The sequence below is a fragment of the Rhipicephalus microplus genome, chromosome 3 (assembly GCF_043290135.1).
Source record: "Rhipicephalus microplus isolate Deutch F79 chromosome 3, USDA_Rmic, whole genome shotgun sequence".
Classification (NCBI taxonomy): domain Eukaryota; kingdom Metazoa; phylum Arthropoda; class Arachnida; order Ixodida; family Ixodidae; genus Rhipicephalus; species Rhipicephalus microplus.
In genome coordinates, this window is record NC_134702.1 from 150654070 (window position 1) to 150726158 (window position 72089).

The window sequence follows — 72089 nt, forward strand, 5'->3', positions numbered from 1 at the left end:
ATTCCCGAAGCAGCTCCTTTATGCCGGCGCGTGCTATAATTTTGGCAGGTTTGGTCCCTTTGGCAAGAATGCTATCGGTACTGGCGAAAAAAGTGGAATTCGACGGTTGGCAGCTGCATTCACAAAGACAAGGAGATGGTGACCAAATTCGGATCTGAAAACTTAGACGCAATTCCTCCTCATGACGGTGACGCGCAGAGGTCAATCGCGACCGTAAATACTCCCGAGGAAAGAAGCTCCGTAAAAACGAGTCGCGGTTCACCGTGTGTGTATGTGGTTAACGTAATTTCCGTGATCGAGGACGATGTTCCGCCATTGAGCGAGTGTTTGTTTGGGGGGAATGCTCGCACGCCGGTGCCACTAGGTGAAACAAAAGCTGTTGAGCTTGCTAGAGCGGATACAGACGGTTCAGCTGCGGTTTCTACCTCGAAGGTTCCACGAGACGATGAGGCATTATCAGTAGGAGTAGCAGATATAGAGTTGGATGAGAATGGGTTTTCTGAGGATGCAGTTGCGGGAGTCCTGGTTGACACGGTGGTAGACCAGGCGTTAGGGAGAGTAAGTGAGATTGAGGAATGCCTAGATCGCAATGGGGTAGTTTTTGTGGGGCCAGAGGGGAACTGCAGCACACTCGATGTACACCGCACCAAACCCGGGCATGCGCAGCGGTGGTCTTATAAGATAGCTTCGCATATGCCCCACTCCGCGACTGCGTTGAGTAGGTGGAATTACGGACAATCTAACGAGGGTCCGGGACTCGGAGTCGGGGAAGAAGTCTGTATACGGGTAGACGCTGAGCGCTCGGGGATCGGCTAGGGTCATAAGAGTCCGCAATGTTGTATGCCATTTTATGTTCTATCATTTCTGCTCGGTCATTGTGCTTGTTACTTTAGTGGAGACCTTGTGTCGACGTTTCAGTTTTTTGTTTTATTTTAATTTGGCTTGTGCACTTGTTTTATTTTGTTGATTGAGTTTTGAAATGAGGCAGGTGGTTCACTCTGTTATTGTGGTTTTATGTTGCTCGCGGTATCTGATATTGAGCACTGAGTGAGTGGTCCTACGTTGGATCGATTAACACCTAATGATGGGGAGAACATAGAGTCAGAGAATGGGAGGTTATCTAGACCTCGCCACGTGTCGGAGAGAAGGTACGAGGGGGACTGGTCTGGGAAACGGTGAGGTTTAGATAGACAAGATATGTGACTGGAATCTGTGGCCCAAGCTAAGCAGACTATGCGAGGTGGTTGGTCGAGATAGCTCGATAGACGCTGCACAACAGGTGATGAGATGAGACAAGTAAAGATAACACACGAGCTACGGCGTCTTCCCTACACAATAGTGTCGTGCCTCGATAGGAGGCGGGGAGGGCTGGCTTGTGGAAAGAGATGAAGCAGCCCCGGTATCGACGAGGCGAGGTGAAGGTTCAAATTGAAATGGTTTCACGGCGTCTCCCCGCACGGAAGTGTCGCACCTCGTTAGGAGGCTGAGGCGTCGTGATCGGTATTGATGTACAACGCCCAATGTCACAGTTGCATAGGACAGCATATACGCTAATTTCTCAGCCCATCCGAACACGCAATTCGCCTTGAAGGTCCTTTTCCCTTACCGACAGGTGCAGCAGAGGACGGGCAGGAGATGGTACGCGAGGGTAATTCAGTATTGCGGCCTGTATGGCCTATGTTCTCCCGCCATCCCGATTTTAGTTGGGTTAGAGATGTTCGATAAGATCTTAAAATTTTGTGCATGTGTGGAATGAAAACGTATTGAAATGTGTATCCTCTGTTTGGTTGTGCCGAGAGTGGACCATGCAGGCGAAGTGTGTGATGTGCTCGCATGGCTGTGAACCTTCCGCACACTTGACTGAACGTTGCGTTCCAAACCATCCGATGAGCAGCTATGACCAGTGTGCGTTTTGTCCACGCGTCATTCACGATTTTCTGCGGTGATACTCAAGGTCTCAAGTGTGTTGTGCGCGGTAGAAACACGGAATCAAAGTGCTTCGTGGTGGGTGATGATACAGCGACAATCACAGATTGGTTCCTCTCAGCGACGCGCTGCCGCCAGGGCTGAATCACAAGTGTGCTGTGTTCGCATATACCGTATTCTTAAGAATGCCACAGCGTCTCGATTTCGCTGCGCAACCCGAAGGCGCTATGTGCCCGCATTTTTTTGTTTGAATTTCCCCGCTGGGAAAATTCTGCAAGATGAAGGGATTGTGACGCCCCTGCAAACACGCACGGAACCCCAGCCATTTCAAGATGTTTACGTTCATTTCTTAAACCGACAGAAAAAAGGAAAAGAAAACCTTCGGGGTAACGGATAGGCATTCCGGAGTGGAGTACCTGAAAGGATTATTTCTACTGTTCTCGCCCCCCCCCCCCGCGCAAAAATGAGGACCGGGTGGCGCCTTGTTGTCTACAGACTGTGTGGCAGTGTACGGTGGCAATATTCCGCGCGCACTCTTCAGATTTGTGTTATCGGGGAGCAGCAGAGCACCATTTGTTGGTTCGGTGAATGCAACCCCGCTGCAGCGCCTGTGCCTGGTCCAGCCTGACTTTCCGTCAGCCTCCGTGGCTCCAGGGCTTATTGCTGCGTTCTGCGCGGATGGCCACCCGCGGCGTTGAATGACGAAGAAGCGGCGGCTGCGGAAAATTTCGCGGGAGACACCGAGCTGCATGGAGACGTTGAGACTCGGTCTGGACATCGGCTCGTCAAGTACTAGGAACCGGGGCAATAGGTTCGGCCGAAAACATTTTGGCACAACACTGCAAACTCCGGACGTTGGCCATTACAGACGACGCACTTTGTCGGAAGCATCAGGACCATTGTTCGCCCGTAATTTACGTGTCTTGGGACAGCTCGCCCATCTCGCTCTCTGAGGCTTGAGTTTGTTCATTGTTACTTGCTCGGCTTTGTTTGGGAGAGGGTTTTCTACTGGTGTGGGCCGCGGAAGCGGCCATCGAAGATGGCACACACCGATTGACAGAGAAATGTGTCATGTCAACAGTGGCAATTGGTTAGGTGCCACGGAGGGGCGGAGTCAGGTCCTACGAAAAGGGACTAGGAGACGATGTGAGGAGAGTCGATGAGATGAAGACTGAGGCAGGGAAGGTATGACGAGGAATGAAAGTTAGAGATGAGAAACGAGGAAGCGAGTGATTGCGGAACGTTATGAAAGAAGATTAAGATGGAAATTGCTGAGAGAGATCACGAAGACGATGAAGACCGACAACACGGACGATTCGTGAGACGAACTTTATGCACCTTATTTAGAGGAGCTTTGCAGGAAGGGAAGCGGCGTTTTGAGACATTGCGTGGCTTTATTCATTGATAACCTCATCATATGTGTCGTCGTGTGTCTCCTTTATATTTGCATATCCTTGTATTGTTGCAGATACTTTTTTATGTGCCTGCCCTGCGTCTAACGTCGCGAATGTCCAAATCTTGTAATATCATTTTGTGTAGTGGTTGATGTACGCGGGCATACGATGTTTGCAGTTAGTAATAAATGACATACATCACTAAACAGGAACAGGTCGTAGCGTCTCTTACTTCCCGGCCCCAGCACGAATCCCTGTATGTGGAAAGTGATTGATACACGTAGCCAAGAGGAAACCAGACAGAAAAAGGGTTGAGTACTCTTCTCTCTCTTTGGCGATCGGTGGAGTAGCGGGGACATCTCAGAATCAGTTTCCTCTTTGCCTCTAACCAGGTGGCTCAGGCCTTAAACTTCAAGTTAGGGATCAGGCATTTCGGCCAAATTGTACGAATCTTTACGACTCTGCTCTTTGAGAAAGTGAACTACTGGTTACACTGCAGCAATAATTGTTCCGACAACCAGGTTTTGCCATCATGTGATTATGAGAAACCATAATGTGATTGTGAGAAACGCATTAGCTTAGGGCTTCGGAAATTTTGACCACCTGGGTTTCTTTAACGTGCACCCGAATTTGAGCACACGGGCCCGCAGCATTATTACCTGCATCAAAAATGCAGCCGAGGCAGCCGGAATTCGATCCTGCGACGTGCGGGTCAGTAGCCGAGTTCCTTAGCCACTAGACCACCGCTGCGGAGCTCAAAACGGTGGATAAGGAAGTGTGTGCATCATTGAGACTTGAGTTTTGCTCTGTCAATTGGTTAGTGCTATACATTCGCCCTCATCCGAAGAATGTCGTATACTTAAATCCAGGAGCACCGATGACATGAAATCAGCCGCTTGACAGGCGTAGCCTTTCCTTGAACTCTGTGCAGGTGGTTTTGAAATGCCGCAGTTTATTCATTTTACCTTCAATGATAAATGGAGTTCAACTTCCCGAAATTACCATATAATTATGAGAGACACCGTAGTGGAGGGCTCTGGAAATTCAGAGCACCAGGGGTCTTTAGGTGCTTTTAAATCTGAACTCATGGGCCTCCAGCATTTTTTGCCTCCATCGAAAATGCAGCCGCCACAGCCGGGATTCGATCGCGCTGTCGCGCGATGGAATCCCGGCTGTGGTGGCTGCATTAGCTACTAGACCAACTAGCTACTAGACCAACTTGGCGGGTGCATTTTACCCTCGGAAGCTTTATTCTTTGTAAATTAATTATCATTTGAGGAAAATGAAGCTGCGAGAATTGCCAAAGGTGCGTTTCTGGTGGGGCGATTCCGAGCGATAGCTGCTTTTCTGGACGCTGTTGAAAATTCTGGGTGCCCGTGCTCATTTGCATTCCGTTGTTGGAACGCACTGCGAGGCTGAGCTGTACGAGCAGGTCACGCAAGCGAAATGAACCACACGCGTCCCAAAAAACAACTACCTTTTATTTTTCTTGAAGCGCACGAAGAAAACTCACGTGATTGCTCATGCTTGCGCTCTTGACACTCGCGCACAGAAGCACTGTTTCGCGGCGCTACAATACCCCCCCCTAGTAAATGAGTCAACACCAAGTTGTAGTTCATAAGTTCAGTCGCACCGGAGTTCTTGTGCGTCGTCCACTCCCCGTGAATCTTTCGACGAATGGTTGGGCTTATTCATTCTTGTCTTTTAGTAGCCTTTCTGGCTGTGGAACTCAAGATGGTGCACGCGCTTCGCTGTTGCTGTCCACGTGTGCTGGTTTTACGCGGTCAAGCGAACCCACGTCATGACGGCCACCTCTGTCGATCGTTATGTATATTTTTCTTGTTTCAACACCTTGAATGGCCCATCATAAGGGGGTTGGAGTGGACGCTGTACAGCGTCATGCTTCACGAACACGTGAGAGGAGGAGGGGAGATCACTGGGGACGTGGGCAGGTCATAGTGCTGGCAGACGTAGAGAGACAGGGCGCAGCTTGCTCATAATTTCCCGCAGTCACAAGGTGTACTCGCTTTTGCCTGAGCATTGGCGGTTTTACTGTCAGTGACGAACTCCCCCGGAGGGCGAAGTGTTGTGCCGTATACGAGTTCAGCTGAGCAGCAGCCAATGTCCGCTTTCAGAGCCGTCCTGATTCCCTATAAAACCAAAGGTAGAGCCTCGACCCAACTGTGATTCGAATTTGCCGTCAGGCTAGTCTTCAGTTGGGGGTGGAACCTTTCCACCAAACCGTTGCTTATAGGATGATAGGTCGTTGTTCGGATGCGTCGTTTTCCTAGGAACTGCATGATGATTCCGAATAGGGCAAACTCGAATAGCGTTTCTTGATCTGTTGTCACAGTCGATGGAACTCCAAATTGCGCTACCCAGTGGCAGATGAAAGCGTGTATAACCATGTCGGCAGTGATGTCTGGGATGTGGACGGCCTCCAGCCATCGCGTCAAGCGGTAGACGCAAGTTAGCAAGTAGTTTTGTCTTTGACAAAAAGGCGATGGTCCCACAATGTCCAAATGCACACGGGAAAATCAAGTGTCCGGCTCGGGTAAAGATTTTAAGGGGGTTACAGTATGGCGCTGGACTTTGTAGCGCTGACAGGATAGACACTCCCGAGTCCAACGTCGGACATCCCCATTTATTCCGGGCCACACGAACCTAGCTCTGCAGAGCCGCTGAGTGGCTCAGATTCTCGGATGAGAGAGGCCATGGAGCGATTTATAAATTTTGCGGTGAAGGTCCGGGGGCACGAACGGTCTGGTCCTTCCAGTGGACATGTTTTAACATACAGGTCCTGTCGGTCCATCCACCCATCGCAGCTTCAAGGCGCTGGTTGTGGACATCGGTAAGTGCGTAAACACTGGATCTCTGTGTTGAGCCGTCGTTAGTGAGGTGAAGTCAACGCCGCTTGGTAGGCTGACAGCATTTTCTGGGCTGCGTGAAAGGGTGTCTGCTGCCGCATTATCCTTCCCGCTGATATGGCGTATATCCGTTGTGAATTCTGCAATGTAAGACATTTGGCTGAGCTCTCATGCCACGTGTGCACCCGTATTTGATTTAACCACGCGCAATGCGTAAGTCGGCAGCTTGTCATCTGTGAGCCCGAAAATTCTCGATCTTCTGCATAGTGACGCAAGTGTCGTATAGCCGCGTATGTAAGTGTCGTATAGCCGGGCTCAATTTTCTGGAAAAGAAGGAAATGGGGTTCCACCTTCCGCTTGACTTTTGCTGCAGTACGGCTCCAATAGCTGCGTCTGAGGCGTCCACCATTACGCAATGCGGTACATCAGGTTGTGGGTATGCGAGAAGGGTGGCCTTCGCAAGAGACTCCTTAGTATGCTTAAACGCCTCTACCACTTGGTCGTTCCACTGAATGACGCTTTCCTTAGTTTCTGGAGCTGCTCGTAGGCTGTGCAGCGAGTGAAGAATGTGGGCGCACTTCGGAAAAAACCTCCGGTAGAAGTTTACGAGTTCTAGGAACTCTCGGAGCAGGCGGATGGTTTTTGGCTGTGGAAACCGCCGCAATGCTTCGACATTGTCTGGGTGTGGTTGCACTCCCACGCTTGAAATGCGGTGGCCCAAAAATGGTAGCGATGGTACCCCAAACACGCACTTGGCCGTGTTGATAACGATGCCATGTTCTGGCAGTAGCTGCAGCACGCCACGTACATGGCTCTCGGGTTCTTCAGGCGTGCGGCTAGCGATGAGCTGGTCATCCAGGTAAACCTTGCAGAAGTCGAGGCCCCGTACGACGCCATCCATGAAACGTTGGAATGTTTGGCCAGCATTTCGTAAGCCGAAAGGCATCCGTAGAAATTCAAACATTCCGAATGGCGTTGTTATCGCGGTCTTGAGAATATCCTCCGGTGCTACGGGAATCTGATGGTATGCTTTCACCATTTGTATTTTGGAGATGTTCGTGCCATGCCGGCAAGAGGTCAGGTCATGGACGTGTGGCACTAGGTAACGGTCCGGCACTGTCACACGGTTTAGTGCCCTATAATCCTCGCAAGGACGCCAATCACTACATCTTGATTTGGGGACCATGTGAAGAGGCAACACATACGGGTTGGACGAAGGGTGTACTACGGTGAGTTCCATCATATGCGAGAAAACCTGCCGGGCTAGCCGTAGCTTCTCGGGCGAAAACCACCGTGGGCGTGCGAAGAACGGTGGCCCTGTGGTTTCTATGTGATGCTGAACATCATGTTTTACTTTGGCGAATGCCTGTTTCTGTTACGCCTGCTGTAGGAACGCATGTACTATGGCGGTGAAGTGCGATTCTCCTGATGAATGGAGTAAGGTCGGGTTGAGCAGAGGACGCAAACACGGCTTGCCTTGAACCGCTTCACGGCATACGGGATCCTGAAGCCGTTTGTTTTGAGCATCAACCATCAGACCGAAGTATTGCAGAAAGTCAGCGCCCAATATAGTGAATTTGCCAACGGTGGCTATGAACACCCATTTGAACGTTCTGTTGAAACTGAAGTCCAATGTGAGTGAACGATGTCTGTATGTTCGTATCACCGTATTGACGGCTTGGAGCGGTGATGTAGTAGGGTTCATCCTTTCGGTTTGTGACGTGGGTATCACGCACACCTCGGCGCCTGTGTCGACTGAGAAACGAACCCCGTTGTTGCTGTCAGTAAGAAAAACTACCGAGGGAGGACTTAAAGGCAACGTAGCAGCACCGGTCGCCCTCAGTGCTTGCCGCGGTCGTTTCCCGAGCAAGTGCCGGTTGGATCACAGTTACGTGCAGAATTTCCGAACCGCCGATGATACCACCACATATTTTTTTAGCTGAGGCTGTGATACCGATGTGTTTGGCTCACTTGCAATTTGTGCTGTTCTGCTTGTGCGCAAAGCTGATACTGTCTCGGTGAGTCGAGAAATATCTGCGCGCATTTGCTGAAGTTCGACCTCAGCCCGTCGTTCTTGCACGGCAGCCAGTAATGTGGTCGTGGTGATCACCACGAGCTGATCAGCGAGCTCGGCGACCACAGGTAGGTCTTTCTGCTCTGACTCCTCGACAACTAGCCGAACATTTGACGGCAGATTTTGCAAAAAAGAGCTCTCGAAACAATGCTTCGTCTACGCTGTTTGTTTTTTTCGCCAAGTAATAGCTGCACGTGCCGCAACAGCTGACAAGGAGTATGGTCGCCGAGGTTCGTGTCGTGAAACAGTTGATGTAGGCGCTGCGATTCGGGGGGCGTGACACGGCGGATGGCAGTTGATTTTAGTGTTACGTATGCTTTTTCGGCAGGTGGGTCGAGTAAGAGTTTCCTTATTTCACTGGCTATGGGTGGCGGGAGGCTGCTTACGACGTAGTGGTATTTGGTCAAGTCTGATGCGATTCGTCGCGCTGCGAACTGGGTTTCCATTTGAATAAATCAGATTGCGGGGTACGCAATCTAAAAGGGTGGTAGCTTACCGTAGACTGAAGAGACTGTCAGCGAAGCGTTCGTTGTAGACGTCGAAGTCATAGCCGCGGAGTCTGTCGTCGACGTCGAAGTCATAGCGACGTTGATGCCCAACATTGGTGACCCGGAGTTGTGGTAAAGCCGCCGGGGTGGCTGCACCACAATTCTGGGTCACCAATGTTGGGACGCACTGCGAGGCCTAGCTGGGCGAGCAGGTCGCACAAGTGAAGGGAACCACACGCGTCCCAAACAACTACCTTTTATTTTTCTTGAAGTGCATGATAAAAAATCACGTGTTTCTTCGTGCTTGCGCTCTTGACACTCGCGCATAGAAGCACCGTTTCGCGGCGCTACACCGTCAACTGCTCGGTAATGTGACATTTTTTGGTGACTGTTCGAAGCAGCGCCTGCAGACATGAACATTACCGATGAATCACCACAGTATCATATTCTTGCGCACAAGCACGAAGACAACGAAGCATATATGGTGAACACACTTGTCGCCCGGAGTTAGAAAGGAAGAAGAGGATCAGGTGGATCTCTAACCAGTCGGCCACTTCTAAGCTACCCTCACGACCTAATAAACGGCCTCATTCGACCTCTATCGGCCTCTTTCAAACGAAACAGAGTGGTAGAAGTGCCGAGTAAGCGCTTCAACTACGGAACGATCACTGCCACAGCTTCGACGAAGCCATCGACTTGCCGGTCTCCCACCAACTGCCGTGAGTCACTTCGACTTGCCCGAAGAAGCAAGCGTTCCCAAGACAGCACCGTCTGGTCCGCTTTCGTACTACCGACTTCCACCGCCCTTCGGAGGAAAAGCCAGAGAAGATGTCGATGCCCGGTTCACCAAGTACAAACGCGTGAGCAAGTCCAACGGTTGGGATACAGTCGCTAAGCTAGCCAACGTAGTGTTCTCCCTGACCGACACCACACTGGTATGGTACGAGAACCACGAGGACGCACTCACAACGTGGAACCGTTTTGTTGAAGAGCTCAGGGCTTGTTTCGGCAACTCGGATGCTAAAAAGAAGCGGGCTGAGCAAACATTGTCGCAATGGGCACAGCTAGCAGGTTAGACATGCACCACTTACATGGAAGAAGTGTTAAGGCTGTGCAAGGTGGTCTGTGCTACCCTGTCGGAAGAGGACAAAGTCGGTCATCTGCTCAAGGGATTGCTGAAGACGTGTATAATTTTCTAATTTGAAAAGAAAGCTTCAGTTCTGTTTCCGACGTTATTAAGCATTGCCGAACGTTTGAAACGCTCAAGATGCGTCGAATCGCGCCCAAGTTTGGTCGGCTGGCTAACGTTACGACTGTTGCCAGTGTGGACACGAATACTGGCCTCGACCTCGTTTCTACCATTCGACTGATTGTTTGCGAGGAACTGTCTTACCGAGAAATGTCTTGCTCGACCGCTGACCATACCGAGTTGTGTCTGCCACGTGAGGCTATGAATGTGTCTCCTTTGACCCCATGGCAACTAACGATGAGTGCAGAAACTGCAGAGTACAGCCCAGCCCCACAGTTAAGGATGACAAACCGATTTCCTGGCTCGTGGTATGACCGATGCCCTCTGCGCATGCCTCCTGGACACCTGACGTCTCATTACAACGTGCCCGACCAGTACATTCGTTACACAAGAACAAATGATGAAGATCAATTCATCGACGAGCGACCAACGTTTCGAGCTCGACCAGTGTGCTATTCTTGCAGGGTTCTAGGCCACATATTGTGGTTTTGCGACCGTCGGGTGACTTCTCGGTATCACTAACCATCCGACTTTTCACGACTCTTTGAACAGTCTCATGGTGTCCGGCCCACATCCTACCTGATGACAACTATTGGCCCAGCAACTTCCCCAACGACTCTCCGGCATCTGACAGGAGTTTAACGCCCCCACCGCAACCTCGTGCTCATCGTTCTTCTTCACCGCTGCTTCGCAAAGCTCCCTCTTTACCACCGGAAAACTAGCCAGCGCGGTTGATGGGGGTGAGGTCGCTGGAAGCCTGTTACTGACAGAAATACCTCCTGTGTGTATGTTTAAAAACAAAGTGCGTGTTTTGATCGAGTATGTGCCTGTGACGGCCTTGGTGGACACATGTGCAGCGATTGCCGTAATGAGTGATTCCTTTAAATACGTGTTAGGGCGGAAAGTTGTTTTTACCTGGGATTAAATTTCGACGTTCTGTGGAGTGAGTGGAGAGCCATTGCGGCCCATTGGTGTGTGTAGAGCTGAGGTATTTTTGGGAGGCCTGATCATAACGACAGAGTTTGCGATTATTCCTCGGTCGACACATAACGTCATTCTCGGCGTGAACGTTTTGCGAGAATGTGGTGCCACTGTTAACTGTCGGACGGGAAAAGTCTTTGAGAGTGGCCAGATGCCGTCAGAACTTCTAGAAACTCCAGCGGACGACCAAACTACGCTGTGTGTCTGTGGCGATACATTCATACCTGCGTTGATTACTGTACGTGTTCCTGATGTTTGTGGTGGCGCGGATTTTGACAGCTTCGACGCAAGCGTAGAACCAATGCATATAAACTGCGTGAAGAAGAATGTGTTGGTTCCCCATTGCGTGGTGTCGATCGATGGCAAACGAACTGGCCTATGGGCTGTAAACTATTCCTCTGAGTCCGTCACTCTACCCAATGGTTTGAAATTAGCTTCGGTCAGCAAAGAACACGTGACCTGCTGAGTGGTAGAGCTCACAGACGTGCCGGAAAAAAACGTGATGGAACTGCGTGTCCCAATCTAGACGGGGCCCTTATGGCAACGATAAAAAAGTCGCCTAGCTCAAGTGAGCGCCGAACTTTAATGAATGCGCTTTTGAAGCACGTTTCGGTATTTGACTTTGCGCAGAAGGACAACGTAATCCCTATCTCCCTGTCTCGAACGCGCCGTACCATCAACACTGGCGCGGCAAGCCCGATTCACGTAGAACCATATCATGTTTTCCCGCCAGAAAGGCAAGTTATCAACGACAAAGTTCAGGAAATAATGCAAAAGGGAGTGGCACAAGAGTCAGCCAGTCCATGGGCAGCACCGGTAATCCTTGTTAAGAAGAAAGATGGATCTTGAAAATTTTGCGTCGACTATCACCAACTGAATGCCGTGACTAATAAGGACGTATACCCGCTGCCCCGTATAGGGGACGCAATCGACTGTTTACACTCTGCCTCTTATTTTTCCTCCGTAGACTCACGATCTGGTTATTCGCAAATTCTGATGTACCCGGAGGTAAAGGAAAAGACTGCCTTTGTAACCCCTGATGGGCTCTTTGTATTCAACGTGATGCCATTCGGACTATGCAATGCACCAGCAACGTTCGAGAGGTTTATGCACATCATTCTACGAGGCTTGAAGTAGAACATCTGCATGTGCTACCTCGACGACGTCGTAATCTTTGGCCGCACTTTCAGTGAACGCAACTCTCGTCTGGATACTGTTTTGAACTGCATCCGAAACGCTGGCCCAGTTTTAAACTCGAAGAAATGCCACTTCGGAGACCGCCAGAAGCTTGTGCTCGGGCATCCCGTTGACAAGGATGGCATCCGCCCTGACCCCCAGAAGACAGCAGCAGTTGAAGCGTTCAATGCGCCGCGTTCCGTCAAGGAGCTTCGTAGTTTTCTGAGGCTTTGTTCGTACTTCCGCCACTTTATTCCGAAGTTTGCCGACGTTGCGTATCCTCTCACATGCCTCTTATGAAAGGACAATTCCTTTGAGTGGACTCCAGAGTGGAATTCTTCATTGCGTCAATTAAAGTTTTTGCTGACATCACGAGCCGTCCTTCAGCACTTCAGTCCTTTTGCTTCGACAGAACTTCATGCGGATGCTAGCGGCATAGGTATTGGAGCCGTCCTAGTACAACGTTACGGTGACCGCGAACACGTCATCGCATACTCATGTCGCTCCCTAAGCAGGCTGGAACGAAATTACACTGTCACGGAACAAGAATGCCCGGCGGTAATAATTGCAATTCAGCGGTTTAGGTCTTACCTATACGGACGCCCATTCACAGTCGTAACCGAGAACCACTCGTTGTGTTAACTTGTCAACCTTCGTGACCCCCTCGGCCGCCTTGCGCGCTGGGCACTCCGGCTACAAGATTACAGTTTTACCGTCGCTTACAAGAGTCGTCGTCAACATTCTGACGCAGAATGTCTTTCACGTATGCCACTTAGCACAGCGGACTGTGAATCCGATGACCTTGACCATCTTGTTGCTTTTGTGTCACCTACATTCCAGGACTACCCCAGTTTCAGCGCAGAACAGTGGAAGGACGCTAAACTAACACCACTCTTCACCGCTACGTGCGCTTCCACTATTGCACGCCATTTCTGTATGTGTGATGGACTGTTGTTCAAAAGGAATCTCTCCAGTAGTTGTACGCGTTTTCTTCTAGTGGTCTCGGAGAGCCTGCGAACAGTTATTATGAGTATCATGCACAACGACCCTACATCTGGACATTTAGGTTTGGCGCGGATGCTTCACCAGACTAAACAGCGCTTTTATTGGCCTGCTATGCAGAAGCCCGTTGAGAGTTATGTGGCAAGCTGCACGCAATGTCAGCGTCACAAACGTCCATCAACTGGTCCAGCTGGTCTTCTACATCCGATGCCAACTCTAAGCGCACCTTTCGAACAAGTGGGCATTGACTTTCTGGGCCTTTTTCTACAATAGGCTAAGGGCAACCGATGTATAATTGTTTCCGTCGACTACCACACACGCTACTGCGAGATGGCGGCCATCCCCTTGTCCACTGCCAGTGGCGTCTCGTCATTTTTAATACAGTACGTTATCTTCCGACACGGCCCACCTCGCCTGATCATCAGCGATCGTGGACGACAATTCACAGCGGATGTCGTGGAGGAGCTACTTCGTTTGTGTGAATCCCGCCTGCGTTACTCGACACCATACCACCCCCAAACTAATGGTCCGACGGAGCCTATCAACCGCACTATTATCAACATGTTGTCTATGTATGTCTCATCCGACCACAAGAACTGGAATGACGTACTCCCGTTCTTACGAACGCGTTCAACACCGCGAAGCATGAGATTACAGGTTAAAGCCCTTTCTTTTTGCTTTATGCATGCTCGCCCCGGCACACAGTCGACACAAGCTTACCTTTCTGTGATCACGACAACGTCACTGTCACCGAGACTCTCTGTCTCGCAGAAGAGGCGCGTCGCATATCTCGACTACGCATATTGGCATCGCAAGACAAAGCGAAATCAAGCTATGACATTCACCATCGACCAGTGACTTATCGCCGTGGTGATGTGGTGTGGTTGTGGACTCCGATGCGCAAGCGCCGGTTATGCCAAAAGTTTTTGGCCACTTACGATGGACCTTTTGTCTTCGTCGACAGACTTACAGAGGTCAACTATATAATAGCTCGTCTCATGGCGAGTGGTCGACGAGCTGCCAAAACTTAAGTGGTTCATGTTGCCCACCTGAAACTGTACACGCCACGACAACTCGACCGGCTCGTCCGGCGGCCTTCGTCTGCGCGGAGGGGAATGTTGTGCACATGCACGAAGACAACGAAGCATATACAGTGAATGCACTTGTCGCCCCGAGTTAGAAAGAAAGAGGAGGATCAGGAGGATCTCTGACCAGTCGGCCACTTCTGAACTACCCTCACGACCTAATAAATGGCCCCTTTCAACCTCTACCGGTCTCTTTCAAACGTAACACTATCAAAGACGTATAGCTGACGTAGGTGCGTGCGCGTACATGTATGATTGCTAAAGAATGACTGCTGTTGTGCTCTGAAAATTCAAGTCGTTTTTATCGCCGCATCAAATAAAGAAGTGAAATCATCCATGGCTGTTTCAGTTCACAAACCTATCGTTCAGTAAAGTCGATTGTAGCCTTAAAGCGAAGGAATGCTTTCACATAAGTCACCCTTTTTTTATTGAAAAGTATGACCTATGTTAGAATCCTTTTAGCATGCCATCTACCCGTTTTAGCATGACACCTACTCCAATAATTTGTGTACAATGATTCCGGAGCATTTCTCCGCCCAGACTTCAAGAGGTGGTGTGGCAGTGACGCAATCAATATACGTTCCAACATGAATTAGTGAACTCCTGTAAATGTTGCTGTGTCCAGTGTTTTCCATTGTGTCGCAGCGTCATAGCGCTGAAGCTGCCGCCCCCCCCCCCCCTAGTGCGCCTAAGCTCTATTTATTATCTTACCAGAGTACCGGGAATCCTAATTCGCACCAATGTGTCTAGTACAATCCAGAATAAAAAAAACACTCATTTAGGCTGGAGGCACTGGACGAAAGCAAGGTTTACAATAGGTTACACCTATCAGCATACATACATACAAAAACTTTATAAATACACCAGAGGAACTAGTTAAAGGAAGTCCTGACATCTTCTCAACCAGTCGGCAACTCCAGCCAAGTCGGTACATTAAAATAGTTTTTTTTTGTCGAAACAAAAGTGCTCATATTTCAAGCACGAAAAGGAAACACACTTTTGTTTTTTTTTCTTTTGGATGAGGGCGTTATTATTTTCACGTTTTTAAGTGTCTGCACAAGTTTACTGTAGCCAGCAAATATACGCAGGCGCATTAGCTCTTGGGGAAGTAACGGGGGATGGCGTGTGGTACGAAATGATTTTCTATCCTACAAAATACAAACCCATCGCATTTATTTGCTTAAATTTATGCCTTTATGTGCGCATATTTCTGACTAACGTGGATAAAACGTTCGTTACAGCTCTGGCAATAGCTTTCTTGCAGCCACGTATCAGCCTACCCAGGATTGTTGTCATGGCCGCTGCCCTTACCAGTGCAGCTATTATTGCCACTGCATTCGCTCCCAACATGGCATGGATGAGCGTAATTTTCGGAGGTGCTTATGGTAAGCAAAGTTCACACATAAAACAGGTTAAGCCCTTACGGCATCTTACTTTTAAAAAAGCGCTAAATAGATAGTTTCATTACGAGAATAAACCATCTTTTTGGTTAAAAAAACTTCGACGTGAAAGGGGCTGCGAGTTGGTAGAAGAAGGTCACTTAATTTTCAGAAGTTCCAACAAGGTAAAACAGAGGTGTAAAAGCCGGCTGGAAATTGGTAACGGTGCTGAGACAGAATGTGTGCGTTAGTACAAATAAACACCGTGTTATAGATTACATGATGGCCTCATTTACTGCACCCTCTAAGTGGGTACAGTCAAGCCGCTAGTCACTCTCAAGGCTTCTCTAAAAGCCTGTCGTGAGACTTGTTAGAACTTTTGGTTGCATGTTCTGTGATTGAAGGGGATTGCACGCTTGTGTAATTATATACATGAGCTATAGCGTTCCTCTGGGCATTCTACTCGAGAAGACAGGTAGAGTCATGTAAAACATGGACGCAAGTGCAGTATATATGTCTTTTTATTCATTGTATTTATTACTCATCGGCGCAGATTATCTGCACTTACGAATTCTTCTTAAGTAGCATGAAACACGCGTTGCTCACGTTTTATAGCGACGTTATCTTCTGCCGTTTCACTGGGAATAATATTTGCTGCGGGAATGCTTTTCACCAGAATAAATTTTGAGTGTATTGTTTGATGGGCATGGGTATTGCATACAATATAAGTTCAGAAAAGCAGTTGATATGCAAGAAATAGTCTGAGCATGAGAGTGTGTTAGGGCTGCGTAAAGCAACAATCTATCTTTTTTTTTTCTTTGTGAGACCTCTGTTCAGAAGTTTCAATGTACAGGCATGGTACAGGATATTCCGCCTAGCACGTTTACAGTCATCACCGCATGACGCTGCTGCTTGAATGTGGCACTCAAGAGGTAAAACAAAGGAGAATTTTTCACATATTAGCGGCATAACTATTCACAATATCCAATGCACTTAACCACGGGACGATGCTTGGTATGCTAGAAAAGCACACACACACAAAAGGCAGGTGGTAACACTATTTTGAATCTCCTGCACGAATCGCCATGACGGAGATTTTGGCATCATCTGCTTAGGCTCAAATACCTATTTATCGGTAAATGTTAGCTGCACTGTTTTTTAGCAGAGCAGTGAATTAAGCTACCGGGTATAAGAAAATTGTTGGGCTTATATATACTCTGGTCACAGTACCAGGTGGTGACGCCATTCACGCAAGAATGGCAAGAACTCGTGGCAGTTTCCTAACTTGGGTGACAATATTTTGTTGTCAGGTTTCGCAGTGAAGCTGTTCATGGCATCCGCTTCCATCTATGCAATGCTGTTCTTCGACAAGTACCGGGCCACAGCCCAGTCCTTCATTAGCTGCGCTCAGGGAGCAGCTGGCATGGCGGGTCAAGCTCTGTTGTCAAGGCTTGAGGACACCTATGGCTTCACTGGAGCGTTGGTCGTACTCGGGGGGATACTTATGCATGCTGTACCACTTTGTATGCTCTTGAAGGAAGCCCATCGGATAAGATTTACTAGCCCCCTAAAAAGAAAGCCGTCGAAGTTTATTACCAATATTGTTGCTAATCCCCAAATGATGTGCTCAAACAAAACGACGTTCATGCAATCGGATAAAGCAGTGACTGTCCCAGCAAAAGAAGAAAAGCGTGAACATAGGCGAGAATTCGCTGTTGTTAACAACAATGTTACCGGGATAAATCTATACTCACGTGAATTTCTGTGTGTAGAAGTAAATGGTTCCTTTCAGGCAGAAATATATGCGATATGCCATCGAAAAACGTCGCTTATAAGTTGTTCGAGTACTCAGAAAGAACATAAACATCTTTCGAAAGCAGCGCACGAAACAGCAATGCTCCGCTCGGAGCCCGAACCAGACACTTGCCGAGTTGAGATGACCGCGCCGAATCAAGGCTACTCGCTACGACTCGCTCGATCCTTGCTACAGGAGCCAGCGTTTTACATTTTGGTGTTAGCGATTGTTACTGGAGAATACACTGAAATTGTTTTTCTCGCTACGGCTGTGGAATATGGTGAAGATAGGGCCGTAACGATGCAGGCCAGCGAACAGCTAGTGACTCTATGGTTTCTCGGACAGTTCATTGGGAGCGGCGTGCTACCGGTGATCGCCGATTACTTGAGATACAGCAGTTCATCTGTTTATGTAGTTACTTTCTTACTTTCTTCCATCTCTCTGGCGGTGTTGCCTCATGTGATGAATATTGCTGGCCTGTCCGTCGTACTTGCGACACACGGCATGGCGACGGGCTTCATCAGGTGCGTCAAGTGCGTAGTCATAGCCAATCAAGTTGGCCCCGAACGGACGGCAGCTTGTTGGGGCATCAGTGGGCTGGCAATAATCCCTCTATCTCTGGCCAACCCGGTGATCATTGGTACGTAAATTTTTTTTTTTCGTTACGGATAAGTAGCAGTAATTTCACTGTTGACACCCTATAGAAGTGATTTGTCATGCATTAGCACAAACATCTCTCCTCATTACGTTGGCGTCCGCGTGGTAGCATCATGCTCGCGTGATGCAAAGGCATTCAGTGACTGGGGCAATATGGTAAGTCAAGATTTAGTGTAGTAAATAGTTGTGATGTCATTTGTGAACGTAGGACTTTATGTTTGGACCATTTCCTTGATGGCAAAGACTTAGAAGGAGTTATGGCAATTATGACAATGCAAATACTCAGGATATACCGTATGAAATGTTCACGAAGCAAGCATAGTAAATATAAAAGCGGGAAATGCGTAAAAGTTGTGGTATTGACGGCACGCCTTGCCGAAGACATGGTATTTTGAAACGTAGATGCATTAAATGCTCACAACCGCCAAGGCACGCAAGACACTGTCATTCAGTAAGGGGACCGGCGCACTGTGTCAATCTCTTGGCACTTGGTTTACATAATGGTTGCCTGCTGCGTGTCGCCAATGCATCGCGTCAAAATGGTACTTTGATGAACGCGCAGATACGATTCGTGACTGAGTGATACATACTTGTCCTTGCAGGTTTCTTCAGAGACAAAGGAGGTTCCTACGACAACTTCTATAGGATGCTCAGCGGAATCAACCTTTTTGTCGTGGTTTCTTTTGCTTTGTTCCTTCTTTTCTGCAAGACACGGAAAAGTGCAATCGAAAATCACAACATTTAGGTCCCCCTTTAGCCTCCCTTTGCCCAACAGAAGCATAAAGTTTTGTTCATTTGCCATATGTCGTTATTCTGGAAGGTGCTTGCTGCGTTTTCGTGTTTGTTTTTTTGGGGGGGGATGACATCGTAATTTTTTCCCCATGAAGCTACTGCACAATGGTCCCTCAATTCTTTATCAAGTGCTTCAGACAGCACTGGTTTTTATATATGTGCAAGATCACCAAGCTTTCCTAACGCGACGCGTTGGAAGACGCAAGCAATGCGTGCTCTTGTCAGACGGCCCCTGAAACAGAAGTGCTAGGTTCAGTAACCTTTCTTCAGTTGAAAAACGTTTAGCAAAAGGATCAATGTCAACATAGCTTCCCGAATCACGTACACAACTAATCAACGAATATGAAGTGTGTATGACTGAAGTACCTGTTGAAATACCATTAAGCCAGTCTTATAGAAAATGTGTGTCAAATGCTAGCAGGTCTAGAGTGAGCCGGCTAATAAGAAAGAAAGGTTGCTTAAAATTGCGTGACGAAGTCTGTCGTTCACACTTGACAAAAAAGAACAAGTTCATTAAGGTTATTTCGGTTAGACTGTGATTACAATGGTGAGAAAGTGGATACGCGCTGCAACCCATTTTCAGTCTTCAAATTACATTTCCCAATAGGAAAGAAACGTTCAATGTGCTAGGTGATTTGACTAATTATGAACATGAATTATTAAATCTACCAGCGTTTTTCAACTGCATGTGCTGTGTAAAAAACAAGCTTTGCCCATAAAGCCGCGAAAGATTATTAATGATAAGGCTTTAGAGACCCAAAAATTTCACAAATTGACCATTGGCGTGAACAGGAACGAGGAAAAAAAACTACTATTGTGCAACGTGATCGCTGCATCACGTTATCAAATAGTCACAGATGGACAAAATCGGTGGCGTAATAATGACATTACGTAACGTGGCAGCATGTATTGACGTCACTGCATGTCATCGTCGCACTACCTGGGGCACTGCAAGGCGATGCGGACGGCGGAAAGCGTGAAACGTGTTCGTGGAAGCAGTAAAGGACCGCGTTCGGCGGCGACCGATACCACGGCCGCTAGACCAAGTGACCGTGCCGATACCGTAGAGGCGGTAATGGTCACTCCAATCGAATGGGAACAGAAATATGAAGAAGAAGGAGCGTCTTAGGCAAGTGCATAAGGGACCGTGCGAGTTTCGGTAGAAAGCGGAGCCGCAGAAAAACGAGTGACACCGCTAGGAAAGCTTTGTTGCTTTTGCGTGGAACAAATCTGTCTTGACATTTGCCATAGTAAGACGGGGGATCAATGAAAACAAATTCGTTTTTAAGCTTTGAGCTAACAAATTCACGTGGATCAATAGTAATTCTAACGAGCAGTGTCGCAGCGCCCTAAATATAGCAGAGCCAACACACCCTTAAACAGCCTTAAAAAAAGCGGAGCCAACATTGCCATATTCAGGAAGAGAAAGCGGAAGAGAATGGCGAAACCGATAAAGTCCTTCGCCAAGTCTACTTGTAGTATTGAGTTGTTCATATGAGTGGGAACAATGTTCCACTACTGTGCGAGCAATATGTATGTTATATTGCATTGAGTAACTTTTAAGACCGGGGGTCTGATGGGCACTGATAATTATGGACTTTGCCAGTTCAAGTCTGTTTGAAAGCACTTTCGCAAAAATTTTGTAGTCAACGTTTCTCAATGTAATCGGTGTGTTGCCGTCAACGTGAGAAAGTTTTTCGCTATCTGAGTATTTTGGGATTAGAAGAGTGTGAATTTTAGTAAATAATCGAGGAAGCTTCTCCAGATTAAAACTGTCGCAATTTAAAATGTCGAGGAGTGCAAGGCACAGTAACGATTCAACTGTTTTGTAAAACTCGCCCGACATTTCATTAGGTTTTGGCGTTTTTGTCCATGGTAACTGTTCAGTGGCCAGTTATGTAGATCTTGTATGTTGATTGGTGCACTAATGAATCCACATTCTTCGTCAGTTGCAGAACTTACAAATCAGAAAAACTGCATCACGAGATGTTCATTTTTGTTTTCGGAAGAGGCGCTTTGTATATCTTTGTAATAGGTTTCAAATTCTCACATAATTTCACTGAAAATATTGACCAATAATCCTTCCGAATAAAGATGTGGTATAAACTTTATTTTAGCGTTGCAATATTCTGCAAGTAAGGCTTGATGTGTGAGCCCCTATGAATGCAAAATGGGACTGTTACGTGATCTAACACGATACCTATAGGTATATATGTAACGCAGAGCGTCATACCTCTGGAGTGCGTTTTTCCCGTTAGTGCATTCACTTGAAAAACAACCAGGAGCCTCACGCTCAAATTAATGTAGTTTTTGTAGATTTTGCTTTAAAAGCATCTTTTGTTCTAATTTTCTGTAAAAGCTCCTCACATATCTATTTTCTGTAGCTATTGCCGGAACTTCCTGTTTAAAGAAAATACCAGGCAAACAAAGGCATGTCGGCTGACAAACAGGCCCGCAGTGCTACTCGGATGAAATAAGTAAACTCCTGGTCGCTCGAAATTCAGGTCTTGAGTTTCTAGAGTTCCCACTGTGGTCTGAAGTGCGATCGAATGTCGCTACTTGTTGCCGCACAACAATGCAGTGATCTGAAAAGAAAATGGGCTGTGTTTTGCACAAAATGTCACAGAAGATAGGATGGGCTGAAATTTAAAAGCGATCAGGTCCCGTATGTGTTGAAACCCTCCATGAACACAAGGTTATGGTCAGAATCTACCAAAGTAGCCAAACTTTCAAATAAATTAGTACGCTGTGGTGGATCCCTAGACATACACATTGATTAGGTGCCACGGCAAATCATACCATATAAAATCACATTGTACTACCCGCCCCTCTTCGTCAACACTGTATGCTATGAAAGAATACAGTGCACTCATCCTGACAAACAGGAGGCAGTACGCCGAAAGGTTCACAGCGTGCGACACTAATACATCAAATGCAGAGTTGAAGATAGAGTTAAAATAACTTACCCTGCTTGCAAATGCAGTGAAAGTAACACACAAGCTTTACAAACGCACGCGTCCTGTATACATGCTTTACAATACAACAGAAATATTGCAGTATATATTAACACGGGGTAGAAGGGCACATTGCCATCGGCCATTCGAAAACATTATTCTTATAATGACTTCATGGTTTAGAGCCAGTCACCCACTATAAAAAGCGTTATTACTGTGCTATTCTTTTAAGGCCCGATAGTGTGCATAGCAAGTTCGAAAATATTTCACGCACTAAGTTTTTGAAGTAAGCAGTATCGCTTTCGCGTTCGACACTTAAAGGCGAAGCTTGAGCATCTCCCAATTTTCATGTTTGTCCAGGTGATTGAAATAACAATATCACGAGAAAGGGGAGCTGTCGTAGACGCCTCAATTCGAAAAATGAGCACGGCTTCGAGGACTTCTTCAATGATAAAACTGGTTTCGGGAAAACATAGTCCCTGCGTTATCTATTTTGGACACTGTGTCTGTCGAAGCCATATAAACTGTTTCTCTCGCCTCTCACTTTGGCGAAAGTCTTCCGGCTCTTCCGGTGACTAATGCGACTTGCGGCTCTTTTGATAAGGCTGCAGCGTTGATGTCACTGTTGCTCGTAGTATGTACTGCTACATTGACTGACATGCTGGTGTTTTGTCAGTGATGTGTTATCGAAGAGCTCGCGTAAATAAGCGAACAATGGATTCGGGAAACGCTGCATCAAAAGATGGGCTCAGGACTAACCAGATAGAGTGCTTAAAGGTGCGTGGAGGGGGGGGAGGGAGAGTAGCGAAAAATAGTTGCGCGTAGAAACTTTCGAGAGGAAGGCCAGATGTTGCACCCACGGCACTTTAGAAGTCTGCTTTTAAGGCTTGAAAGCACGAAGACGTCACATGAAAACGTTAACTCCTTCGAGAAAACGATATAGTTTGTGCTCGTTATGAAGGGGGATAATGACGCACACTTATCAGGCCGCACACCTATTAGATGATATGATATTAGGGGTTTACAGTCCCAAAACCACCTTATGATTATGAGAGACACTGAAGTGGAGGGCTCCAGAAATTTTGACCGTCTGGGGTCCTTTAACGAACACCTAATTTGAGCACACAAGCCTACCGCATTTCCGTCTCCATCGAAAATGCAGCCACCGCAGCCGGGATTCAATCCCGCGACCTGCGGGTCAGCAGCTGAGTACCTTGGCCACTAAACTACCACGGAGGGGCCCCGCTGTACTGGGGTTCTTATAGATGAGTACACTCACCGAAAGTAAGGCTCCTTGCTCTACTACACCAATAAAACTTTTCTATGCAAATACTCTGGTCGAGCATCGTTGTTAGGGTGCAGTTGTAAGCGATGTGTAAAGTCATGCATCTCTTGCCTGGTATCGGGGGGTTAGTTCATAAATTAACAATGAGGGTGCTGCCTAAGGTACTCTGATGTGTTTTGGTCCTGTGCATCATTCGATGACAATAAACAGTACAATGATTGCCTAGCTTTTTTATACATCTCGTTGATATAGATTTGATATGACATTCAAATGTATCCAAAACTTTGGAATTAGGAGAATGAAATGTCGAACTGTTAGGAAGAGGTATCCTCTATTAGGCAATAAAAGGCGAAAATCTGCCGACAATATTTTTCTCAGAATTAGAGCTGACAGAATTCTCAATGACGGTCATTCAACGTTGAACTGCACCTATCTTGCTACACAGAAAAATGCAACTTGTTTCGATGACTTGACCTTTGCAAGATAGATTTATTCTACTAAGCTTTTAGATTTTTTCTGCTGACACACGGTACTTTCGGGACAAAAGAGGAAGCTACGACAACTACTACCGATTACACGCAACTCGTTCTTTCTTAGCAGATGTAGCCTTTGCCGCGTTCTATTTGGGAAAGCAAGGTAGAAATAGATCTGTTACGATGAATGGATCTAGGGTAACTTTGTCCCTTAAACGTTGACATAAGTTGTGCATATTTATATAATTTTTTTATAATGCGAACCTTTATTCTTTTACTAGAGCAGCGCTGCATGCCTATGATATGAGCATACGTTACGGTAAAAGCTGTTTCTCGCACTAGACTGGCCAAAAGCGATAATTAGTGTATCAAGGACCTTGAATGGGTAAGATACGTGGCTTCGCCTTCGTTTAGTCGTTGTGCCGTTTTCGAGGCCCATTTCTTTTCAAGGCTAGATAGGCCAGTGAATGTAAACGACAGCGAATATGTGATGACGAAACGCGCACATGAATCTCGTGAGCACGCTTATACGCCATGACGACCTAGTTATCTGTTACGAGAGCGTATGTAAGCATGCCTAGGATAATAGTCTATTGCCAATTTGAAAGCCTAATTACGTTTTGTTTGCTGAGGAGTACCGTTGAACCTAAAGTCATCGACGAATAAGTGATGTGTACGGCATACCCTTGATGACTGACCTGAAGGTGTGACAATGATGTAGCATATGGGGAGCAGGACAAACCGACGTTCATGATGCAGGATGCGAAGTCATAAAAATAAATGAAAACGAGCGCCGACCGAAGACGTTATTTAGAGTGGATCAGATGGTACCATAAAGTTGTTGGGTCAAAATTTCTCTGCTGGGTTACGGATTTCTCGAAATTTAGCGGACGGCTTTGTATACCCTCAGGCGTAAGAGGCTTCAGCACCACATGCTCTGCGCGAGGTGCGTTCTTTAGAGGCCGACTGACCATCAAGAAGCGTTGCCAATGAACGCCATCATAATGCCACAATACTTCCGGCCCCATCACAGTGAAAGTGCATGATACTCAGCGCAAACCGCACCTTCAGTGTTCTAGAAGTTTTCCGACTGTAGAAGGTAATGTGGTTAACATTACGCGCACGACACGAACATTACAAATTATTCTAGAACCTACGTGGACGCTAGCCATAGCGCTAGCATATTCGACGGCACACGCATAAATGCCGACGAACTTCACCACTTGTCAGATGATCAGCAGCCGAGGCCGTGTTCACCACTATCAATGCCACTTTGTATTGCTGTAGTCTGACCTTCAGAGACCCGGCCACAAGTTCAGCCGTATCCGCCAACATTCCTGTTTTTATCAACCCAAACCAACTCGCCCATCTGATCCACTCTAATCAACGCCTTCGGTCGGCGCACGTTTTTTTTTGACTTCGCAATCTGCATCATGAACGTCGGTTTGTCCTGCTCCCCATATGGTACATCATTGTCACACCTTCAGGTCAGTCATCAAGGGTATGCCGTACACATTACTTATTCATCGATGAATTCAGGTTCAACGGTACTCCTCAGCAAACAAAACGTAATTAGGCTTTCAAATTGGCAATAGACTATTATCCTAGGCATGCTTACATACGCTCTCGTAACAGAGAACTAGGTCGTCATGGCGTATAAGCGTGCTCACGAGATTCATGTGCGCGTTTCGTCATCACATATTCATTGTCATTTACATTCACTGGCCTATTTAGCCTTGAAAAAAATGGGCCTCGAAAAACAGTACAACGACTAAACGAATGTGAAGCCACGTATATTACCCATTCATGGTCCTTGATACACTAATTATCACATTTGGCCAGTCTAATGCGAGAAGCAGCCTTTAACATAATGTATGCTCATATCAGAGGCATGCAGCGCTGCTCTAGTAAAAGAATAAAGGTTCGCAATAAAGGTTCCCAACTCGTCCACCTATGATTCGTTAATTGCTTATTTAGTTTCCGTGTGAGGTGTAAAATATAGCTACTTGATGCAAAGCTTATAGACCAGAATTACTTGGTCTCGTAAGAAGGACACATGGGGCACTTTCGCGGCCCCAGTAGATGACCCAGTGGTCCTTGTGTTGCGCGGAACACAGCTAAAGCACGCATGGTGTGTTTGGCATGAGTTAAGCACAATCATGTGTATCCATTTTTATTTAGAATATTTTAAGCCCGAGCGGGCTATTACAGGCGTGGGAATGAACATTATACAATAAGAAAATACAATACTAAGTACAAATCAGCTCGAAACGACGCTGAAAAAACGCCTGACCAGCGCTGAACGCATAGCACAGTCACAGCGAAAGCCAGAAGAGCGGCCTTTCAAAGCATTTTATAAACATCCTTTGGGATTATACAATCACAATACTGGGACCGTGCTCGCCACAAATAGTCACACATTTTGTGTAGTGGGTCATCATTCACTGTGCTATCCTTCGTCATTTTTCGAAGAGTGGTATCCACTAGACACTTGTTAGCAATTTTGTGCAATGTTTTATGCGGTGCCTGACGACGATAACGTAATATGCCTGAAGTGGGTATGCGCCACAGTTAATAGGTGACCTAGAACAAGTCTTCTAATGGGTTGGAGCATTGGACGACCCACTCGTTACGCAAGTCACATTTTGTGACACCTGGCTGTGTTTTTAGCGTTCTAAAACGCTCTATTACTCATATTAACACGATTCCTTTCCCGACATCAAGCCTGCCTAAGGCTCGTTTAGAATCAAGTTACAAGCACTGCTGTGGCTCAGTGGTAGAATTCTACCACAGAGCCACAGCAGTGCTGCACGCAGCAGACCCTGCTTTGAGTCCCATTGTGTCATTAGCGTTTTTTTATTTACAAAGTTTCTTTTTCCTTTGGTACTGGTTACAGACACCGGCGACAGCGTCTGTGGACAACCATACGGCGCCGCGCCTGCCCTGTGTTCTGAATTCATAACACCTTTCACGGTAAAACTTTAGCTGACTCACAATTAACAAATGCAGTACTGTCGAGCTTATTCCAGTAAATATTTGTACGAGGCTAAAAGAAAAACTTGAGCACATCAATTCTCATGGAATAAAGTATATTAACACACGGACAATTGATACGCTTTAATACACGGGCAGCGGGGTGGAAATGCAAAGTTGGATTTATATTTAACGTTTTGCTATAAATTTGATACAAAAACTTTAAGCGTGTCGTATGCCTGCACGTAGACAGCTCCTGAAGGTTAGCCCGGTGAAGTAACGTGGTCACTGATTGCATCCTATAGTAACACGAATAAACAAACATTGCTGCCATTCGCTGTATCCTTTCTAGCTCATCAAGAAGCTTTCAACTGTGTAGATCCCATATACCTCTAGCGTACTCTAGAGTTGGACGTACTACATTTCCGTAGGCTACCAGTTGAGGCATGGCGTAGCGGCGGGCTTCCAAAATTTGGGCCATGTATTGTTCTTTATTGCGAACAGACATCCCAGAACCCAAGAGTTCCTCGCTATTCGCCTTCATTGAAATGCTGCCGTCGTGGTGAAGCGGAACTGTCTAATTGCCAGGTATTGATAGCCGGTACGCTTTGCACAATAAGGCCCCACACGATATCACTGCATAGAACATTGCCATCCGCACTGTTTGCGCGTACTCAGCCAACCGGGAGTGTGTACTATTAAACCACAATAGTACGTACTCTCGGATGTAGCGGAATGCTGACTAATATGTTATCTACGTTTCAACTTTCTATTCCACGGCTACCAGATATTGATCATGAATACATGTTGTGATGATTATTTGGAATGCTGATAGCATTTAGACTTAATAACCTGAGTTTCACAAGTGCTTCTATCTATCTATCTATCTATCTATCTATCTATCTATCTATCTATCTATCTATCTATCTATCTATCTATCTATCTATCTATCTATCTATCTATCTATCTATCTATCTATCTATCTATCTATCTATCTATCTATCTGTATATCTGTATATCTGTCTATCCGTCTGTCTATCTATCTATCTATCTATCTATCTATCTATCTATCTATCTATCTATCTATCTATCTATCTATCTATCTATCTATCTATCTATCTATCTATCTATCTATCTGTCTGTCTGTCTGTCTGTCTGTCTGTCTGTCTGTCTGTCTGTCTGTCTGTCTGTCTGTCTGTCTGTCTGTCTGTCTGTCTGTCTACAGCTTTTAGCTCTCTTGACCGTTTCAGTAATGATATCAATACCAAAATTGATGCGGCATAACATGACTGTATGACGAGCATAAGTGACTAGTAATAACATGAAAACTATGACACGTATGTCACGAATGTCATGATTTACATTTAAAGGCCTTGCTGTTTTTGCGGCGGTTTCGTTCACATGACACATGGCAAAGCTAGTAGGGTATGACATGACTGCACGGCGAACGTAAGTGACAGGCCCTGACATGGAAATCATGACAAGCATATTATGAAAGTCATGACTACACGCCACGCCACGCTCATGGTGCACTAGCTTCACATATACAAAATTGGGGATTACGTAGCGTGAATAGATGACGAAGGTATATGACTGGTGCAAACATGATAATCCTAACATGCGTGTCATGTAATAAATAACATGACTGCATGCCACGCTATAGTTGCGCTCTCGGCCGTTTCACTAACTTCACATATATCTAATTTGATATTACGTGACGCGAACGGATGACGAAGGTAAATGACACATCCAAACCTGATAATCATGACAGGCGTGTCATGTAAAACATGACTGCATGCTACGCTCATGGCGTGCTTGCGGCCGTTTCGCTAGCTCCACATATACCGAATTTGGTATCACGTGACGTGAATAGACGACGAAGGTAAATGACACGTCCATACACGATAATCATGGCATGCGTGTCATGTTTATCGCATGACGATGCTGGCTGCACATAAAGGACGTATCTTTCATTAAAAAGTTTACTTGTGAGTACAGAACATGTCGTGTGTTCATCGTGTCAGAAATTGAACCAACGTTGCCGGGAATGGGACCCTTAATGTGATGCGCACGCAAATTTCGTTCCAGCTTTAAAATGTGATCTGGCTCCGTCCACAGAATCACAGCACCACAGAATGATTCACCCGGAACAAAGTGATGCTGGCTGGTTCCCACTTGAGCTGAAAAAAAATACAGAATAAATTGAGAGAAAGGCAGGGCGGCCAACCAGAATTGTAACATCCAGTTCACTACCCTGCACTAAGGGGAGGGAGAATAGGCAAGAAAGATGAGAAGGAAAGTGAAGATAAAAATAGACGCGCGGAAAAAAAAGATTTAAAAAAAGTGGGGGCGCTACAACCTATGCAATAGGCCACGACCACGCAAATGTTCAATAAGGCTTTGACTGATTTTCTGTGCGAAGGCGGATCGCTTCGGCATTCAAGCAGTCACTGTTCTGACAAGTGTATGTCATCAAGACGTGCTAACGCAGCATCTAGCGGCGGTCTGTGCTCGTTGTAGCTAGGGCAGAGACAAAGAACGTATACGCTATCGTTTCATCGCTTCTACAACAATCGATTGTTGCATGTCAATTCGGAAGGCAAACAATTCTGTGAAAGGGACACCGAGGCACAGCCGGCGAAGCACCGTTGTTTCAAGTCCAGAGCGTCTGCACGGAGGCCGAAGTCAACTAGACGGGTCCAGCGTAAAATCGCGTTTGCCGCAAACTTGCTACATTTCCACAGGGACTTTACATCTTCATTATCAATCAGTCCTATTGCCATGGCAGCATCGGTCCTTGCCAATGTAGAGACTGCATACATTACACAGTAAACGTTTCGTCGTTGCTATAGCATTCTGTTTCTCTGAGCAGCGTTGTCGGAATTCTTAATGTAGTTTACTTGCTGAAGAAGTTATGAGTTCGTTGCCCAAAATCAGGGGCACCAATGTGTGTCTGTATTGTAAGGTAAACGACCTGTATCACTGGACTGGTACTCAACGTCACGAAATGCACTGTGCGCTATTGAATGCAGCATGTATGCGAATTTTCTCTCAGAGCGAGAGCGATGGCTTTGGGCGACCTGTCATTTTTCATGGGTTGATACCCACTGTATGTACACTACGACACTCTTACGCAACGTGCTTTCCAATAGTCCTGTCCTGATCCTGAAGAGTCCTTGGACGCAGTACTCTCGGAACTCTCTATCGCGACACGAGCACGTTATCGACTTATCGGTGGAGTTTTTATTTAGCAGCCGACTCGCTTATCGGCCTCTCGAGCATCGCAATGTGTTATGCATGGTACCCAATAACAGGCTTCGTTGGACGCCGGTAAGCCATCTGCGTCTGTGCCCGTGCGCTCGCTGATCTAATGCGGATTTATTCAGCTCACTACGCTGCTGTTACACGAACAAGGTATGTTTAATATATTTTAATTATTGCACAGTTACCTAATGCCTTATTAACAAAAGCGTTATGCTTTAATGAATCTAATATAAACTTCGTAATTACTTTTTTCTGAATCAGCTGACGTTCCTTGACTGACTATGCAAAAAATGAATTCACTTGAGTGAGAGTTATCTCGCAACTAGTCTTGTGAAGCTTGACAGGCAGAGAGAGTACAGTTTTATGACGCTTGTATCCTATATTAGTAATTAATGACTGGTGTTTTGTATGATATATGCACTGATAAAATATGTTCAAGACCGCCTGACACCTACGTTAACATTGCAAGAGTCGAACTGCATTTATAAACATATTTCCACAGGTCGTGTAGGTGGTTGCAAAAAATATACAGAAGTGACCAATTGTCTGCTGTTGGGGCTCGAAATATTGACACCGAGCTTTTTACAGGCTTGTGCTACGATAGCTGGCAAGCTGTTGTGGTTTGCAGCTGAAAGATAGTGGGTTTGACTACAAGCCATGGTGACCTCTTTTCTGCATATATAGGCAAAATTTTAAAACGACTTTGCACTTCTATTTGAGAGCAACTGAACAGTTTTGATGCAATGAAAACAATTCAGAGATGGCCAACCATTCATAGCTCTTAACTTTCTCATATACTGCTTGAAAGTTTTTTAGCGTTCTGGCATTGTTTTAGTTCTTGCTCGAGCAAGGGCAGCTGCACGTCCTAAATCATCACCATGGGGAACTGTACAGACTCTTGGACGTCTTCGTACGTCGGTCGTCTTGAAGTATGTTGATTACAAACTTTGTGGAAAATCAAGTTGGTTTCATTTTTACCATTCCAAGCAATTTCATTTTCATTGCCTGTTTACTTACATCCGCTGATTTCTTTTCTTTCTCCTGTAATTTTGTAGCTTCTGAGTCCTCGTGAAGGAAAGTCAATCTGCTCTCATGATGAACTGAAATGTTTGTTAGTACTATCAAATTTATTTCTGAAGTTGTCACTTTTTGTAAGGAAGTGGCTATATTTTAGAGTCTTTTTACAGCATGAAGCACTAGCTGCCGCTAACCATGCCTCATAATGGAAAGTAATAGTACGGCATTGGAAAAGGCCACGAAGAGGGCCGACAATGAACACGCAGCCACGACAATGCTTCGCAGCACTGGAACACCAAATATAAATGGTTTGTCTTAATTTTCACCAAGAGTTTGCATGCATGCTGCCCCTTTCACTTAGCTTCCTACGAATCAGGAAGACAGCTTCCAAACGCTAGCGCTGAGCTGCATCAAAACAACCTATTTTGCACGTCACTTATCTGCCAGTAAAGCTGTTTCACTTGTTGGTGTACACATGCTCAACCCCCTAGTTGGCATCCTTTTGCAGACATACGCATTCCATGCATGCTTGTGTTTTCTTATGTTTCCGGTCACACTTAGGGGACAGTTAACATCTACGCGGCTGAGGTACCACGTTTTCTGTTTTACAGTATAAGCACGGATGTAAAAGCTACGCCACACATGAGTGTCGACAGACGGATGATATGGCATGGCATAACGTACAGACACGACATCTGTCCTGCACTAGAATAGCCCACCAAATGGGATAGGTGGGAAGCGTTGTCAGTAACAACATCCACCACCAAGCATGGAGTGTTAGGACCATAGGAAGGAGCCCGTGCAGTTGGTATCTTTAAGGAATAATCTGAAAAAAGCGTCACTTTTTCTGTTCTTTTTGGGAACTTAAATCTATCCACACTCTTCACGCACACCTTTTGGTAATCTGTCCAAACAGCGGCTATAATGAAAACTCGACTGCACGCTCGTTTCACGAAACTTGGTACTCCATTCGCAGAGACGCAGAGGCAAGACAGAGCTTATCGTTGGCCTCTCCAACTCTGTGAATTTCCCTTTTTTCTTTATTTCTCGCATTGTGCGTAAGCTCACCTACTTCTAGGTATATTGTGTGTAAGCTCACTTTCTTGTAGGTGCTACTGAAAATTTCTTCGATGGTGTCATAATTAAAACAAACAGTTCCCTTTCAAGTGTTGCCAAGCCTCGCTCAATAGGTCACCCAATACACTGCGACTAACTTATCACATTTGTTGACTGATGGTCTGCCATCTCACCTCAGGCCGAACAGATGAAAGCGAACATCAAGACAGATGCTGGAATGTACCGGTGGCTATGGCCGCGGCCGCATTCATGGTCTGCATGCCGTGGTCATGGTTCGGCCTCCTGCTCGTCTACTTCATGGAGGATTTCGAAATATCAAGAGAGACAGCGTCCTGGCCAAAAAGCATCGCTTCTGTGCTAAGCCACGTTTCAGGCAAGCCATGTATTTTATTTGAGGCCCTGCAAACATTTCATAACGCGTTTGACCGCTTGCGTACAGAGCACGGTATTGAAACACGCAGGACATTCCTGCTTTAAAATATTTCTCTAATAAGCCCCCCCTGCTCACAAGAACTAAGTTTCAGCAGATAACTTACAAATTAAGCAATGTAGTCTGATTCTGTGTCATGATAAGTGTATGACATACATTGTGATACAATACGCGGAATGTGTAATTTGCAAGGTAGCGTCGGGTTGCAAAAAATCATGCTCATAGTTACGGCATGTAAAAGTATGCGATAAAACTAATCGGTATTGCAGTTTCGATGTTCTTAACGGCTAAAGAAGAACATTTTGTTATAATGGCGGCTCAAAGAACCACGCTTATTTACCACAACGTACACCACCCTTATGTCAATGTTACTCCTGCCTTCGACATTCATACCTAGAGGACGTGCGTTTCACGTTGACTTGCTTTTTTAGGACATTAGAAAAAGGTGATTATAAAGAATAAAGGTGAAAATGCATCAGTAATTACGATTTACAATGTCTTCCTCATGAAACGATGCAGCGTAGTAACATTGCACTACCAGCCTTTGGGTAAAGCAACTGTTTTAAATGAAAACATAGATTATAGAGCTAATTCAGCCCCAGAGGTTTGACAAACTCTTTCGCAAAAGTAAGCATCTTGAAGCAAACAACGTTTTTGCGAAAACGACTAATTCTTACCTATATGGCCTCTATTTTGCAGGGCTAGCTGTATACGGCCTTCAACAATACATCAAGACCTACTACATTGTGTTGATAAGTACCATTTTGACTTCAGCGGGTTTCATTTTTTCGGCATTTGCCTCCAACATTTTGTGGATGTCAATGACACTTGGAGTGATGCATGGTAAGGACTGTCACAAAGGAAGAATTGTATGTGGTGTTGTTTTATATTTCAAATTTGATCTATTAAGACTACGATCCACCATCTCACAATACATTGCAAAGTCAGGCGTGAAAGTTGTATTGTTAGGCCCAGTTAGAACATATTAGTAGCATTCCGTTGTGGCTTTTGTTTTGAAAATTTTATACTTGGAGTTTTTTTCTCATAATTAAAAAAATATATGCCAAACTTACGATGTTGGGTGCGTCTTTTATGTATTACACCGAAACCAAACTTGAATGTGATAAATACGAGCCTTGCAATGCACAGTTCTATTATCTAGTAATAATCATCTAATATTGAGTGAAATATTGTCTAAGAAAAATAGTATAGAGCCATACTACACTCTATTGAGGGCGTCTGAATACAAGGAAATCGCTTCTTTCCTGAATTTTGGAAGTTTCTGCATCAAAATGAAGCTCAACACGTAGGCTCAATACATAACAAATCATGAGAACTGCTATAGTCGAATGAGTAAAGAAGTCTAAAACTGAGCGTAAGAAGGTCAGAGCCATTTTCGCATGTATTATTTTTTATGTTGGCCAGAGAATATTTGTGCTTGAAAAAAATAACGCCTGCTCCTAACAGTCAGACACCGTTGGACACAGAGTGTCGCGGGAGGCAGTGTTTCAATACGTGTACTTGTACTCGTGAAGGCCGCATTCATTATGGCTTTTACGAAGGGGAGTTATTTTCTCCGAATGTTGGCTTCAGCAGCTTGCAAAGACTTCTCAAGTAAAGCACCACGATGGGCGAATGGGTACACATTCACTTTGACGATTATCATTCAATAATAAAGGCTATCAGTGGTGTGTCTGTCCTTTGTATTGTACATGTTTTCTAGTGCCGTTAATAGGACTTCAAGATTAGATCTTTCATGGAACTGGAACTTCTGTGTCATTTGGACTTTTAACAAAGAAAAAGGCATGCACGCAGAAAACGGGTCCATAGCTCAGCGCACTGCGCCATCTAGCCCAATTTTGTTGACTAGGTACCTTTAAGGTAATAATTGTTTTTAGTCGGGTTCACGCTACATCAGGTAAGCACACTTATTTTGAATGACATACTTCGAAGTGCAGAACGTTACCGAAGCGTTATCGGAGACGTGTAGAGTGGCACCAAGTTAGAAATATTTTAATGAAGGGCTGGAGATGTGTGGCCTTTCGCGTGACATGAAAATGGCACTGATAATTCACTACACACATAATGAATGACCATGGTTCTTCAACATGTATATATTCTGTGTTGAACATCGGTGGTGATTTCTTACGTCATCACCATAATTTATTTGTGAACGTACTTTTTTATATGTTAGCATTCCCAATCTGCCAACAATCGCCATAACTGGTGCGTTTTTTTAGTATTCATCTCCTACTTTAAACACAATTTAAAAACGATAGCCATATTTAGCTACTGTCTGCTCACTTCTATCAATGAAGAAATAAATTAAAAGCTGCCAGCTTCGTAAACTTCGCCATAATAAACGTGATTTCTGTTTGTAAAACGCAGGCCTAGGACATGGAGTATTTGTGACATCAGCCACCGTGTACACCCTCCTCCACTTCGAGAAGTACCGTGGCATTGCGACGTCACTCGCCTTCATCGCTTATGGGGCGTCGTCAGTCATCAGCCAGATTGTGTTGGCTGGCCTCGTGGAACTTTATGATATAGGTGGAGCTCTTCTTGTCTACGGAGGAGTACTGCTAAACTCCACCGTCGTTGTTATGCTAGCCAAGAACCCTTGGCCACTGCGACTTTCAAGAAAACAAGGACAGTCAGAACCTCTGCTGAAAAAGGATATCGAGTCGACGTGTTATGAAGCCGCCACCAACAACACTAGCAGCAAACAAAGGTAAAGTAGCCCCGCAACTGCTCTCTTCCTTTATTCAGAGGTGACGATAACGGCGCTGAAACATTCAAAGAGATTTCTTTTTTTTTCTTTTCTGAGTGCTAGCAGCAATACAAATGCTGACCACGCGACGGCGTTCCAACCCTATTGTCGCTCAATTGGGAGAGTTTCCCTCGTATTGCCTATCTGGCATTACCCTATTTCCTTGCTAATTATGAATCCAGTATCAAGACGGACTGCCACATTGTGCTAAACATAGGGGCTTGTGAAGGGTTTTTTGGGTACGGCATTGAATAATTCTAAAAGGAAGAAACTACATGAGTAGAAGTCTTTCACACAGCTGTATCATTGCGCTATGATGAGCGTACTTCTTCAAGGCCAACACGCTAATTTTTGGCACAGAAATCCTAATCATGAGTAGCACGCCGAAGGGACATGCCGAGCATGTACTTGCAGAATATACAGTGCATAATGACCTAAACCTAACCATGTTTCATGTTGTGCAAATAACTTGTTGTTATAAATCAGGCTTTAATAAAGACGTATTTAGCAACGTAATCAAAAATGTTTTGCAAACAAAATTCATTTAGTTTAGGCCCACAATATAACGTTTCCGGAGATAACCCGGGAAACATCCGCTATAGGATTGCTGCTGGTTTGGATGCTCAAAGCTGAAGAAGTACATGGGAGTATACCTGATAATTAAATGTACGCCAATAAATGTTATAAGCACATGAAAGTTTCTACGACGATAAAAACAAGTCTTCCACGCTTAACAAGTTGAACAAAACGTTCTGCCTTGAATCCCAATAAACCATTAGCTGTACAGGGACAACAATAGTTCGGGTGTTGCGAAGACTGCCGCCAGGATAGTTGGAAATAAACTAATCTATTAACATTTGCGGCCCATACTTACACCACCTCTTAGCCGAAAATGCATATAATGTGCAAAATTGCTTCACGCAAACAGTTCTATAAACTGCGAACTTCCGGATGCAGTCAGATGATTTTAATGACCAATAACGCGTGGCTTCTGAGATACCTGATTATTATTATTTTTCACCCCGCGCAAGAGGAAAACGTTTCAGGGTGAGTGAGAGATAGTACAACTGTATGGGAGTCCCGTGCAGACGCTGATGTCAACTCGCGCCAACCGGCTACTATTACGTGGGCACACATACGTCTAATCTATCGGTCTTGTTCAGGGCGCACAGATGGCCAAGATTTGCTCTTGAGGTTTTGGGCTTCTCAGAAGCCATTCTAACTATGCCAAGTGGGTCCTAGAGACCCACACTCCCCAAGCAAGTGTGCTATTGTAACGGTTAGGCCGCAACCGGTGCAGGCCGCGTTGGAAAAAAATAGTGTGAATAAATTACCATTACGATTACTCCACGCATAATTGTGCATCATATATTTCTGTAAGTATCAACACGGCAGCATTGCGAAGGAAGTAGGTCCTTTGGCCAGCTTTGTTTAGTTTTTTTTATTTTATGAAGGTAATCGTTCACCTGCAGCCTACAGGTGCAAAATAACCCTGAACACATTCTTCTTGCGACAATATTCTAATTTATCAAAACGCGAACACACCAAAATATCTCCGGAAACAGATAAATGGCTTGTACGAAGATATAAAAACAGTATAGTTAGCAAAATTAGAAAATAATTAACACGGCTTCTAAACAATTTAGCTAGAAACAACATCGTTTTACAACATACCACAAGAGCTATTCTTGAACACTTTGTATGCCAAAATACCTAGCTTACTACATAAAACCACTATTTTTTGTTGGAATAAAGCATTAACCAAATGTGGTTTCATTATACTTCGTAACATGTTGACCTTGAATTCTAATTGTGCTGTACCTGATGTTTCATTTTACTGTCTTTAACTTTGCATCCGTCACATCAATCGCGGAAGGGCACTGCAACGTTTTTTTCTACTGCGTACCGATGCATTTGTATTGTTTAGTTCTGTATTACTATGTGTTACTGCTTTCTGCGATGTGAGATGTTTTTATGTAATTTAGTTTGTTATGCGGGTGCAATACCGCTTAGGTGTTTGTTTGTTTATTTGGCAGTTTGTGTATAGGTGGCCACAGCGTTGTCAAGCAATCGAAAGATAGCTCTCACCACGGGCTTCTCGGCTATCACGTTCTGTTTTGATGGCAAAATAAACCGATTTCAATTTAAAAAACGTTTTTCGTAGCGTCATACAGTGCGAACAGAAATTATCATATATGAAGCAGCAAGCATGTGCCTCACGCTATCCACTTCTACCATGCTCTCAAAACTTGTGCGTGGATTGTTACGCAGTCTAATAAAAACTATGATGCACGAGCCTGTTTTTAACGGAAAATCACGCAACATGAGGTAATATCTAGTCACTGGATATTTTTTTTCGCCATAAACAGCGTAACTTTTGCTTACGCCAGATGCCCGCCCGCCCTTTCGAAATCCACGTCAATTATTATCACGCAACAAATATCACATCGCACATGAGTTAGTGACGTTGCTTGTCTAGCCATACTTAATACTACTGCAAAAACATAGCATCTCTAGCGAAAACTTGGCAGTACTTCTAAACAGGCGCTGCAATGATGGTTTCAACCTTTTGCCACTATATACTGGATACTCCAGACTTCTTAAGTCCTTCTGGAATACAGATCCCGTACTGAATATTTTTATCTGTGATGGAAGAAGCAAACATCTGCTCAAATTCCTTTCAAACAGACACTCAGCTAATGTAACACATTGACCCTGCGTTTCGAACGTTATCCGGGTAGTATTTTATACATTCTTCATAGATGATGCGATTCTGAATCGCTTCTATTTGTACGAGAGTGTGGGGTCATCTTTTGTTGCCCAACCGACGATGGTGAACTAATTATTGGGTGACAAAAGTGACTTCCCATTTGGGCGTTTCACCGAGTGTTCTGCATTTTTTAAACTTTAATCTTGCCGTATTTTTCTTTATCTGTTTGGGAAGTCCAGAAGACCAGTGCCTAATTATGCCGGAAAAGAAGATGCTGCCGGAAAGCTGTTCACTGAAGCAAGCCCTGGAGCTCTTCTACGCGCCATCGTTCTACGTGCTTCTGGTGACTGTAGTTGTCGGAGATTACACGAACACCGAATTCTCAGCAACCATCGTGGACTACGGCATGGATAAAGGCATACACCAGGACCACGCCAAGCACCTGGTAACGTTCAGCGCGATCGGACAGGTTGTGGGCCGAGTGGCGGTTCCTCTTCAGTCAGACTTCTCCCCGTTCATGCGCCACTTTCTTTATACTCTGAGCTTCCTGGCACTGTGTTGCTGCATGGCAGCAATGCCATACGTATCTGCCTGGTCGACCACTCTGGCGCTGTCTGCCGTGATTGGAGCGTCAGAAGGATACATACTCTGCATCAAGTATGTCCTCTTGGCGGAATATCTCGGTGTCGAGCGGACTGCTGTTGCCATCGGTATGATCGGTATCCTGATGACGCCGGCGCTTCTGGTGAGCCCAAAAATTTTAGGTGAGTGGCTAGGTCTTCAAGTCATAGCGAAAGCTTTTCTGTTTTTAGAGGGAAAGCTTTTATGTCCCAGTGTAGCGAGTTTCACTCTGCTGTGATGACAAAAAAGAACCGGAAGTTTGTTTTGGTGGTGAAGTTCTGCACAAGTCTGCATCGGACGCGTTCGTCGGCTCGTTTGCCTTCTTCCCTGAGTACTCTTCCCCAGTGACAGAATGGAAAACGCAAGGAACCTGTGAACACCAGCACGAGCGTTTGTTGCTGCTTTATGGGCCTGAGATTTGGTTTTCAAGCCTAAATCTTTCTTCGGTGTTTTTTTGCGGGGGAAGTGACATGAGATGTGCCTCTCATTAAAGCTGTGTACTATTGAGGATAACCATTAACACCAATAGTGATGCATAACAGATTTTTAACGTTGTTATTAGAGAGTGTTGATGTCTGCTTTGAATCATCGGTATTTCAGAAAACACAAAGTGTCCCAGTGATGATGGCCTGTCTGCGAAAAGACAATTTTGCTTGTCAGTTACGTAGATAACAGGCCAATAACGGTGAAGTGAGACACAGAAAAGAGAAAAAAAACACACAGTAATTATATTCACTGTGAATTTCCTTACCTCCTCCTATCAATATTTTGACTTGTTATTCCACGCTTACGTGGTAGAACGGGTAGGTTGCCCTGCGCGTTGGAGCTTGCGTGGGTGCTAGCAGCTAATGCCAAGTCACTTCACACACGGAAACGACGTCATTCACTATCGAGCGTTTCATGCATGTACCACTATGCATGCTTGCGTAAAACTTCAAGGGAACACATTTGCACTTGTGTCCATAGCAACATCAGATGAAGTCGCCCCATCTATTCCCCAACATTATGAAGCTTCGTAGCCGCTGAATTAATGAATTCAGATTTTTATAGTGTGACACGAACGTATTAAAAAAAGATAAGTACAGTAGGAAGAGCATGATAACATGTGAGAAAAAAAACAAGTATGTAGATAAGAGATGAGGTCACTGCACAGACACTCGAGGGCATCAGCAGCATTCACCTTGAGATATGGCCTAGCAGTGGGTGATAACGGGTACATGCTGCGGTTTGATGAGCACTTCAAGGGCTTTTCAGTATAGAAGGTAATGCGCACGCGGAAAGCTATTAGTGTTGCCAAGACGAACCACTGGTTGATCTGTTTTACCTGAAAATGTGTTAATAAATGTAACAGGCTGCCAATTTCAAAGCAATGTTACTCATTGAAGGTTAAGGTATGCGTGTAGCTTAAACACTGTGCTAAATTTGTATCAGTTCAATAAAACCCTGTCATTAACAATGAGCCTTTGTGGACGGTACGTAAACATGAAAAATGCCTTGACCCAAAGCCTTATAGCCATGAACGATGGGAATAAACCATTCCGAAAGGTATAAACAACTATACATTATTAAGGCCAAAGAGGACCCCTCGTCAGACGGACTGTCGTCAACGTCGGCGTCAACACAAATCATGCAAAACCTCCCGTTTCGTTGATGTCATAATGATGGCATGGATTTGTAAAATCTTTGGGGCGTCATTGGCACTTCAGTAGAGTACCAGATACGATGACGTCAGATATAATGTCATGGCTTAATTGGTCGAATGGCCAGTGGTGAATCGACACCGAAGCTTGTGCAGCGCCACATGGGGTGCAGACAGATTTAGAAGGGGGGGGGGGGTAAGCGTGTGAAAGCAATTCTGTAAAGAACTGAGGAAGAAAACGGAACAGTAATAAGATGGCTTTCGTCTTTGAGTAGTCTTAGGCGAATGCATAACGAACCATGCAAGTTGCGCGTTCATTTACCCATTGAAAAAAATTAGAGGTATACGGGGAACGTACTACGGTGCCTTGAAGAATGACGACGACTATCAACGTTAGCAACGAGTGGCAACTCTGCAACAAGTAGTATGTAACCGAACGCACGTTTGCAAAAATATGTAAATTCTTGAAAGCCCAGTGTGATATTCGGTGGAAAAACGACAAGGTTACCCCAAAATTGGGCTAGCAGAATTTGTACGAGAAGAGAAAATCATGGATGATTTATTGTAATGGAGTCGGTTACAGCAGCTCTACGCGTATTAAAGCACTGAAATATCGCTGCCAACTTGCACGTCTCTCGACTTACTCCCGCGCATGTGTGCAGCACAAGCTTTATGCGCGTCTTCGTCTTGTACTGCAGCAATTTACACTACACTTTCTGTGGTGTTCATATTACACCTGCGCTGGCGGCTTCAATATTTACTTTGTTGGCTCCAACTAAAGTAGTACGAGTACCATAAGCGTCTTCCATGAAGGCTGCTGCATCATAACTTTCCAGAAGACCTTTATCGCTTTATTTTTGCTTTTGAAGCTTGAAGCTTGTCTCAGTCTTTTAAGCAACTATAGAATGCACAAATGCTGAGAAATTTTGTATCGTACATTTTAAATACCCTCTGTCAGTTGTTCATAACCTTTTCAACTAACTTTGAATTTAGTGCTGCGACGAACATCATGTGCTGTCTATTTCAAGGCCTGTCTCATCCGATAATAAGTTTTGACCTCGGTTCAAGAGTCGTTATCGCTTGGTCTGGAACCCATCAGCTTATGAGTCAACACAGCTGCGTTTAAACATGGTTCTCTTCTACGAGAATACTTATGTCGTTTTTAAATATTTCTGAGAAACAAAGCATTCAGTTGGTCCAGGCACAAAGTTCACTGGCCTTCAAGACATAGCGCCCGTGGCAGTCTTAGAGACGACATTTACTAGACAGAAGCGTTTACGTTTTTTAAAATATGTATTTGGGATTCTAAAGTCATCTGTACAAATCTGAAGGTTCATCAGTGAATGCTGATACTACTCTTTGGAACGTGCCGATTCTGCATAAGAAGTTGACTGATCTTATATGCTGTCTGGTCATTTGCAAGAACGAGTTGTGCATGACCTTGTGTAGTCGCAAGAAAGACGGGCATTGGCTAAGTACCGGCACCTTTCTTGCTTCCTAATGCACCTTTCTTCCGACGTCAAACACGATGACGTTTTGATTTACTGCTCCTTCAGCACCAATATTCATGTTAGTGCAAATTGTTTTGCTGTTTTCTGATGTTTATGGGTACGTCTTAAAATCGTCTCATCTCCTTCAGCCTATGGTATGCTTTTCTTATCGTTCTCACGCTGGTGATTGTAATTCTCATTGACATATTGACAAAAAGACTAAACCTCGCTAGAATACGTGACGTTTTAATTAGTAACGTCCTCCATGCTTGCGAGCTTACTGAATTCTGCAAGAAAAGACGTCAGTGGTTTCCCTCATGCGAGTTTCTAGAAATGCCCCTCTCATTAAGGCCAGGATTTACTACGTTTCGGGAAATAAGGCAGTGCACCTATGAACATGATGTATGCAACAAAGGCGACACGCCGACTTTGCGCGTTTTGCATCTGTGTTATAGCAGTCTCATCATCGCAGGAACCCTACATCAACCTACATCATCCTGCTTACCTTTCCTGTCACTAATTTACTGGATACTCGAACGTACAGCTTGCGCCTGAACAATTTATTTCTGTATTGTTATGTCTTTATTGATGTCCCTGTCGTCCACATTACAATTTAACTTAAAATCTTTACGTAGTTCAACGAACCAGATTCCTGCTTATGAGTGTCCGTTTATAACATTTTTACCTAGATAATTGATTGATCAATTGAGATTTTCCACTTCGTAACCCCGAAACACTAGAGTCATTATTCGTTAATATGTTGTTTACGACCATTGTCCTTCATTATCTTGGATAGGTTTATATTGCTCAGTGTTATTCTTTTCTGCTCGGCGTGTGATAAGATGTCGCCAGAGCAATTCCTTCATTTCTTGTTTATGTATTGTTCTACTACGGCACTTGTAGGACTATTCCGGGACGTTGCTGGATCATACGATGGCTACTACCGCCTCATGGCCACTCTGAGCTTGATGGCTGCTCTCCTCTTCGCTGGACACGATGCCTGGATCCATAGAAAAAGAAAACGTAGACATTCTGTCAATCACAAAAGCCCAACTAGTGAAGCTACATAATTCATGTTTCAACAGAAGCGCTTTATTTTATGTGTTAAACAATATTTTACTAAAAGAAGGTGTTGATTTGGAATCATGAATAAAAACGTCATTACTTATTTGCCAGATACACTACATAAGCTCATTTGAGTGTCTCTTTTGAATATTGCCCTCGTGTTTTGCTTGTGACACTGCTTTCACCGAAGCACGTACGTTTTACGATGCAAGTGAAGCCACAACCGTAATATGATTGTGCATCCCGTGATGCACATCATCGAGAATTATTTCTGATAGTGTCAGGTAATGACCCGTATAGGCAGTGCATCTAGATTGCACGAATACTTAGGTGGTGCACTAAGGGCATTTTTACCTGTTGTGGAGTTCAACCACGTTTTGAAACCAGAGCTTATTTTCACGCCCTTTAGCAAGTTCTACGCCCTTTTCACACAAATTCCGTTGATAGTTATTGCGTGACATTTTTTTATAATAGGCACATGTACAACAGAATTCAGCTATAGTATATACTCGCATTGAGAAATCAATAGCTATCGCTGGCTAACACCGGCTATAGTGCCTAACTAATCAATAAAGTGAGCCAGTGTGAGTCAGATAAGTTTGTTTAGAACGGCTAACCACGACTGGTTCTGGTTTATTTTTGCTGTGTAAACATTTATTAAGTGCGAAGAATTTTAGGAGGGATGGGGGGGGGGAAGGTCTTCTGTGTCCTCCATGCAAATCTTGAGCGTGCGCTTGTGCCAAGAAGTTTTCTTGCTCCTGATCTTAGAGGGCCTTGATAATAATAATTGAGCACGTACTTGCACAGAAGAAAGGTCTTCCGCTTGTTTTTTCTTCGAGTGCCTTGATAATGATCACTTATTATCATCAGCACAAAGACAGCTGTTGCGCTTGGTTGAATGCTGGTAAAAACGCATATGAAATTAGAAAAAAAAAGCAGACGCGAAATATAAAGAGAAATAAAGGGGGAAATAAAAAGAAGAAAACTTGAAAGAGAAAGAAATAGAGAGAGAAGAAATAAAAATATATAAAAAGAGAACAAAAGAGAAAACAACGGAAAAGAAAAAAACACTGAAGAGAAAACCCAGGAAGTGGCCCAACCCAACGTTTACTTACATTAACCGCCGGCTCAATTTCTTACCATGTTTTTGTCGCTGAACGATGATTGTCAATAATTATTGTTTGCTAATTGGCAGTACACGTTCTTAGTACTGACGCACGCTGTTTATCAGCTACTAGCAAATAAACATTGTGTTCGATGAATCTGAATCCAATAATTGACTCCCTAGAGGAATTGCAGGAGTGATGGGCAGGCGCACTAGAGCATACAGAGTGCGCCTGGTTGTAGAAAGCGCAACATATTTTCTTGAAGCCGGCAGCTAGGAACTTCTTTCGAGTGTACTGATCCACGACACGAAAATAACCACTGCTTACCTTGGAACGAGGCGACACGCATGGATGGTCGCTTCTTTCAGTTGAAGGTAAAACCTGACATGCGGACATGCAGCGCTAAGACAACCCTGCGAACTAAAGGACCTCGTGACATAGATGACTGAACATTTAGGTGCCCTTGTGTCATGCCGCCTAAAACAGTATCATAATGATGATCTACCGGAAGCTTTTCACCAGAGTTACATCTCCATTGCAGTCATCAAAGCTTTCAGAAATCGCACGCAAATGATGTTACATTGACGCATACAGCCAGCGAGAAAAATTCCACGTAAGTACAATGTCCCTTTGTTTTACTGTTTTATTTCTGCTGTGTTCATTGAAAAGTACGTGATAAATAACGGGTACCAACAGGGCCCTGACGCCATATACAACTTCCGTACTCCGTAAACGAAATGGTTAACGCTTGCAAAAAGTGTCGTCGATCATTGGCTGCTACGGTACTTCGTAAGCTCGTATGAAGGTTCATGGCACGTATCGGGAAAATGTAATCGTGGCTTCTTACCAGTGAACTAGAGATAATATGTGAGGCAACAAAAAAAAGCAAAAAAGATTGCCACCCAATCAATGCGTACAAATTGTTGACCGCTGAACGCTGAAAAGCGTGTCCCCGATATTTAGCAGTTGGTACAACCCAACGCTGCACGCTGTCTGTACGTGCCACCTCTCCTTAACATCACACTCTCCACCACTCTCAACTATCCAGTGCACATCTCTTTCGGCTCGTTTATCTACGATGAAGGGGACACCACAGGGCGACGCTCCTTCACCCGCTGAAACTTTTGCCGAAGTGATTAGGCCTAAGCCCGTGACGTTGAGAGGGTTAGCGAAGCCGAGCGCGCTCTCGAATGACGACGTCATCCACTCGAGTAAACGCTACACCGAGTTTCGCTTCAAACCATTCTTCCAGCACCCGCGCCGACGCCCGTTACAACCGGGTCAACGCTGTGTGCACCGCTGCTGCTTTGTACCCCATCAGGGTTTCCTCCGGGGAGATGGTCTAAGTTTCTCAGTGTTCGTTCGATACTCACTTTATTAAGCATCCTAGAATGTTTTGTTTACGGTTGTATTAAATTTGTATACACTGCAAATGTGGATATATGCCTGTCCTCTCACTCGGTGCACAACGATAGGCAGAACCGAGGCCTCCGAGGTAGCTCCGGCAATCGCAGAGGCTAACGGCAAAAAAAAAATTGCCCGCAGCTTCCCTCGGGGGAACACTGAGGAGGATGCGGAGCATATAATTGGTTAACGGGGTGTTAAAGTGCGACTTACTTGGGTCGATGGCTAAATTGGTTAACGTGGTTGTGAAATGGGGTGTTAAATTGCGACTTACTTGGGTCGATGGCTAAATTGGTTAACGTGGTGTAGGAGGGGGTGTTAAATGAGTGAACACGTACACACGTATGCGAAAGGGCGGCGCTGGTCGAAGGGACGTCGATCATTGTGTTTGTGGATTCGTTGGAATTCATTTCACCGCGACCTTGGACGTCGACACGCCGTACAAACCAACCGACGAGCGGCAACTGAGCGAGCGAGCGCCGACCTTGAGTATATATACAGCGCGACGGCGCATGCACTGTCAGCTGTTGAATGTTCTCGAAGCGCGACGGCGCATGCGCGTACACTGGAGAATCAGGAGAATTGTAGATGTCGAACGCGGTGTGTAGAGGAGTAAGGGTGCACAGATGGTGGTGGAGTGAAGCGCGCGCGGTGTGTAGAGGAGGAAGGGATGCACAGATGGTGGAAGAAGGAGGAGGAAGCTTGCGGACGGCGCTGCATTACAAGCCTCGAGTATTAGATGCTCCGCATCTAAAAAATAAATCACGGGGCATCCACGGAGTGAATGGTGATCTGTGGGACGAAGCTTCGAAAGGTTTCACTGGTAAACCACGAATCCTCCGTCCATCCGTCCGTCCGTTCGTCCGTATGTTTGTATGTATGTCTGTCTGTCCGTGTATTTGTCTGTGAGGCTGTCTGTATATTTGACTAAGTCTGTTTGGTCTGCGACCTCACGCTGCAGCCGCTTTCCGCGCCCAATGATCAGCCGCCTTGTGTTCCTTATGTCGCCGCCACGCGGAGTGAAACAGGAAGTGCACCAAGAGGAGCGCAATTTATAGCTCTCACCCCTAGCGGACTCCCATCGCACTGAATCGAAGCAACTCGTATGATCGCATCCAGGCAATGAGAGATGCGTGCACGTGCGCCATCTTGTGATCGCTTATCATGCTATGTACTCCCATACTTCCGAAGAGAGCAATTTCCGCAGCGCCATCTCGTGTTTTATTTCGTTTACTATGCTGCGCTAGTGCCATTTACTAATATCCCGTCACACTAGCCTTTACCATGTATCCCTATGAAGCGAGTGCCACCAACGCCCTCTAAAGAGCAGTTTACGTACTAAACGAGGTGGCTATGGTGGAGGAAAGACTGTCCCACGGCGCACGGAGCTGCGCCTCTCAAGAAAAAAAAAAACACCTGATTGTGGTCACGACCAACATTTTGCAGTTTACCTGCATGACCTACATCTTAGCATTTGCTAGTTAAAGTCGGAACTTAGATCCTCCAAAGCTATATACGTTCCCGATGCTGTGTGATGACGACCACTTCATATTACCGATGGTCGCGGCGTGCGCGAAGTTTGTCGCAGGCGACCCCAGTCTGCATTTAGGACGGCGCGCATCCCGGTCAGAGGCTTTGTTAAGATTCGTAACCAAACTTCCCACGATTCTCGGTCACGGTTACTCGAAACATCAGGACACCTACATTAACGCACTTTCTTATGCGACCGGCTGTGGAGAACGCGAATAGTTCGCCTACCCAACACGTTCGCAACAGTCCGTATCCAACGCTCTCACCGTTCTGCTTCGCGAGAGCTACGAATTTTGGTCAAATTGAAGCCATTTACACCCTTGGTAGTTTACAACGCCACAGTAGCATTGACAGAGGTCTTTCTTCACAGAGTGTGGAGTTGTCCCGTCTGCTCTTGTTTTCGCCGTCATTGTGGCAAGTGAACCACCAAGGCGGTTTGGGGTCGTGCCCTACTAGCAGTGAGAAATTCGAAGTTTTTTTCTGAGTGTTTATTGCGCAAACACACTTACTATTTAGCTCAATCATTGTTTCGTACATGCTAGTTGCACCTTATTGCGTAGCCAACTGTGCAAGAAAGACGGGCTTTGCACTAGCCAAAACTGCACTGACAAGTGGCGCTACGTGTCTGCAAGACTTCAGTGTATGACGTCTATACGGCAGTGCCGTAATCGCAGAAGCCAATCGAAAAGTGCTTCAATAGGATGCAGTGACTGTTGCAGAAATGTTCTCTCTTTCTGCTCTTATCTTCCAGGAGGTGCGAACTAAATGACCGATGAGGGTGATGGTGCTGTGATTTTTTACTCTTATTTTTTTACAGCGTACTTACAAATTTTTTTACCGTGTGGTAGGTCATTTCAAAGGATACTTGTATATGTTGTCAAGGAAAAATGACAGAGGCGTGGCTATTTACCGGCTGTACTCCCACTGATTAGTGTAGCATCAACCAAGATGGAGGACAGCATGCACAGTGAACAGACCAGCCTCTTCCTCGTCGTCTTTTGTGGGCAAGATGTCTGATCGCTGATATATCACCTACGTAGCAATACCCCCGGCGGTGAAAGTGCCGTCTCGGTGCACATTAATTACGGTCTCCAGAAGGCAAGAGGTAGAGATTTAGGCTACTGTCGTGCACTACATTAGTGGGTGTGGTTTTAGGCAGGGTGCTCTCAGAGGCAGGAATGGTCTCATGGGTGACGTCCGTTACGTGTTGGAAGATACGGTAAGGACCCATGTACTGAGATAACAATTCCTCGGACAATTAAACTTGATTAACTGGGCACCACAGGAGGACGAGAGAACCAGGTGAGAAGCGAACAACGACCTGCCAGCTGTTGTAGAGTGCCTTCTAGCTGGTTGGTTTGTGCAGCCTCAAGTCTAGACCGGGTGATCTGACCAGCATTGTCTACAAGAGCAATAGCGTCACGTGCGTATTCGCTTGGGGTGGATGTAGTGGTTGGAAGTAGGGTGTCCAGTGGTAACGTCGGACCACGTCCAGAGAGATAATGAAAAGATGAATAACCAGACGTGTTATGGCGTGAGGAATTGTGCGCGAAGATCACGTGAGGTAGGTTCAGGTCCCAGTCATGGTGGTAACATGACACAGACATCAAGATCATGTCCTCGAGGGTTCGGTTTAGGCTCTCAGTGAGGCCATTTTGTTTGGTGGGGGTAGTAAGTAGTCAATTTAGCTGTGTCTAGGAAGATCGCAGAAGAGCGTTAATTACTCATGACAAAAAATGCGCAGCCGCGATCTGTGAGCGATAGGCGAGGAGCGGCATGGCGTAGGATGAGAAGCGGTGCTGGTGCGCGTAGCAGCGCTGCTGGTAGGGAGCCTCGAGTGATAACATTCCTGGTCCTACAGTCTACACCAACGGTGACCCCCTTGTTTCCCGAGTTTGACTCAAGAAAAGGACCAAGAAGATATATACTTAGAAAGTTTTGGTTATATATAGATCGGTTAATGTAGTCCTGCCGGGGGCGCAGTTGGTCGCATCCTACGTTGGCATTTATTGCAGGAGAACATGTATTGGCGAACGAACCTTGCGAGACCACGCTGAAAGAAGCGGCGACGAAAATTGTCGCATGTGCGATATACACCCAGATGGCCAGCAGTGCGATCATCATGAAGCTCATGCAACGTCATCAAACGCCTATGTGTTGACACGACGAGAAGGAGCTTAGGACCATTTGGTGGGACGCTACGGTGTAGCGTGTCATTCAAGTGGACGTACAAGCGAAGCGATGCTTCGTTAGAAGCAGATTTGAGACCGTTAATCAGTGATCGCAAGTCAGCGTCATGACTTCAGGGACTTTCAGCTGACCGGTTCTGCGCTCCGTTCCCCGATTCACTCGAACGCTCAACGTTACCGGAGAGCAACGCACATTTTCAGTTTTAGCCAAGCATCGTTCGGTCAACGATATCACGACGCCACCGGTGCGTGAAAGTTCTTTTAAAAGAAAAGAAAACAAACATAGTTCCTATCTTGCAGCAAAATAGAAAATTTTGTTTGAAAAGAGTGTGAATCATTTTCAGTTTGTCGCATTAGCATATTTTTTCATTTTTTTGTCGCCATCATTTGGAGTCAAACTACAATCGAAGCCCAAACGCGTTTCAAACGCCCTGCCTTGAGGCAACGCTTTCACAACGTCGCCTTGAGGCAAATCAAACTGAAAAGATTTTCTGAATAGGTGGCAGAATGGCTGCTGTTTAATAATAAATTGTTACTATTGTTACATAAAATCGCTTACTATCGAAGATTCGTGAAACTCCGATGGAAGTACCACAGACGCATCTCGAGACGCTTCCTTATGGTCCGAAGTGTCAGCTCTAGATCGTTTCGTGGAACTTCACCCCACAAGCGCAGATTCTCAAAAGAATCAGCTGCGGCGACTTCTCAGAAAAGGCACAGATCCCTGTATATCTTGAAGTGGCATTGGTGGTTGCGTGTTCGCCGAACAACCACTGCGTTTCCCGAGCAGCGCGGACTCACGGCTCAAGCGACTCACTCGCTGGATTCCGTGCCGACCGGTTGTGCCCTCGCGATCTCCGACGACAGTGCAGCTCTGGCCGACTGGGCTGGTCCTTCGCCAACTCCTGACGCCAGTCCCCGACGACGACGACAGCGTAGCTCTGGCCGACAGGATTAACCCTACGCCATCTCCTGTCGCCGACAAGAGCTCTCGCCAGTGGTGCCCCGTCCTCGGACTGCTGCGACCGTCTCCATCTTTCCTATCTTCCCCTCACTTCCATCGTTCGCTGTCCCTGCACCTCGCCCTCTCCTTCCTCTCTCTCTACCTCTTTATCTTGTAATCCTATCATTTTAATCCCTCCTTTACCCGCAGCCCTCGTAAGCTACTGTTGAGGTGGCCTCCCCCTGAGAGACAGTTACGGGGCTCACTTTTCTCTTCTTTTCATTTAAAAATCCCTCCCCCCCCTCCCGGCTCAAGATGCTGCCATTTTGGTTGTTTCCTTCGTGATCCTTCGCTCGCTACGACGGTCCGCTTCACGGAGGAAGGAAAGATAGGAGAGGGCAAGCCCAGCCGGCGCGCTAAGCGAAAAGTGTAGAGGGAATGACATCATGGCAGGCACTGCGCCGTGCTCCCAACCGCGCTGCAGAAATTAGGAGCCTTTCTCCACTTCTAACCACTACCACCACTACCACATCATGGCGGCCATATTCACTGGGTACAATGGCGGCGTTGCTATGGTTACGTGTTGAGTAGTGTGGCTGGTCAAGCAGTGAGCGGCCGCACCTAGCGGCGGCATGTGTGCCTCCGCAGGTCTCGTGCTGAGCCGTGGCGGACAATATCCGTGCTCTGCGCCGCGTTATTCGTAACGCAGTGATGTTCTCCTGGCAGTTACTGTACTCTTAGCAACGTTTACAAAACCTTTCGTCCACTACGGGGCCTGAACAGTGCATATCCATGTGTCGTGTGGCAAATGACGCAGATGAAGCATTTGAAGTGTTCAGCGAAATTGCGTTGGGCACCATGACGGAGCGGAATGACGACGAATGCCGTGTAGGTCAGTGACGGTTGGGCAATGCCCATGCTTGTGGCAACGAACGAAACGGCTGTGCCCCGCAAGACTCAACGTGGACCATGTGCACATACGTAGTTTGGTGTTCGGTATGTGCACAATAAGAACTTGCATGTGCGTAATAAAATATCTTTTCTGTTCCGCTTGTTATACTCGCCCCCCGCATTGTAATCTCAACGTTAGAGCGACCGCATTCAAGTGTCACTCGCACCGTGCTCAAAGTCACCATTGTCGCCGAATTCTGACGCCGATGAGTTTCACGCAGAACATGGGCACATTGGCCGGGCGATGCGTCAGCCTCGTGGCGGAATGCAACCGTAAAAGAAGGCGCACGACCCATCGTGATTTCTGTACAGTTGCTGAATTAATGACGTGAAAACACTCGCCGTTGTCAGTGAATCTAGCACGCGTTCTCTTGTATTTGCTTCGTTGTCGGCGAACCGTTACTCCCTGTTAATACTCGGACGAAATGATTTTGCCGAAGGTTTCGCGCTGGCACAGAGTCTTGAGCCCCGTTTTCGGATCGTTACGACACGCGCGCTGCGCAGCCCACGTGCTTTCCGAGCCGGAGAGAGAGTTGTGCCTTCTGCTTTACACTCGGATGTAAACAATAGTGGAGAATTTGGCCAGTGAACATGGCCGACTTCCAGCTTCCCCACGGCTTCAGAAGGAGTGACGTCAGGGCCTCCCCTAAGTCTTTTCCTTCCTCCATGGTCAACTCACACGCTCAGCGGCGGACGATATAACGCATGCGCAGTGGCGTAACCACCAACTGGCTTAGCAGAGCGCTAGGCAAAATACGGTCAGCTAAAAGTCTCTATTATTCATAGTCAATCTGGAGAAATTCGGATATGTACGTTACACTGGCACAAGGCTTGATGGCCGTTCCGCCGGGTTGATCAAAAGGGTACTTGATAAACGATCGGCGTCCTGATGGAGACGTCCAGACTTGTGCGCAACCGAGTAGGAATACTCCTGTAGGTGTAACGCCCAACGGCCAAGTCGCTGGAGTGTTGCAGAGAGAAAAGGCCACGACCTTGAATTGGTGAAGGCCGTCAGGAGTAACGAAGGCAGTCTTTTCTCGATCCATGTCATCTACAGCAATTGGCCAGTAGCCAGGTTAGGTGAAATGGTTTCAGTGCGTGGAGGCTCGCGAGATGATGGCAAGTAAAAAATGGAGGGTGCAATGGCTGAACGTCTAGGGATTGTAAGGTGCATATAAGTGTGTGTAGCGAAAGGGGGAAATGCACCAATTTAAAGAAGTTGCGTCGAGATTCACAGAGGCCGTTCTTCCAGCTTTCGCTGGGGCTATGCTGCGTGTTCCGACAAAAGCTGGCGCTTTTTTTAAACTAGAGAAATTCAACAACGTACAAGTAACTTGCGCTATAAACATTTAACAGGGCGAACTTCTACATTGACATATTTTCTTAATTTACATTTGATGTCCACGAATTTATGAAACTTGAATGGAACGCGTTTTAACGGACATTATGCTACAGATGCATGACGTTATGTTCATTCGCCTGTTTTGCTCTTTCTACCGTCGTGGTTGTTTCGCGCACTAGTGTGACAAGCTATGTCATCGTGGCTTATCACCCCGTAATGACCAGACGTCGTCGCTGCTTAAAGATGAGCCCATCTTGGAGATTTGAAAACACGACGTGATAGGGTATAAAGCACTAAAAGAGTGATGAATAGTACAATGACGAAAAAACAGAAAAAAGGTTTCTCGCTTTTAAAACACCTTGGGCGATTGCATAAGGGGTCCTGCGAGTTGTTTGTAAGCGTCCTACGGCACACGCGTTTCTTACAACGTGGGTATAAGCTTGTATGTTTGTTTAGTTGGTTGTCAGCACACGCGTCAGTTGTGTACGTCTGTTAGTGCCATTTTCCCACTGTTACTACGAGTGATCTGTTTTGGAATGCCGAGTAGACCATGTATTGACTTCCCACACTCGTCAAACACATGTTTTAAGCGTGCAACATGTTCAAAGGCGCGATAAACGTTCTGTAGTGAGGCGCGCGGATTTTTCTTATTGCTCAACATGTCCAAACGTTCAGAGTTGATGGGCCATGAGTACAACATTTGAAGACAGTTCTCTGTGTGCGTTAGAAGCGTTTTAGTTGTTTCATCGACCTCAATGCATCCGTTAGTATACGTAAGGCTTCATCGCAGCGCCGACTTCCTGTCGCAAGCATTCGTACCAATCAACAGACTAAGTGCACATGTGGCAGATCCAGCATTCAACCCAGCCCAGCTAACAATGTCGTCTGAACTGCTGGCATACAACTGCCTGTGCTCTTGGTTTGCCATGTCTGCCTCTCCATGAGTGTGCTCTAAAGACTACCTCAAACTGTGCAGCTCTCTTTCAAAGGCGTGAGTGTCGTCATTTAGCAGCCTCAATATCATCACAAATATGATTTTCTGGGGATAAATGCTAGAATATATTGCATTTATTACGATGGGGAGATCCATGAAAAGCAAGGAAAAGATGAAACGAAGTGGTGCTACCTATGAGCTTGCTACTATTTTAAAATGGTGAAGCAACAGAGACCATGGCTGGAGTGCTAATTCCACTGCCCCACTGATTCGGCCACCTCCTAGAGTTAAGAAGTAATACTCAAGGTCTTTATGAGGTTCTTTATACCTTACTATACCACTGCTCCAGTCTTAAACCTTTCATTGGAGTAAAAGTGCTGGTATTTATCGCAATTGGTGTTTGTGTGCAATGCCAGGGTCTTTGTATGAAGTGAAATTCCAACAAAGAATTAGGTGCAAGTTTTCTTCGATGGTGAATCATTCATTAGCGAACGTAAGCCATTTTGCAAGTTTCTATTTACGTATCTCTATGCATCTAGCCAACTATTTTCGGGTGCTCCAGTGAACCAAACAAGAGTGAGGAACTCAATTGGAATTGAACCCAAGCATTCTGTGTTGCAGTCACGTAATCTACCACATAGCCACGTCTGGTCCTAAAACTGTTTTATTAAAAACGTAATGTTGCCGTAATGCCAGTGCAACGCAAATAGTGATTGCAATGCTGGCTTCTAATTTTATGACAATGAAATGCACAAGGCGTAGTAAATGTACTCATATGATACAGGCGTAACGTGAGGTTAACTTCGGTTGCGCTCCTGGTGTTGGCTCCGTTTTTATAGCGCTCCAATAAACATTGCACTTGTATTAGGGTGGTACAAAAATGTATATTTAAGTATTGATTCACCCTAAGTGAGTACGTTCAGGAATGTTATGTATGGTATTCGCATCATCAAACCGTAATTTGCGCTTCGTATTGGATAATACCGACGTCTGTTCTCAAACGTGAGTGTTGCCGTTACGTCAAACCATCACTTACCCGTTAAACGCCATTTTAGTCGACATACCTGGTAAGTCTACGATGTCCACTTATCTACAGCACCTAAAGACGCGTCAATCTATCTTCTAAACGCTTAGCTCAATAGTACAATAATGCAGAACAGACAATTACTCGCCGAGAACTTCGCATGAAATCGATTTCCACAAGAAAAAAAAAAGGCAGTGTGTCAATTCTGTTACTGTCTCACCATCGTAATGCGATGTGTCGTCATGATTGTCACCTCGTTACCGTTTTGACGTTAAAGCAGCACCACTAATGAATAATAAAATCCCAGAAAAAGCGCTAGCAATTTTTCCGCATTAGCTTTCCTTCACGGAAAATCCAAAACAAGCTCACGGTTAGTGCCGTCCCTATCCCACGGAAAATACCGGCCTTTTGAATGCACTGTAAATGAGTTTGTATCTGCCGTGATAGAACACTCTTAAGGAGGTTTCAGTGGTGAAGAGAGTGCTTTCCTAAACACACGAAAAATAGACAAGAATTTATTCATAGAAAAACAAAGAGCACATCCTGAAATATGATTAGCTCTTCAATCGAATCGGGTTGAAGTGTCAATTCGCTGTCTCCTGCGTTTTCCCACTAGTAATCAATTCGTCGCATCCGCATAGCTTATATGCGCACTAAGTGTTACGATATGCTGTTAAGTATAACCTAATGCTAAAAGGCAGTCTGCTTCATGTGTTTAAATGTTCTATGGTCATTACCCACGTAACTTGTTAGCTTCTGTTCTGGTCAAAGTTACCTACAGAAAAATAACCACTGAGGGGTAGCTAGCTTTTGAGAGTATTTTGGCCGAATAGATTCGCGCAAAATACTCAGCCTTAGTTTGGCGGCTGTGGCTGATCAATAAAAATCGAGCACTGCAAAACCTATCCCACTACTTAATCATCAAGTAATGACTGATAAGTGTCAAATAAAAATAGGTTTGCTAGTATATTTAGACAAGACATTTTCATAATATTCGATGGAATTGCAAAAGAACAAATATACGTGCTGCAATGTGATCTGTATAAATGATTTACTGGCACAATATTTGGACAGTGTCTGTGATCTGTAGTTCATATTGACCGCAGGCTGTTATTAGCAGCATTCGTTCTGATTATACTCCTAAGAAGTCAGTACAGATGAAATTTCCGGAAATAGTTGTAGACAGACACAGATGCCGTGGCTGTTAGGCATGAGCATGTGCCTTACTTTTTTTCTCTCTCTACTTCTCTCTCAGTTTCTGTATAACTCTCACTTTCCAACAACCCTATGACTTGCCTGAATGTGAAATAGTGCAACAGTGATTACAGACTGGTTGACATCTCTGTCTTTACTAATCTTGCTCTTCCTTCATACCTAAATAAAGATCAGCCAGCACTGCAGCAGTGGCGCCTGGAGAGAGTTACCAATGCCTGAGACTCCACGTCGGAGCTCCGACACTGGACATGCTGACGAGTTGGCCAACATGGACCGATGTTGGGGTGTTCCTGCAGCAATGGCGGCCGGGGGATTTCTGATATGCATGCCGTCCACTTGCTTCGGGCTGCTATTTGTTCTTTTCATGGACCGGTTCGGCGCCACGAGAGAGGAAGCAGCTTGGCCAGAGAACGCTTTTACCTTGGCTAGCCATCTGTCGGGCAAGTCCCTGGGCTCAATCAATTTCGAATTTTTAGTGATAATGCTCAGATCTGGAGTACGCCCGTTCACTTGATCACTTGTCCACACGTTCCTCTTTCTGCTTGTAGATGTTTTACCTTGTTGCACAAGTGTATGCTTAAAGCTTGGCTTTTGGAAGCATTTTCGAATAAGATTCGAGCTTTTGATAGAATCGCCATAGAAAACAGCACGAACATATAACCAATCCAGTTCGTTTGCTTTCATGGGCAGTTTGGCTGCCAAAATAATTGCAAATTAAGCTAATTCACACACGTTCACCTCTAACACTTTTACTTCATCACACTCTGAAATTTAGTCCAAGCATATAATTGATGCCAAGAAGCATTATGTCGTGTGCATTCATCCAACATGTCATATGCAACAAGCATAGAGACAAAACAGTCCAACGTTTTTATTAAAAATTTACCACTGTAGCAGTATTACAGTTATTTCAATTACACATGAAGACTAACAAATTCCAGTAAGGGCCTATAGTACTACCTTATAGTACTGCCTTATAATAAGGCGTTATAGTGAGGCCTTAAAATACTGCCTTATAGACTGTGCGACGTTACTTACTTACAGGTCAATGCATGTCGACCATAGTTTCCAAGGTAAAGTTCCAAGTTGAAGCACTTCTGTTCATTCCTGCAAAAAAAAAAAAAACTGACTGTAACCACCTTCTCGTCTTTCTCGCCTACCAATGAAATCATTACTTTTTCTGAAACACCTTGTTTACCATTGTGCAGTGTACATGCATCAACTGCTTCTCTTTCTAGCACTAATCGGCATGGAGAATGTACCAGGCGGGCCACCGCTTAATAAATCGGGATGATCCCACCTCACCTGGCCACCTTGAGAGAGGGTGCGCGCGCGGCGCGGTAGCCATCAATAAACAGTCCCTTGCTAGCTAGCGTCTCGTGTGGTTGTGTCTTTGCTGAGCGCGTGAACCAGAACATGGTGTCAGAAGTGTAACAGTCGAACCCTGCGCTGAAGATGGACTGCCTACCACCACCCGAGCCACTTGTACTGACAAATGCTCCGGCCGACAACTGGAAAAAGTTCCGCCAACGAATCGAACTCTACTTCAAAGCTACTGAGACCAACAAGAAACGGACGCCAGCACAGAAGGCTGCCATCTTTCTACACGTCGCGGGCCCAGAGGCAATTGAAGTGTTTAACACCCTACCTCTATCAGCAGAACAACGAGAAGACTATGACTCGATCGTCAAAGCCTTCGAAGACTACTGCACGCCTCGGTGCAACGAGACATTCGAGAGGTACGTTTTGCGCAGTCGGCAACAACAGGATGGTGAACCTTTCGAACAGTTTTTGCGCGATATTCAGTTGAAAGCACAGACTTGTAATTTTGGCGAACTTAGGGACTCGATGGTGAGGGACCAGATAGTGTGCGGTATCGTCGACAAGAAGCTACGTGCACGCCTGCTTCAGGAGAAGGACTTAACCCTAGAATCAGCTGTAGAAATCTGCAAAGCCGCGGAACTGGCAGCAACGCAGAACCGTGCTCTTGAAAGCGAAGCAAAGGTGCAGAGAGTCGAAAAAATTGCAAACGCTGCCGGACAGTCTCGAACGAGCGGACAACGTCGACGCTGTGGCTACTGTGGCAAGATTCACGGACCAAGACGCTGCCCAGCGTTTGGAAAAACGTGCACGCTGTGCAACAAAAGAAACCATTTTGCAGCTTGCTGCAGGAGTAGACGCGGCGTTCATGAGTTAGGCGTCGCTGCAACAGAAGATGCACTGGAGGAGTCCTCGGACGCTACCGATGAAGACATTCAAGTTCTCACGGTGCAAATCAGAAACGTGTCCAAAAATCAGGATTGGACGGTGGCAGGGGACCTTGCCGGGCACCCGACAGAACTGAAAGTGGATACAGGAGCGCAAGCGAACATATTGCCGTACTCGTACTTTCGCAGGATGCGTTTGCCGACCATGGTGCGGCCATCGACCACAGTACTTACTAACTACGAAGGAAGCAAAATACATCATTTGGGCGTTATCAGTCTGCCACTACGTCTAGGAGAGCAGCAAGAGAATATCAGTTTTTTTGTGGTCAAGAGAGGCAAGCAAGTCCTACTCGGATTGAATGCAGCAGAGCGCTTCGGGCTGATTTCCCGCGTTCACGATGTGTCTTCAAGAAGTGACGTTAGCACCGACTGGGTCACCGAGTTCCCGGAGTTATTCCACGGGCTGGGCTGCATCAGTAGACCATACTCGCTGGCAATGAAGGATGATGCGCGCCCCACGATCATGCCGCCGAGGAAAGTGCCACACGCACTGCGAGCGCCACTTAAGCAGGAGTTGGCCCGGATGGTCTCGCAGGGCATCATATGCAAAATGGAAGAGCCGTCGGACTGGGTGAGTCCACTTGTTCTTATTATGAAGAAGAATGGCCGCATGCGAATATGCCTGGACCCGCGGTACATTAATCGAAGCCTTAAACGCGAGCATTATCACCTACCCTCACGTGAAGAAATAGAAGCAGAGCTGGCAGGAGCGGTGATGTTCACCAAGCTTGATGCCAATAGCGGGTTTCACCAGATCCCCTTAGACGAAGACACTTCAAAGATCTGCACCTTTAGCACGCCGTTCGGAAGATACCGATTTTTGCGCCTGCCATTTGGTATCGCGTCCGCCCCCGAAGTATTTCAAAAGGCAATGACGGAAGTGTTTGAAAACCTGCCGGGCACACGCGTATATGTCGATGATATTTTAATTTGGGGTGCATCAAAAGAGCAGCATGATCAACGCCTGCGTGCAGCACTGATGGCAGCGAGAAAGGCTGGCCTGACACTGAACAAAGAAAAGTGTCTGTTCGCTAAGGCCGAAGTTAAATTCCTGGGAGATTGTATCAGCAAAGAAGGAATAAAACCCGATGCTAGTCTCATTGAATGCGTTGCCAACATGCAAAAGCCGTCGAGTAAACAGGAAGTTCAAAGGTTTTTAGGTATTATGAATTACTTTGGCAAATTCATACCTAATCTCTCAAAAAGAACTGACGCCCTTAGGTCATTGATAAAGAATGATGTTGAATTCATATGGGAAGTTCACCATGACAAAGAATGGAAAGATCTTATTAAGGCTTTGACATCGGCTCCAGTGATCGCAGTTTTTGACCCATTGAAGCAAACGAAACTCTCAGCTGATGCATCAAGCTTTGCAGTAGGTGCTGCTCTTCTTCAACTCCATGACCAAGATTGGCGCCCAGTGGGTTATGCTTCAAGGGTGCTCTCGAAGGCTGAAACAAAATATGCCCAAATTGAAAAGGAAGCGCTGGCCGTGACGTTTGCTTGTGAGCGTTTCCGGGAGTTCGTACTGGGGTTATCAGTGACAGTCGAAACAGACCACCGACCTTTGCTTGCTATTTCACAAAAGAACCTGAGTGAAATGCCACCACGATTGCAGCGCTATTTTTTGAGGCTAATGCCTTTAGATATCAAATTGCAGTATGTTCCTGGGAAGCATCTGCTAGTGGCGGACACGCTGTCCCGAATTCCAGGAACCCAACCGAGTGACGGAGAAAGCGAACAAGACGTATGCATCCATGCGACTCGCGTGCTAGCCAGCATCGTAAGTGAGAACACGAAGACTGAACTGACCTCTGCAATCCTGGCGGACCCATACCTCAAGCAAGTGGTGGAGGCACTCCAGGAAGGACGACCATTCTCAGGCGAATTAGCTCCATGTTTGTCAGAACTGTCATATGTTGATGGAGTGCTTTTGCGGGGCAGCAGGGTGGTCATCCCAAAGAGTCTGAGGCGATCCATGCTGCAACGTCTTCATGAAGGCCATTTGGGAATGAGCAAGTGCAAAGCCAGAGCACGCCTTCTGATGTACTGGCCTGGGATGAATGCTGACATCAAGTCACTCATTAGCAAGTGTGTCACATGTCAGCACTTTGCCTACCGGCAACCTTCAGAGCCACTGTTATCGAGGGAAATCCCAACGCGGCCGTGGCAGCGAATTGGTGTCGACCTATTTGACCATGGGGGCAAGCGTTACCTGGTTGCGTACTGTGCCTACTCCAACTACCCAGAAGTGGAACAGTTGCCTCAGTCAACAAGTCAGGTCGTAGTGGACACACTAGGTACCATGTTTGCTCGCCACGGTATACCCATTGAAGTCTGTACCGATGGAGGACCACAGTTCACATCGCGAGAGTTTAGACAGTTTGCAGTAAAATACGATTTTACTCATACCATATCCAGTCCACACTTCCCCAGGGCCAATGGTTTAGCTGAGAAAGGGGTACAGGTCGTAAAGCGCCTCTTGAAGAAAAGTGAGTATGCTGGCGAGGAGTTTTGGGTTGCACTGCTCAATTATCGAATCTCGCCCCTGATAGACGGACGCATACCAAGTCAGCTCCTTATGGGACGGATGCTTCGGGGACGACTTCCAGACTTCTCATCGGCTTCGACATCGTCAGTGCGGAAACATCCACAGGATCACTGCAAAGGCATACCTCTCACACCTCTCTCCGAAGGGGACGTCGTCAGAATAAGAAACGACAAAGGGTGGTTTCCGAAAGCCCGAGTAGAGAAACTTGCTGGCCCTAGATCTTACATAGTCTGTACAGATGAAGGCCGGCGTTATCGAAGGAATCGTCAGCATCTAAAAAGGACGCCCGAACACTTAGACCCACTGGATGACAAGGATGTCGCACCGATAATCCCGTCGCCTATACAGCATAGACAACATTCAACATCAGATACAGCGCCCGATTTGACAACAGCATCCGCATCACGAAAGGAACGACATCCGTCGCAACAGGCGCCTGCATCGGATGCTCTACTGAACCAGTCAGCTGCACGTGCACCACCCATTGCAAGTCAACCATCAAGGGACCCCGACGTGGTCCCGTCCCAGCATAAGGTCACTTGCCAGGCACAAGAAGCAGCCGACTCGAGTCTCAGAAGATCAACTAGGCCACGTAGAGCACCGACGCGCTTTGCCGACTACATCACCTAAAGAAAAAGGAGGATGTACCAGGCGGGCCACCGCTTAATAAATCGGGATGATCCCACCTCACCTGGCCACCTTGAGAGAGGGTGCGCGCGCGGCGCGGTAGCCATCAATAAACAGTCCCTTGCTAGCTAGCGTCTCGTGTGGTTGTGTCTTTGCTGAGCGCGTGAACCAGAACAGAGAATACTCTAAACAAACACACAAACAAACAAATAAACAACCAAACAAACAAAAACACATAAAAATTGGAAGATCCCACGTACAGCGGGAATCGACGATATGCAAAGCACGAATGAAGATGGTTGGTATGCCACTTTCAAATCACCACAACGTTACAAGGTGGAGGTAAATTATGTGCTGCATGACTTCCGTGTCATGATTATCATGTTTAATGTGTTGTTTACCTTCGTCAACTATTCACGTAACGTGATGCCAAATTTAATATATGTGGAGCTAGCGAAACGGCAGCGAGCGCGCTATGAGCGTGGTAAATTGTCATGTTCTTACATGACACGCGTCTCATGATTATCATGTTTGTACCAGTCAAATACCTTTATCATTTAATGACGGCACGTAACACCAAATTCGCTATATGTCGAGCTAGCGAAACAGCCTCTAGTGCATCACGAAGGGTCCAATATGCTTCAACAAAACCTTGACGCGTGCTCACGCTGGGCGCAGCGACGCTGCGTTAGCAAAACGCGAGCATTCTATAGTATGATCATAGAGAAATAAAAAAAGGTGAAGAGTGGACACTCCCATAGACCCCAGCGGCCCAATCGACTCTTGCACACCTAGTGGTTGATGAGAGCAAATGGCGTGCGCTTCCGGTTTCGGTTTCACTGGCGCAAATTTTGAATTACTTTGCATAACCGACGTTTGGCTATGACGAAAATTCATGATTTCAGACCACTATTCATCGCCCAAATGGATAGTTTTTGTAGGTCGTTTTGATTTAGCGATTCCCTGTTTTGTTTTGTTCAGTGGTTCGTGCGAATTGGTCGTGACGTAATTTTTATTTCGATTAAGTTATAATAAAAAGAGATGCAGGTAATGATTATTCACTACGGTTTTATTCATCGCGCTTGTGTTTTTCTTTTGGAACAAGTGATCAATGTATATATCAGTCAAAGAAACAGAGCATCCGCAATGTTTTATTCAAAGGCAAGGTAGAGTATGAGAATATAAAAAGCACAATATGACAAAGGTAGACAACAAATGCATCTCGCCTTACAAATAAATTGTAACAAATATTGTAACAAATACATAGAGAACACAGACAACGCACACATCGCTAGAGTTGGCAGAAGCCGAGAAGCTGGTCAAGTATGACACACCGGGCCAGTGGGTAAGTAAGGATCTATGGCAAAAACACAGCGCACAATGCTGATGAAGAAGGAAGAAGTGACATATACACAGCAATGAAGTCGCGAATCACGCCTGGGCTTAACCGAAATAATGCATAGAAAAAAAGAGCGCTCAGAAACCACACGACACAATATAGCAGAAAGGCAAAGGTGTAGTGTGCTGGCTGTGCTTAAGAACAGCTTATCCAAAATGAAAAAAAAAAAGCAGACTTGATGCCTACTTGTCCTCAGAAAGGTAGGGCTTTGCAGCTTGCTCACTACGTGAAAGACAAACTTTATGCTACAACACTGGCAGGTCTTGTGGCTTTTGTTATGCGTCGCCTTCATCAAAAACTAAAGATCCCAAGTGATTTGCGTCTGGGTGTTGCTGTGACGCTTGCGAGCTAAAATAGATTGTAGTCATCACTTTATCCAGAATTGTGGACTTTAATTGGTGCTACGAGAGCGGTATTACAGGGCTAATAAATAGCAGAAGGAAACCACTTTGGCTCATTATTTTTCACAAAGGCTCTACATCGTACGTTATCACTCACAAGCTATATAAAAATAAAATGGCAGCGTCCGCAGCCCCATCAAACGCTACAAGTTTGGGTATTCTTTTGAAAATTTTGATGGGCAAGATGAGGAGGTTGATGAGAAGCTAAAATACGAAAAGCGTGATAACATGAACCGTGCCCACTTCATACTGTGTTCCTTACCCGCTCGAAGACATTTCAACAAGCGGTTTTGTTATCGATATATTACTTGAGCTGGAGAGATAAAGCATACACAGTGACCAAGCGACCCACAGTAAAGTGTACAGTTCGCCCGTATTTGCTACAAAAAATACAGACAGGATACCCAACATTCTTTTTAAGGTTATGCAAATCACTTCGAGCGAATACACAGTGTTCGTACTCCTCATAGCGGGTAACCAAAACAATGAATGCAACGAAGGAGTGGTTAGTCCAGTTGAACTGAATATAAGCATATAAGACCATAATGAAGTCTGCTGTAACGAAGTAATAACATAACAAAGCTATTGCAAGATTCGGCTCAACTCGAATACTTTAGTGTAAACCCGCCGCTAATTGCTAACCTTTGAACTTGTCAAGCTGTATGCCCGAGATTGAAGACTGGAACCTAACCCTGTCTAAGTTTCGGTTCACAAAACGCACATGCCAACATAAACGAACCCGGCAAAACATTTTCAGAAACTTAGCGCGACACCCAGCAGAGCAGAAATGAAAATCGCCAACACTTGACAGATGGTGATACAAAACATCGCACACTTTCAGGTGATGTGCAGTGGCCTCAATTATGGCAAGAAAGCGAGATTCAAGTTGTTGTACTATGCAAAAGCTGCTTCTGATGGCACAGTGAGATTCCCAAAATGTTTGCTGGGAACGTGGTATGCTTTGAGCATTGTGAAATACTGGTGGGTACCCTTAAGCGTCTCACTGTCGTCTTTCAGTAACTGTGGGCAACTGCAACCGTCACATGCATTCCGAAGGAAGTGTTTGATGAGAAAACCAGCTACATAATATGCAGCGGAGTCATCGATAATATGGGAGTGAATGTTTGTCGCAAGTTCAGAGAGATCGTCTAGAGCGGGAAAGTCGTCAGGCTGTGGCTGTGCACACTCCTCATTATCCACAAGAGACGCCCTGGTGAAAGAGAATGGCGAAAGCTGCTCTTGGAGGAGGTCACATTCATCATCCTCGACATTTCCGTATTCTGACAGCTTGAAGAGTTTTCTTATGCAGATGTGCTTCAGGCCACAAATAAATTGTGCTACATTGGGGTTGGTGTTGCAACCCTGTTTTTGCCTAATGTGGCCAAATATGTTCTCCAGAGGATCCTGTTGAAGCCTGCGTGTTAACAGGTATTCAAAATTGTAATTTTTGGAGAGGTCGTCCCATAGTTGACAAATTGCCTGAATTGTAATTTGCCAACCTACGATGGTTTGTGGTTGACGTCTGCCAACAAACTGCCATGATGCAATCCAGGGAAGCTGGCCTCGGAGGAAGTCAATCAGCTCTGAATCATTTTTCATGATTGCATGCCGCAGCTTTTGCGAAGTTCTTTTTTTACTCGAGCTGTTCAAGGCATCGAAAATCCTGTCCATACGATCACAAAATTGAGCTGTAGTGATGGCCGAGGCAGGCAGCACCTTCGCATACACCATTGCCGTGATAGCAATCGAAACTGATGCACTGAGGACCTGAGTTGCTCTGCTGACCTTCATATTAGAAAAAGGTTTCTGATGAACGTGCCGTTCAGTCAACTTTGGAGCCAATCGCAACCGCAACTCATGTGAGGATTGGTAAAGGCTTACAATGTGCGACCAGTTAACGATGTCATCCCCAATGTATAACTTGTGTGCTTGGACATTATTGCGCGTTGTTTTAATTAAATGCGGAACATCAAAAATGTAGTATACCCGCTCACCAATAACTTCAAAAAAAGGCTTTGCTACAGTCACTCTTAGTTGGTTAGCGAGACTTACATTTGAACTGCCCTGGTCACAAATGACTGCTTTCACTGCAATATTAATGCTCCTAAGCTCCAAAATGAGTGACACAAGCAAGTTATGCATAACAGATGATGGTGTTGATGTGTGCCCTATAGTAAAAGCAACCGGTTGAACCCACTTTCTCGAAACACCAACAAGCAGAAAAACCAGTGCTCGATCAGCGATGGTTGAAGTGCGATGAGTGCCATCATCTGCAAAACCCTGGACAACGTCTCTTGAAGCATCATAGTACAAATTCTTTTTGAGTGCTATTTCGTCAAAAACTAAAGCGCACACTCGGTCCCGTTCATTCCAAGCATGAGTATTTGTTGCAATGGAAGTAAGGATTCCTGGAATTATGCCTGGAGTCATCTTTACATTAGCTAGCCACCTCCTTAATGAACGCCGGGAGGGCAAAGAAAAATATGGAGCCAGAAATCGGTATGCTCGCGGACCTCGGAAGTTTAAGTGAAGAGCGAATTTCTTGAACCACACGGGAAACCGCTTGCCCTTGCGTTTGGGCCTCAAGCGAACATGTGCAGAAAGAAGTTTAAAAACCTCCTCGGTGACGTGCGGTCGGATAACTTCAAGAGCCTTCGAAGTCGATGACGGTGCTTGGTGAGGCTGTCTCTGCAGTCTTTTGATAGTTTTCCGCTGTGCTGCTACTTTGGCTTGCAGATGTTTAATGGTTTGCTTGTACTTCATTGATGGAGGCATTGTCGCTGGCACACAGGAACGCACTGCAATAAACAAAAAAATTGATGTAAAAGCGAAGAACAACTAATCCCATACGAGCACTTTCCTCGCTCTTTCAGACCCAAGGTGCACAACTTTCTGTGATACAAAGTTTTCGATTCCACTACCTAAAAACAAACCATTCACAATGTTGACAATGCACAAAAAAATGAAAATCACTGAGAGCCCACCCCTACTTTTTGTAAGTGCACACGTATTGTCCTTTTGAGGATAGTTTCCTCAGAATGTCCTAAACATAAAATAGCACATTAAAAACTGCTGCAATAAAAGCATAGTCACAATTATCTCTAAGGCACTCAGGCGTGGAGCTGTTGGCGGAGACGTCTTCTGGAGGGTCTTGTGAAGCTTGTTCAGTGCCTCGGACAGTGCTGTCGGAACAATCTTGCGAGCGGCCTGCGGAAGTCTCTATATCAATCCACTCTGGTGTTGAAGTGAACATACAACTTACCGGCCACACAGGTTCCTTTTGTGACAGCTGAACGACTGGTTAAGGTTTTCTCCGGCAAGACGAAATCAGCAAAAATTCTTTCACCAGCTACAAGGGAGCTGCCACCTGCAGAGGTTTTGGTCAACAGTCAATTTGGGTTAAAAAAAAAAAGAAATCGCGACACTGAACGCACCCTGTTCATCGGGGCACCTCAATGTGTGGGAGCCGCTTTTTGAAGCCTCTACCGCAGGTCCTGAAGAAATGAAATTACGACAATGTGTCAGTGAGAGGCTTAAAATAACACAAACTGAAGCTCATCCGCACCTTGCAGTGCAGCTTCTGCAGCCATGTCACAGTCACTACTTGAAGCGACGCTCAGAGAACCTGCACATATGTGCAGTTGGTACAAGTTACAAAGCTTGTAGCATGGGGAAACTTAAACAGCTCTTTCAAACGCATAAATTGGTCGAACGTGGAAGAAAAGAGACGGCACCAACTAGGAAACAAGTAATTTGTGATTTTTGGAATTATCAACAGTGGCAGCTTTCACTGATGAAAGGTATACGTACATGTGCACTCAGTCTTGAATATAACGTGAAATAGCCCTTTAAAGTCTTTCAAAACAAGTTGCGCAGGTCCAGAGCATCAAAACATGACAGAAATGTAAAGCTGCTGTTAGGAAGGTAATAGCCCACAATTCACAGAATTTAAGACTTTCCAAGTGTTACTTCTGTAGTGAGGTTTCTCCATCGGCATAAAAAAATCTTCACGGTTAACTGTCGCCACTGATTCAATACAAGTGGCTGCTATTGCACATATTTGAGTTTCAGTCAATCACTTACATGGTGCAGCTGGTTGCACACTGGGAACAGCCATTCTTGTAAGCCTTGTGTGCCCAGGGTCCATGAAACTTTGAGCAGTAAAATGGTCGCTACAAACCCTGTACGTTGCGTACAATAGGCTGGCCGGCTTACTCAGGAGATCATCGCGTCCAGCATACTGCATCCATGCTTTCATCCTGCATTGGCAATGAACTATCAGCTGAAAGAGGAAGTGCTTGAATAGTGATTTTTTATTGTTACCCTCACTTAGCAAGTACGAACAGTAAGCCTACAGACATGCAAACCATACAAAAGCTTTAACACACCTGCCGTCCCGTGGTACGCGGAAGAAACTCGTCCCAGGCTTCTTGTGGGTTCTGCCATTGTTGAAGCACCACGATACACAGCAGTAGCTGCCGTAGCTTGGACCGCCGGACGGCATGGCGTCAGCGCGGTCTGAAAATGTTAGTAGGTGGATGCTTCGCTGTCAAATTACGAAAAAGATATGTGCACGTCATAAGTGTACCAGCAAACCCCTTTGAATGATTAGCTAATCGATGCACAATACAAAACCAGTGATACATCTCTGACCCATAAAACTCTGACTTACAAAGATATACGTCAAGACCACGAACAAAGATCAGAAGTTTCCAGGCCGCTATCCCTTGTAATGCAATGGTATCGCGGCCTGAAAACTTTAGAACACCTTCGTGCGTACGCAGTATCAGCAGTACATTGGGAAGAAAAATCGTAGTTGAAATTTGTGCGGTAAAATCATATTGGAAACGTAAAAAAAATTGTGGGCAGCTTGCACTAGTGGCACAAGGCTAGCGAAGAAACGAAGATGATGGCCACTTGGCTAGTCCAGATTTGCCTCCGGCACACCAAGAATTATTCGTGTTCCGAGCTTTCGGGAAACGCGTCGTGAAGCATGCGAGGCCCAGCGAACTATTCTCAATATTTTGCACCGAGCCACCGAGCCTATGACCTAGCTGCCCAGCTATGCTCAGCGCACAGACGCTCGCGTCCGTGGCAGACGCATCACGCGTCGCCTCGGCTTGACGCCGTGCCGCCTTTGCTATACTGCATACGTTGCACAATGTTCCCGTCTAGCCGCCGCATAGAGCCACAAACTTTCTTTTTAGCGAACCTCCCAGTCCTTAACAAGCTTCAGAAAAAGGTTACAACTGCGTGAATGAGACGCCACGTAAGAAACAAACTCGCACACACGAAGCGCAACGTGTGTGTGTGCATCTTTCTATGATTGTTGCATGGTGTCTTTTTCGCGCAGGCGTAACCGTTTTCTGAAAAAATGACCCAACAAGACCAACAACATGTCATTCAACAAGCTTCGCTTGAAAACGTGCCTCACCTGTTATCTCACGCTTGAAAACGCCGACGCAGCCGACGTTGACGAAAGCGACGAATGCTTCTCGCCGTCAGTCATGCATGGGCTTGTCGCTGGGTAGATGGTGTTTATGACAGTACGGCTGAAGAAAAATAATCGCGTAAGGTGTGTTGAATAAATCGTTTTTATGTATAAAGAACATACCAAATTTGGGCGTGTAATTATTAATTTGTGAAAACAATTCTGTTGCATTGATTATAACTGTGTTTTTTTTTGCGCTTGCGCCCTCTGAAGTTTGGTGGGAGCACTAGTTCGTTACGTAGTCGTGACGCACTTCCTGAGGCCAGGTTTTGCGGAGTGTCCGCTCTTGTCTTCTTCTTTCTCTATGGTATGATGCCAGGCGCAACCGGCGCGACCAGCGTCCGTTGGCGCGGTCGGACAGCAACCGGCGTGAAATGCGGCATGCTGCATTTGGCGCCACTGTGTTACCCAGACAGCAGAGCGTCTGCCTCTTTCCCAGACGGAGAGACGCCAGACGCACTCAAACGCGCATGCGTGAAAGCCACGCAGCGCGCGCCTGTGGGTATAAGTGCAGCTAGTGACACGGCTACCAGCGCATCACAAGCGTGGCATGTAGTCATGTTGTTACATGACATGCGTCTCATGATTATCATGTTTGCACCAGCCAGGTACATTCGTCATCCATTCACGTACCGTAATATCAAATTTGGTATGTGTGATACCAGTGAAATGGCCGAGAGCGCGCCATGAGCGTGACATGTAGTCATGTTGTTACATGACACGCATGTCATGACTTTCATGTTAGGGTCTGTTGCTTGTGTTCGCCATGCAATCATGTCATAGCATGCCAGTTATGGAAAATGTCATGTGAACGAAGCCACCGCAAGAGCAGCAAGACCATGAAATGTAAATAATGAAATCCATGACACGCATGTCATGATTTTCATCATATGACTAGTGAAATATGTTCTTCATACAGTCACGTTATGCCATACCAAGTTTGGTACCGATACCATTATCGAAACGGCACGGAGAGCTAGAAGTCGTAGGCGGCTAGATAGATAGATAGATGGATAGATAGATAGATAGATAGATAGATAGATAGATAGATAGATAGATAGATAGATAGATAGATAGATAGATAGACGCTCAAAGTCGGCGAAGTTCGCTAAGAAATGCTTCGCGTTAATTAAATAAATAAATAAATAAATTAATGAATAAATAAAACGCTGTGTTAACTTCGCGGCAAGTGCCGTTTTGCTTGTCTAAAGAAGCGCACTTGCTTCCGACATTTGATCGCTTTCTTAACTGTGTGCTGCATTGCACATTATATGGGCTTCGAGCATTTCATCACCATCGAATATCGAGAGCCGCGGCCGTGATCGAACTTGCGACGAAGGCTGTGTTCCAATACTCACCGTAGACGGCTAAATAGACAGCTAAATGGACGGTGGCCATCTTAAGTCCCATTCCAATTCTCACGTAGCCGGCAAAGTAGACAGCTACGAGAAGACCGCATCGCAGACAATTACGATGCAGGCTACTTTGCTGTCTAAACAGGATGGCGGCTCAGCGAATCGCTCAGATAGATCAAATCTCGCCAGATTGGCCGTCTGCACACAAGCAGACGCTTTCACAGACGCTCAATGTGAGTTTATTTGTTTATTTGTTGATTTATTTCAATAAATCGCGAATAATGTGCGTCTTAGTGATATTAAATTTTTCGCCCAATAACCATATAATTTTATTTTGTTATACTGCTTGCATCACATATAGGAGATGTGTCATCGGCCGCAACAAAGTGCCTCTAAATAGCCGCCTTATAAAAGCATGATCTGTAACAAAAAAAAAATTGCCCGCAGCTTCCCTCGGGGGAACACTGAGGAGGATGCGGAGCATATAATTGGTTAACGGGGTGTTAAAGTGCGACTTACTTGGGTCGATGGCTAAATTGGTTAACGTGGTTGTGAAATGGGGTGTTAAATTGCGACTTACTTGGGTCGATGGCTAAATTGGTAAACGTGGTTTAAGGAGGGGGTGTTAAATGAGTGAACACGTACACACGTATGCGAAAGGGCGGCGCTGGTCGAAGAGACGTCGATCATTGTGTTTGTGGATTCGTTGGAATTCATTTCACCGCGACCTTGGACGTCGACGCGCCGTACAAACCAACCGACGAGCGGCAACTGAGCGCTATATATATACTGAAGGTATATATACAGCGCGACGGCGCATGCACTGTCAGCTGTCGAATGTTCGAGAAGGGGGAGAAGCGCAACGGCGCATGCGCGCGCGTCAGCTGCCGATGTTCTCGAAGCGCGACGGCGCATGCGCGCGCGTCAGCGGCCGATGTTCTCGAAGCGTGACGGCGCATGCGCGCTACATTATACAGCGAGCGAATGTTCGTGAAGAGGAGAAGCGCACGCGGTGTGTACAAGGAGAATTAAAGAAAAGTTGCTGGAGTGGAAGCTCCTGCGATGCCTTGCCAGCAGAAGTGAAGCCACCTATTGCCACTGCCAAGATGGCGGAAACATGCTCTTTTCTGATAGTGCCCGCTTAAAGATCAAGTGACTTTGATACGTTATGTAAATACTACGGTAGTTCTATAATAAAGGATGGTTGTTCCTGACGAAATAACACTCAGAAACAAATATGGATGACTGAATCTTCAAAGAACTTTGCCTCCAATTAGAGGCTCACTACGGAAAACTAGTGACCTTAAGACGCACTTGGAGCACTATGAGGCCCCAAAAATTTTGGTTGCATTAAACTCGTTGGGCGTGCGAGGGAAACGCTTCGTTTTCGATCGCTGAACGGCGACACTTTATCATGCCCCTAGTAAGATGGCCGCCACAGCCGCCATCTTGCCAGAGGAACGGCTTCACATCTGCGCAATCATTTCCACTCCAGCAATTTTTTTAATCCTCCTTGGGTGTGTAGAGGAGGAAGGGTGCACAGATGGTGGAGGAGTGAAGCGCGCGCGGTGTGTAGAGGAGGAAGGGATGCACAGATGGTGGAAGAAGGAGGAGGAAGCTTGCGGACGGCGCCGCACTACAAGCCTCGAGTATTAGATGTTCCGCATCTAAAAGAACGCCTGCAAACGTGGACACCTTTTCGCGTATTTTACAGATTTTTAATATTCGCTTCCGTTACACACCAAAATTTTGGAAAAATCCGGATGCAGTCCGCATGGGAAGCCATGTTCAATATAAAGGATAACAGTGTCTATATATGAGGTACATATAAACTGTCGTACAGACGACTGAACTTAAAGGATGCTGCAGAGAAAGCGTTTTTGTATTAGTAAATTATTACTTCACCATTCCGATAGTGTCGCATCTGATGCTAGACGACTTTTGGCAAGCAAGATAACGCAAGAAAACAAATACAGGTGGTGAGGCCACCTTCAAATTTTATCATTAGTAGTCAGGACGTCATAGATTTTAGCATCTACCTGGCAGTATGGAAATTTCAAATCGTAATGGGTGAATACATTCTTCTCAGAGTGGGCCATACATTTCACGTACCTGGTTTTACAGAAAATCGGTGAATGATTGTCTATAAAATACAAAAAAATACGTTTTAATATCCGTGATGTCACATGTGGTTTTTTAGCGTGACATTTAAAAATAAAATTTTGATCTTGATTTTGTCCTCTAATAGTAAACCTAGGTTGTTAAATTAGGAAATGAATGTTCTCAGAGTACATGCTATCAATCTATAGACTATGTATTGTTTACGTCCCTTTATTATCGCTAAAAAGAGCCTCCCCAAAGACCTGATAGTTTCTGCTGATATCCCTTTAGACTTTCGCTTGAGTGTGTAGGGGGGAACATGCGCTCGAGGACAGGTATGAAGGGGTAGGTTTGGGAATAAATGGACATGCGGTGGAGGTCATGATGCCAATATACTGTAAACAAGTGATTGGCGATCTAACGAGAGGGATCATAATTGATGTTTAAAATCATAGCATGCTGAAGGCAAAAATAATGTCCAATAACCTAACCGAAGTTAGAGAGTTGGTGATCCTCCAAAGATATAATTGCAGCATGAACAGTTCAAGGAAACAAAAGCGGTGCTCGGGCACGTAAACGAGTTTGGTTAGCGCGGAGCAGAGAAAGACGGAGTCGGAGAACAAATGG

The 72089-nt window shown here is 45.7% G+C and overlaps 2 protein-coding genes across 2 annotated transcripts; one reads left to right on the top strand and one right to left on the bottom strand.

Annotated features, from left to right (window-relative positions):
* The first annotated feature begins 29844 nt into the window (after positions 1-29844).
* Positions 29845-42670, top strand: LOC142803395 (monocarboxylate transporter 12-like). The gene is made up of 6 exons (XM_075888516.1): positions 29845-29964; positions 32087-32281; positions 33038-33181; positions 34727-35069; positions 38053-38582; positions 42472-42670. Exons 2-6 carry the CDS (start codon positions 32140-32142, stop codon positions 42636-42638), a joined length of 1326 nt encoding a protein of 441 aa, XP_075744631.1. The 5' UTR covers positions 29845-29964; positions 32087-32139; the 3' UTR covers positions 42639-42670.
* A 22889-nt stretch (positions 42671-65559) lies between these two features.
* Positions 65560-68315, bottom strand: LOC142803001 (uncharacterized). The gene is made up of 7 exons (XM_075888098.1): positions 67951-68315; positions 66905-67034; positions 66600-66775; positions 66082-66141; positions 65951-66010; positions 65779-65883; positions 65560-65723 (listed from the first exon to the last, which is right to left on the bottom strand). Exons 2-7 carry the CDS (start codon positions 67018-67020, stop codon positions 65560-65562), a joined length of 681 nt encoding a protein of 226 aa, XP_075744213.1. The 5' UTR covers positions 67021-67034; positions 67951-68315.
* Positions 68316-72089: the final 3774 nt, after the last annotated feature.

What these genes read in the sequence shown, in the direction of transcription:
- LOC142803395 (XM_075888516.1), top strand. Translation starts at nt 32,140, where the DNA reads ATGGCCGCGGCCGCATTCATGGTCTGCATGCCGTGGTCATGGTTCGGC. An exon ending in AACACTAGCAGCAAACAAAG is followed by an intron (nt 35,070 to 38,052) that starts GTAAAGTAGCCC and finishes CTGTTTGGGAAG; the next exon opens with TCCAGAAGACCAGTGCCTAA. An exon ending in GGTGAGCCCAAAAATTTTAG is followed by an intron (nt 38,583 to 42,471) that starts GTGAGTGGCTAG and finishes CGGCACTTGTAG; the next exon opens with GACTATTCCGGGACGTTGCT.
- LOC142803001 (XM_075888098.1), bottom strand. Translation starts at nt 67,020, where the DNA reads ATGCCGTCCGGCGGTCCAAGCTACGGCAGCTACTGCTGTGTATCGTGG. An exon ending in GAGGTGCCCCGATGAACAGG is followed by an intron (nt 65,884 to 65,950) that starts GTGCGTTCAGTG and finishes AAACCTCTGCAG; the next exon opens with GTGGCAGCTCCCTTGTAGCT. An exon ending in AAAAGGAACCTGTGTGGCCG is followed by an intron (nt 65,724 to 65,778) that starts GTAAGTTGTATG and finishes AGACTTCCGCAG; the next exon opens with GCCGCTCGCAAGATTGTTCC.